Source organism: Setaria italica, chromosome IX (genome assembly GCF_000263155.2).
Source record: "Setaria italica strain Yugu1 chromosome IX, Setaria_italica_v2.0, whole genome shotgun sequence".
NCBI classification, from domain to species: domain Eukaryota; kingdom Viridiplantae; phylum Streptophyta; class Magnoliopsida; order Poales; family Poaceae; genus Setaria; species Setaria italica.
Window position 1 is genome coordinate 22,226,271 of NC_028458.1, and position 72,089 is coordinate 22,298,359.

General features: G+C 45.7%; 3 protein-coding genes across 3 annotated transcripts in view; 1 reads left to right on the forward strand and 2 right to left on the reverse strand.

Moving 5' to 3' along the window:
* LOC105913473 (pentatricopeptide repeat-containing protein At5g61370, mitochondrial) overlaps nt 1–2,631 on the reverse strand; it is a 4,128-nt gene extending 1,497 nt beyond the window's left edge. The window contains 5 exon segments of the mRNA XM_012848767.3: nt 1–241; nt 449–562; nt 643–731; nt 1,071–1,119; nt 1,122–2,631. The exon segment at nt 1–241 is cut by the window's left edge and continues 38 nt beyond it. Of these exon segments, the coding sequence (XP_012704221.2) occupies nt 1–241; nt 449–562; nt 643–731; nt 1,071–1,119; nt 1,122–2,555 (1,927 nt within the window). The 5' untranslated portion in view covers nt 2,556–2,631.
* Nucleotides 2,632–13,216: 10,585 nt separating this feature from the next.
* Nucleotides 13,217–22,299, forward strand: LOC101758370 (protein NETWORKED 1A). The gene is made up of 6 exons (XM_012842654.3): nt 13,217–13,445; nt 14,101–14,166; nt 14,272–14,576; nt 15,179–18,529; nt 18,690–20,585; nt 20,883–22,299. The coding sequence occupies exons 4-6, from the start codon at nt 15,980–15,982 to the stop codon at nt 22,017–22,019; spliced, it is 5,583 nt and encodes a 1,860-aa protein (XP_012698108.1). The 5' UTR covers nt 13,217–13,445; nt 14,101–14,166; nt 14,272–14,576; nt 15,179–15,979; the 3' UTR covers nt 22,020–22,299.
* A 1,115-nt stretch (nt 22,300–23,414) lies between these two features.
* On the reverse strand, nt 23,415–25,859 carry LOC101768953 (protein IQ-DOMAIN 14). The gene is made up of 4 exons (XM_022822942.1): nt 24,969–25,859; nt 24,644–24,865; nt 23,828–24,541; nt 23,415–23,709 (listed from the first exon to the last, which is right to left on the reverse strand). Exons 1-4 carry the CDS (start codon nt 25,452–25,454, stop codon nt 23,695–23,697), a joined length of 1,437 nt encoding a protein of 478 aa, XP_022678677.1. The 5' UTR covers nt 25,455–25,859; the 3' UTR covers nt 23,415–23,694.
* Between the last annotated feature and the right edge of the window lie 46,230 nt (nt 25,860–72,089).

Consider the following 72,089-nt stretch of genomic DNA (forward strand, 5'->3'; position numbering starts at 1 on the left):
TGGTCAAATCACCATGAACCAGGCCTCCATCATGTAGTTTCCCGATTGCATTCCCTATCTGTGTGGCAATATCATTCAGACGTTCCTCATTAACCCCATTTGAACCAAACCCAAGAAGTATATCCTTGACAGACAAGCCATCCACATACTCAAAGGTCAAAGTATGCAGAAGCGGATCCACAGCATAAAGAACTGGGGTAGGAACACCAAGCCGTCTTGCTTTTGTCATGCACCGAGCTTCCTGAACATAAAAAAGAACCATGCTAAGCTAAATTTCAGTGAATCAGTTGTTATGCGCAACTGTTCAGACTATGTTTTTCAACGTGAGTAAACCAATAATTTATACCTTTCAGACATATGGAAAGGCAAAAATATGTATGAATTCCAAATTCTTTTACACGTGAATAAAAAAACAAATCTAAAAGGAACATGTTGGTTAGAGACTAACAGCATTTAAGCGCTTTAGAGTCAACTTTGCATCCAACAATGGGTGCCGGTACTTCTTCGAAAAGCGCTCTTTGATTACACATTTCCGTCCCACAAATGTTGAAACAAATACCCTCTGCAGAGAAGCAAACAAGCTATTTAGAATGCAGACAAAAGGATAAATTGCAAGCATGTAGCGATTGATTCTTGACTTACCCCTTCTGCCCCCTGCTTCAGCAATACACCAAAATCATGTTCTTGATCCTGAGAATTATCCATGAAGTATAACAAGCACTTGAACAAAGCTGCAATTGATGAAGTACAGAAAGAAAAAGATCTGTCAAAAGAGGTACAGAAAGAAAAACTAAAGGATGTCAGACAGACATTATAAGAAAGAAAAACAAATGTAATAGACAAATCTGACATCATGAAGCCATCTGTTCTGCCAGATTACTAGTTATTTAAAACTTTTTTTTCAAGGATAGCCATTTTAAAACTACCAATATTGCCAGACTACAGGTTTCATGCCTTTTAGCATAGCTGATAGGCATGGGATGGTTTTTACATTTCAGCTTGCACAGCTCATCATCACAAATTCCAAGAGTAACAGGAAGATTTGCTCAAGTTAACAAATTCAATAGTACCTACACTCCCTACTTCTTCCTTGAGGCTGTGGTAGCAGTGTTCTTTTTGGCTCCAACAGCAGTAATCTTCTTTCTTTGTGTCAGACGCTTATAGCTCTGAGGACTTAATCTTTGTGCTGGACAAGCTGGTCTGAATACCTCTGTCTTCAAGGGATCCAACAGATCCTCTGAGCATCCTAACACAAGGCCACTCTTTGTAGCATCATCCCAGAGCTCTCTTCCAAGCTCAAATCTACCATTCCTACAAAGCTTTTCTATAAGGAGGTCGTATATATGAGTGTCCACTAACTCACAACTTTCCATGAGTCTGAACATATCAAGAGCATGGTCAACTTGCTCAGTTCCACAAAGGACACCTATAAGGCCATGGAAAAACTTAGCAGTTGGAAGCACCCCATTTTCAAGCATGGCATGTACAAGCCTTTTCCCTCTAATGATTCTCCCAGTCAAATAGAGGACCCTACCCACAAGATAGTAGCTAACCCAGTCAGGTGAGCACCCTGCCTTTCCTTCTATCATCAGGTACAAGATTCTATAAGCTTCTTTCACTCTTCTTGCTCGGCCTAAACATGAAAGTAATATGTTGAAGCTAGAAGCAGCTGGGGCAACACCATAGGACCTCATCTCTGCTAATATATCCATAGCCTCCGGAACAAGGGCAGAGGGATTGAACTTGAGGTTTCTATGGCACACACAATGGAGAAAATCATTGAACGATGGCAAGCCCAACGGAACGCCTGCAGATTTCATCTCATCAAGGACTCTCCGAGCCTCCTTAGCGTTCCCATGAACGCACCAACCATGGAGAAGGCTACGTTCAACAATGCTAACCATAGGCTCTACCGATAGTTCGCTCTTGTGGTGCCACACCACACCCTGCGCCTCGCGGGCGTGGCCCCTCTTACACAATGCCTGAACCGTGGCAAGGCTGCTCGACCATACGCCATCTCCTCTGACACTGTCACCGCGCTCAGGAAGCAATTTCTGCCTCTCCAGGCCTCTGAACAGCCGGACCGCCTCATCCTCATTCCCCGCATCGACAAGGGCCTCGACCACGGTGGTAAAGGTCTCCGGAGCCATCCTTCGGCCATCCTTCTCCACATCAGCAATGGCAATTCGCATCGCGGTTAGGTCCCCAGCCCGTGCGAGCACCCCAATCGCCCTATCGAGCGCTCCCTCCCCCAACGCCCCGGGGTCCTTGGACCGGCACCACGCCAGGAAACGCAGGAGCCTCCTGCCCGAGCCGACGCCGCCGCTCTCCCCGCACGAGTCGATCACGCGCCCGACCAGGGCCGGCGATACGGCCACGCCCAGCCGGTCCAGCCTGCTCCCCACCTCGTCGAGGCTCCCGGACCCGGAGCACACGACGTCGCGCACCGCCGCGTCCAGCTCCGGGCCCAGCGGCGCGCCGGAGCAGAGAGCGCGGCGGCACGGAGGAAGGGCGCGTCTAGTGAGGGCCGCCGCCGTCAATCTCCTCATCGCCATCGTGTCCTGACACGGGCTCTACGCGGCTGCCAGACGAGAAACTGGCGACCGGCAGCGGCTAGGTCTGGAGGAGAGAAGAGGGGGGAAGTGGCGGCGGGTCGGGGGTGAAACTGACCTTAGGGAGGGCTCTGGTGGTGTTGGTGGCGGTTGCTGCGACGGCACGCGACTCGGCGTTTCTCCGGGAGATGGGCGGCGGCGGCCGGGGGCGGAGGCGTTGCGGCGGGGATGAGCGCCGAGCGACAGGGGGGATTGGCTAGGGGTTCTGAGCTGGGCCGAGCATGGGCCGCAAATAGACCAGAATGTGGAGCTCGACTTTCTTTCGGCCTGATGAATTATAGAGCAGCAGCAAATAGGCTCTCGGTCTCGGATCAGATCCTTGACATTTTCCATTCACCATTTCAAATTTTCAATCCTGGCCTGAGCCTGAGGGCTTGCTTATTGCTCCGTCCAGTTGCAAAAAAGCGGAATCTTGTGCGTCAAAATCATCCCCAGAAACAATTTTATAGCTAGCTAGCCTAGTAAATTTCAAATACCAAACAGGCTAATTGAATGACGGCGAGCCCAATCTCCGAAAAAAGTATATATTCATACTGGACTCGTGGGCAGCTGGCTAAAAACTGCTTGAAGTTAATTTTAGGCCATGCCAAACAGGGCTGTTGCCTTTGCACCCATGAGTCCTTTGGAACGAGTTTCAGTTGCTACAAAGTTCGGTTTGCTATGCAAATTATCAGGTAATAAAAATCGGTAAGCGCAGTGATTCTTGTTCCTTTTCTTTTCGTACACTGACAGCAGCATTCGGCATCTCAATCAAGCCGGATCGCACGATTGAAATGAGGCCCATTTAGAACCTTGAGCTTTTTCTTTTTGTGCTGAGGGCAATCGTGCCGTGCATTTCATGAGGTTGCGGCCCTTTGCTTTTGCTTCTCTCCCGTTCGTGTCTCTCACCATTTTCTTTTCAAACCAACTGGCATGGTCTCTGCTGATCAAATTTGCGTGTCAAATCAGCTAATTGTTCTTTGTTTTCCCCCTCAAATCCCAACTACATTGTAGATGCAAAAACAATGACAAATGCATCTTTAAAATTCCATGATAGTACTGTAGGAGGGAGGAGTAGATCGCCATCCTTTCTAGCCAGAAAAAGAAAATCACTGCGAGCTAGTCTGAGTGGACCCTTTAATCGTATCCTGGTACGTAAAAGCCGAATCGAATCGTGGCTGATGACAATTTACGAGTGCTTTTGTTGAACCATTGCCGTTGATTCGTTTTTTTAAAATAAAAAAAAAGGCACTTGTATTCCAATCCAACAAAGCAATTATTCGGCGACAGTTTCTTTTTGCTGCACATGAGCGCATCTACGCGCGCGCGCGCACAGGCGTCACCACACATGGCGGCTTGACACGCCATGTGAGGGCGAGCGTGAGGCACCCACGCGAGTCCAAGGGAAAAGCTGTGTGCCGAAAGGCGCCTCCCCTTGATGCCAATATACCCAGCTGTACGTACACCCATCTGCTGCGATCGCGAGCCCCCCCTATCACAGCAAGGGTACATGCTTCTTCTTCTTCCCCTTTGTATGTACGTACAGTCCCAAGCTTGCAAGGCTTGCGTGCGTCGCCATCGAGATCTCGGGACCCAGGGAGATGCAGGATTTTGTTTGGGCGCGGCCGGACGTGGCCTTTTCAGGCATTGATGGAGGCTCCATGGCACTTTGCGACGGCATGGGAGGTCACTCATGCTGCGTGCTCTGCCCAGCTGTGTTTCTCTCCTCCTTCCCGTCCAACGCTGTGATCTTGTGATGCGCTGGTTATCGGATTCCAGTTGGCAAAGCCAATTAAGCTCGCTCCTGTATTCGCCATGCATGTGTGGCTATGTCCGTTCATGTTCCAATTCGATGGGGCCCGCTTGTCAGCTAGACGTTGAAATATACAAATTTTTTTATACTTCCTCCACCTATGTTTATAAGGTGTGGTATGACTTGGCACGGTATTCCAAATAATACTCGGACTATTCGTTTATCTTATATTATATTGTTTATGGTTATAAACGTATAATCATTTTACAGTATATTTGATTACGAATCCAACCATATAAGTTTTACATTATAAAAATAAAAAAATAATAGTTGAATTATTGATCAAATATTATCAAATATTACCAAGTTTGAATCATAAATAAGGAGTACCGAGACGGCACAAACGGCTTTCCTGCAGCCTACCTAATGATGGTGTTTAGGACCGAGCGGCTCGTTTACAGTGCACTCACAAGGCTGTGGCTGATGGGCCTCAGCTCCAGTGGCTTCCTTCTTCCTTTCTTTACCTGTTGATGCTGGTCCGACGACTGGAGAAGGCTTCCTGCTAAAGCAACAGCTGCGCGAAGCTCCCACTGATGACCGTTCTCTTCTGTGACACCGCCCAATGACTGGACCAGAGATACTAGCAAGTAACTAACGTCTGCCTGCTGACAAAGGTGGCAATCTTTTATCATCCGCCGGGTCAGTGAAGCCACGTGAAACTGCGATGAGCAACCACCATCCATCCAACCAACCATCATTCCGTTTCCACCACCCGTGGAGATGGACAGTGGCTTCTGAAGCCCATCTGCAAAAAGTTCGACGGTCTCCGGCTGTGGTGCACTTCTCGATCGGGGTTTCACAGATAAGGTAGCCAGAGGCAGGAGCAGGCAGCCGCACGAATTCCTGTCCGACGCGACGTAACGCTACCGCTCATCCACACCGTCGAGCTCGATCAGTAGCATCATGCATGTGATCACTTTACTTTCTTTCATGGCCGAGGCCGTAGGCGATGCGATCATGCGCAGACTTGCTGTGGAATCCTGGCAATTTCCGATCTGGATTTGCAGGTTGTTATCAAGTGCTACTACGTACAAATACAGTGCTATCTCAGCCATCCTAGACGGAGAGTCCTGAGATTGGGTTTCGATTTGGCAGTATGAGAAAAGCCCGCAAGATTCCTTCCCAACTCTGAAAAAGATGATGACTCAGCAGGGACAGCGAGTCAGCGACGGCTCCCTATGTTTTGGCTCCCATCCACGCTGTCAGATTAGCTCGACCGGCGCCTGAATTCCCCCTCCATATGTTTTGTTTACACAAAAAGAAAATTCCAACCACTTCTTGATGACAAGAACAAAACGCCGGAATCCTTTGTAGTGGCTGGCTGATGTGTGATGGCTGCCGCCACCGACGACTGACAGCGGCTCCCCATCTGACCAACCACCCACCCGTACGCCTGTTCTTGTTCATCAGTTGCTTCGGAGCTCCTCCCTGACGAAGCAACCGCCTACTGCTATTGCTATGAAGCTCAGAAGCTGTAGAAAATGGAGGCTGTGGTGCTGGCATATGGCGTCACAGGACAACAGCAGCCAGAAGCTGCAACAAAAGGCTGTGGTGCCGCGGGTGCGCTCACTGGGTGTGGGGCCCACGTGACGCCAGCAGGCGGCGCCCACCGCGCAGGAACGATAACCTTGTTTACTCTTGCTTGGAATTGGAATCACGAGCCAATAATGCTATACCTTTTTTTTCCCTTTCGATTTGGATTATTCATAGGGTTTGTTTTTGCCGAACCGAACCATTCCCAGTCTCTAATCTAAAAATCTACAGGAAGTCAGGAATAATGAACAACGCGACTTCGTAAGGGGAAAAAACGGTGCGTAATTCACACTTGTTGACGAGTATGACAGTACCATGGGTGTAGCACTATATAACAGATATCCCTTTGATTAGGGATAATTATGGGCTTATACCGAAGATACCTTGAAGGTTGACCCTATATAATGGAATCTGTACTCATCTATTATTAAATAAGAGATCTGTTCCACCTACATCTACTGTCCCTCGTGTGTGTCATGCTTGGGATTGGGAAGGGACACAGGTCATCTACCATCTTCTCCACGCCTCATCTTCTGTTGGGAAGGGAACACGGATCAGGGGATTCGTAACGACGCCTACAACTTAATATAGCCAACTGCTACTCTATGTTTTCATCACCCTTTTCGCTGCATGTTTTTGCATGCATTTTTAAAGAACCACTATTTTTAATAAAAGAATTATCGAGTACTTATACGTAATATATGATTATCATATAGAAAAGCACGAGTTCAGATCCGTCCTGCTTACACGTGACTTGCACGACCCATCTGAAGCTTTATTTCTCCTTTATAAAAAAAAGAAGACCAAAATATATACTACTAGTGCTTTTGGTTACTGATGATTTTTCCTTTTTTGTCCACAACAACCGTGTAGCCTAAAAGAAATTGAATATTTGAACATGTTCTCTGATGCAATCACAAAGACATCAAGCCTCTTAATTATACATTCTCTATACATGTTTCATGGCTAGAAAGGTTTTGTAATTACGCACTATGGCCCTGTTTGGCACGGCTCCACTCCTAAACTCCAGCAACTCCATCAAAAAATTCAGCCAAACACCCCAACTCCAAAACTCCATGGAGTTGCCAACTCCATGGAGCTGTAGTGCAAATGTAGGTGGAGTTTTGGAGCACCTCTTTTGCTGCTCCAGAAACCTCTCTTTTGAACCTTCTCGTGGAGTTGGTGGGTAATTACCCACCAATACCACTGGTTACACAAAAAAACGTTTCATTCTATTCTCCCTTCTATTCTCCCGAGCCCCACTCGCCGCCAAAGCCCTGCCCGTCGCCACCCCCGTGGCCGGCCGGCCCCGCCGCCCGTTGCCGCCCGCCGCCACCCGTCGCCGCCCGCTGCCGCCCGTCGCCGCGCCCGCCGTCGCCCGTCGCCCGTCGCCGCCCGCCGCCGCCCGTCGCCCGTCGCCGCCCGCCGCCGCCCGTTGCCGCGCCCGTCGCCCGTCACCGCCGCCCACCGCCCGTCGCCGCCCGCCGCCCGCCGCGCCCGTCGCCCGTCGCCGCCGCCCACCGCCCGTCGCCACCCGCCGCCCGCCGCCCGCCGCTCGTCGTCGCCCGTCGCCACCCACCCAGCCACCTGTCGCCGTCCGTCGTCGCCCGTCGCCACCCGCCGCCCCGTCGCTACCCACCCCGCCGCCCGTGGAGGGTCTCCCGTGTGCGGCACAGTGCAGTGGAAAAAGGGGAAGAAGAAGATGGGATAGAGAGGATGACAAGTGAGGCCTTAATTGGGGGGCAACAATGGCAATCCACACTGAAATCGATCTTTTTTGGAGCTGAGAGCACCCATCTAGCCAAACACCTCATTTTTGTTCTGGAGTTTTGGAGTGGAGCTGGCTCCATGTGGAGTTCTGGAGTGGAGCAGCTCCACCCGGAATTGGAGCCATGCCAAACAGGGCCTATGTATAGAGTCCAAATCATCGATCCAGAGTTTTATTTGGTTATCTCAAAATATAAAATTTATCACACTACGCCCATACGGCGCCATAGTGAGAATGTGACACATGAAGCCTCACAACAGAGGGATCATTTTGTGATCTTCTATTTTTTTTAAGAAAAGAGAGTCTCACTATCACGGTACAGTACCACATAAAAGCACCCGCATGACATTCAACAAATTCAATTTCTGCATTTCAAATGCACAGACACAATGAGAAAATATGGGCAGCTTTCTGCCTGCCCGTTTTACAAAAAGGGTCTTTATTAAGCTTCGTTACATATTAACGTTTTTGTCCGCACGTACCGTGCAATTCCAAATATTAGGAAGATTGCAAAAGCAAAAATCATCGTCATGTATAACTTGGAGTTTGTGATCCTTCTGAGTTGTGTTTGTTGCAAATGTTCACCGTATCACCCATACCCAAAATCTATTGCAAAAGACATTACACGGCATGCATGTTTAACCAATTCTATCCGTTTACACTTACGTACAGTGATGAAAGGCCAAACTAGCCAAGTCAAACTTGTTCAAGCGTTTGGATTAGACTTATATGAATTTTCTTTTTTACAAACAGAATAACTCAGAGTTAAAATGTTTAACCTCTCATCAACCATTCTTTTGGAATACCTAAAAAGCATCACGATTATACACTATCAGAAATGCAAAATTTACCGAGTGGGAGCAAACAAATGCCCAGCAGTTTCTGAAAACACCAGAGAATCTAGTGTTAACTGATAGTTTGGAGGAAAAAAAAGGTGGCCGACGGTTTAACATTTTCGTATAGTTCTACTATTCTATCTACTGATAGTACTTGTGGAAAAACCTTCGGCAATATTAGCATTAACCGACCAATCTTTTTGGACAAAAACACTTGATAAAGTCTTTGCCAACAATTTCTTTGGAATGGCTAACGGTTTATCATATTTGGGAAACAGATACAAATTAAACTGAGTAGTGATACAACAAAATAAAAACTCCAAGCAATAAAAACTCATGGCTGTAGTCCTTGTACTATCGAGCTGTGTGTGTGCAGCGGCTAGGGATGGGACGCTTCGGGTGAAAACCTTTACCGGCAATCTTGCTGGTGGCGATGGTGGCGGCGTTCTAGGGCGTCATTCTCCCCGCTGGGGGCGTCATGTTGGAGCTCTATCCCCACTGCACGGGGTTCTCTGGGTGAAAACTCTATCCAGATTTTGGACGAGCGACGGCGGCGCTATTAGATGCCCTCCTTGGAGGCGTCGTTTCTAGAGACCCAACTCGGCTTGTGGCAATACTAGTGACACCGATGGTCATGGAAGGCTGCCGTCGATGGTGGCGGTCTTGCCGTGATGGGCTTGCGACGCGGCAAGACGGCATGGTGCAGGATGGCAATCTTGACGGGGGTTGCTGAGCTCATGTGGAGGTGATCGTAGTTGTGGTGGCGGCCAGGGGTTGCCGCATGTTTGTTGGGTTGGCTGTTTGCAGCGGACTACGACAGCTGGCGTTGCTTGGTAGCTGTTAGTGCGGTGTGGGACTGCGTCGGAGGATGGCGCTTGCAGCAACGACATTGTAGGATGACTAGGCTTGCAGCGGGTTGCTCAACTATGTTGGGCTACTCTGGTGCGATACATCATCGGAAGACGGCGCAAGCGTGTTGACAGCAGTTAGCACGCCAATTTATGAACCGCAAGCGCACGGATCAGTTGTAGTTTTTCCCTTAGAGATCCCTCAAGGTTTATCAATCCATGGAATAAGGGATTTGCACGCTTAACTAAGCATTAATCTATATAACGGAAAGCATTTTTATTGAATAAGATTGTACAAACCAAACGAACTTAGCAATCTAGATCAAGTAGATAGAGAATAAAGGTGTGAACAAGATAGATAAAATGCTTGTCCTAGGGATCTAGGATCACTTGCAGATGCAAATCGCCATGCATGAAAGAACTCGATCTAAGTATTATCATAAGTGGATATGAACCATGACCAATACTTTCCCTCTCGCATATTGTCATTACACAAGAGTAGTACTCAACTATTGGACGATAAGAACACGACATGATCTCGCATATTGTCACTACACAAGGGTAGTACTTAACTATTGGATGATAAGAACACGACATGATCTCGCATATTGTCACTACACAAGGGTAGTACTCAACTATTGGACAATAAGAACACGACATGATGATCATTCTAGATAAGCATATAACCAAGTCAAAGTAGCTCTGACCAGCTATTACATGAAAGAGCATCATCAAGATATAATTGATAACAAATAGATCTTAAACAAGAGGTTCAACGATTACAAATCAAGATCTTCATACAACCCTGATGACAAACAGAGACTTTACCCCATGATCTTACACATGTTGACACAATTCGAGGTAAAGGATGCCTTGTAGATCAATTGGACCGAAGATGACGACGTACGGGGTAGGAAAGCCCCAGGCTGATCGGCCTAGGCATCTCCGAGCTGATCGGCTCAGGGGGTTTGTGCCTCCCCTGGTGTTTCGCTTCGCGTGGCCTCCTGTAGATCCAATCTTCTCTTCATTTTTCCTTCTTGTAGCGGCGGTGGATGGTGTTTTCGTGGTGTTTCCTCCTCCTCCTCTCTCTCTTCTTCAAGTAATCCATGAGGGGGCTATTCATTGTCCTTCATAGGCAGCGGCTCTGGGTCAATGGTCGATGAAAAAATCCTAGAGATGTTGTGGATATCACGCTGAAGAAATGGGAGGTCGATCGAGCCTTGGAATGGATTGGCTTGGAGGATCCTAGGCCGATCGGCCTGGACCCTTTCTAGCCCTTCTGATCCTCTCCTTACTCGTGCAGGCTTCCCTTGATGACCCATGTCTATCCATTAAACTCTTTATGTAAATCCCCTTAATTATATCGTATTTACTATGAAAATGCAATATGCTGCAAAATTCAACACATATGCAATAATGGGATGGATTATTTTAGGTGCCAATTGGAGAGTTAGTATAGAAATATGCATGATCTAGTTAAATAGCACTAAAAGTGTGTCAATAACGAGCATCAACAAAGCGACTTACTTGGCTTGCTGGCACGGCAGCAGAGGCTATGTGCGCGGATTGAGCAACGAGGCAAAGTTGACCTGCGGCGGCGGCTTGGCTATTTGATGAAGACATTGGGTAGTGAGGCAACATTGTTCACCATTCTGACGGTGACAAAAGAAACGGATCCGTGACAAGGGGGTACTGTGGCGAACGTGGTGAGACTCCTGCGCGCGATGTTTCTTTGAGGAGGTGAAGTCCAACGACGGATGTGGCGAGGCTCCTGTGCGTTGCGTTTTTCGTGGTGGCGACTGCGAGAGGTTCGGGGTCTGGTGGTATCACTCTGTCGGGCGGAGTGTGGTGTTGCAGTAGCACTACGACGAAGGGTCCCGCATGGCGGTGGCCTTCTCGGTGCGGTGCAGTCTGGTTCTCTCGGTTCCCTATCGACGCGGAGTCACGCTTGGAGGTTCGGCGACTACATGAGCATGAGACTGTTGGGGGTGCCGCGATAAAGGATTCGGCTCTACGCTGTTGCGAGTCGAGTGGTGCAGTGTGCTATGCTGCCGCTGTTTGAGTGGTGTGGTGCGACTGCGTTGATGTCCCAATCCAACCGGTTGGGTTTAGCAGTTTTGAGTTAAGTGGTTACCCGCGTTGACATCCCAATCCAACCGCACGAGTAGAGCTGTTTTTCCTTTTTTTTCCCTACCTATAGCCTCCCAGGGTTGTAATCTTATATTTTCTCTGCTATATCAATAGAAACTGTACTATCCTATGTGGTTCGTTTAAAAAAAATATAGAGTGATTTTTGCAATCCCCAAATGTACATGACTCATGTGAGGGCCCAACTGAATATTTTGCGGGTCAGATCGATCTAAAACGACAAAAAAGGCAACTTCTTTCGAGTTTAAAATCAGTTTCCAAATCTACCCGTTAACTCTACCTGACTGCTCGAATCAGTAAAGTTAGTGCCAAGCCCCGCCCCAAATGAGTATCGGACCGAGCTTATTTTGCTTAGGTCCATGCGTGACTTGTGTGAATCTTTCTATTTCAAGGAAAAAAATTGGAAACTGTGAGCGCAAATGTGCATCCGAACTTGATGAGTGTCGGACCGGCCTTGTGCTTGATAAAGATGGCATTCGAACTTGTACAGATTAAATTTCTGCGTTCGAAGCGTACGGGCAAAATTGAGAAAAAAGGTCGTAGTGTGAAAAAAGGGGTTCCGTTGCATTGAATACTCTTTGGAAAAGGAGGAAGTCCGGCGGTGTGCGTGCCTACGGCACACGGATGAGCAACGGTTGCAAGAGAACGTGACGTTTGTCATGGACACCTCTGCAACCACATGGGGATCATCGTTCTGTCCTCTCGATCCCCGTAACAGCCAAGTCAGCCAAAATTTTAATCAACGCCCTCCGATGATCGGATCAACACATCCGTTGGTAACTGTACTCCGAACCATTAAAGAATTTGCCATCAACGGCAGGGACGACAAGACAAAATGCTCATCATCTTGCTTCGTTGGAATGAACTGGAGTGGAGAGCCCAGCATTTACCTGCTGGGACGGACACTCAACGACTCTGTAGACTGTATACAATGTTTTCTTTTAATTTATTACAATATCCGTAATATTGCCATCGCAAATGCTGTATCACCTACTGAGTTTTTTTTTTAAAAAAAATCGTACACATGTGCAATAGATTGTTGACATGCATGTGACCTCGGGCGTCACGTTGCACATATATCATCCTGACGCTAGGTGATAATTTTCAATATACTCCTCTTATTTCGATGGGACTTTTTCTAATGAGGAATCGGGACGTCTAATAAAACAAAAGGAATGGACGTGAAGGATGTAAGCTAATTAAGCAGGGGGGAGGAAAAAATGCTTGGTGTAAGAGCAAAGTCACCGCACACTTTTATCCAATCATTTTCGTGTTAGATTGCACCTTTACATGTTGGATCAAAGAGGAACAGACTCATGTCCACCACCACCAGGAATGTTTCAGGTCCCGGTTATGAAAGTGAGAAGCAGAAAAAAACATGATGCTAAGTTTTTCCGAACTCGATGAGCAAGTACTATGTACGGGCACAAAATTTACGCGAAATTTGAAACGGCCGTTTCAATCACAACGGGCCTTTTTTTTTTTTGGAAAAATATTTCAAACAGCACCTTATTGTAGCCGTTTGCTTCGTAGATGCTTGATATTCATATAATTCTCTCCCCAAATTGACGCCATCCCATTTATGACGCCCAAAACACCAGCTCATTGGCATCACCTCCAAGGCTGGTCACGAGTAGTCTATTCCTTCCTCCTGTATCGTCCGCTCTCCGGTGGGGCCCACATACTGCCGCCTCCTACTGTGTGTCCTGCCCAAGCAAGCAGCCTTTCTCCTTGGCACCACGCCGCGGGCAGGCTCCAGAGCAGGATAGACGCAATAGGGAGAGGGCGCAGCACCCCAGCACGGGGATGGGTTGAGAAAGATGGAGGGAGAAAGTGGGCAGCTCGGTGGATCTTGGCATCTCGCCGCCGCCGCTCACTTCCGCCGCTCCGCCTGAGAGGCTCCACCTGGTATGCTTTTGCTCCCCCACCCCGCTCTGGACTCTGCTGCAAGATTGGATCTTTGGTTCCCTTTTTCCGTGCCGTGATTATTGCCCGTTTATGGCCTTTCTTGATCCATGTTTTGCACCTGGATGCTTCAAAGATCCATCTTTTTGGGTGCTTCGTGATTTGCATTTGCTGGGAATTGGATTGGCGGAATGGTTGGTGTTGACGGGTGGGTCTGGTTGGTGGGGTGAGACAAAGAACAGCCAGCCGGCGTGGATCATGTGATTCATATCCCTTCTCTGTTTTTTTTTTATTTTCTGCTTGTTGAATGGCGCCTCGGTCGTGAGGTTTGCTTCCGAAACTTGCTCCTCTGATCCTTTCTTGGGTGCTGCTGTCCTGCTGCAGCATCGCGGTTCGAGGTTGTTGCTCCGTGCGGAAATTTCGGCTTTGGGGATTTGTGTTTTCAGTCCTGTTGCTTTTCTCTTCCCAAAATCTTTGACGGGATTGCTTTCTGGTTCCACCTATTATCATTCAGTCTGTGAAGATTTTGATTGTTGTTTACATTAAATCAGACAAGACGGAAGCGTTTCACCTTTGCAGCTTGCTATGCCTATGCATGCACGGGTTCGTTCTCCATCCAATACTGACTACTGTGTTGTTTTCTCCTCCTTGATTTCAGGTTACTGCAGTACGAATTATCCATATATCTTCCTGCCAGTTCAACTAATCCAAAGACTTGCCACTGGTATGTACTAACTCATAGGCTGCCATGAAGTTGTTGATTGGTCAGTGTTGCTGACAACTTGTTTAGCTGATTTTATTCACGCTGTTTGTGTCTGTAATTGTGCAGGTAAAAGCACTAACAACTTGGACGGGAGCTTGCTGTAGCATGACTGCACAAGCTAATTCTGCTGATCCCACATTCTGAAAAGCGAGCAAGTTCAGAAATTTTCAGATTTCAAGGATACAATATTGTATTTCTGCACTTGTCTAAGTGCTGAGGAAGTGAGACGTTATTTACTGGTTGGAGTAGTCTGTGTTGCTATCTAGCACCAATGGCAGCTCTGGCGCGTCATGACTCAAGGCAGTACTCATGGTTGTGGGTCAGCCATATCAGCCCCAAGAACTCCAAATGGCTCCAGGAAAATCTCAGTGGTGAGTTTTTCTGTCTTCAGCTCATCTTTTACCAAAGAGCAATTTTCCTAATTTACTAGAAAGGCTAAGGCAAAGATAACAGCCTGCCAAGCTCATGACTATGCACTGTTTGTGCCCTACCTATCACTTATTATTCAGCCTGGGACTACATTTCTAAATTTCATTGCTCATGCTGTGAGTCATTACATGTGTAGCTTTCCAGCCCATTGGGCTGTTTTCTCAATGCCAGTGTTTGATAAAAATTTGCACATATGGTACTTGAATTTGGAAAAGCATGCAATATTTTCACAATCTGATTATGTGTCAAAACTCAAAAGTTCCCCTTTCATGTGAAAACTGAATGAATTTTGGATGTGAAGTGCATTTTCTATATGGAAAGAAGATATCATATGAAAGGATGACAAAATAATCTTATCATGGGGCGACCCTGAATCTGATTTCTATAGTCCTGTTTTTCCATGGGTTGAAATGCTTGGATGGCATAGGTGTTTTTTACTTTGTCATGTAGCAGTAGGAGTAACCAACATTGTTCTATATATATGTACCATTTCATAACTATCAGTGTGGTCAACGAACTAATTGGGTCTTGTTTTGTGCAACAGACATGGACACAAAGGTTAAATCAATGATCAAACTTATCAATGAAGATGCCGATTCTTTTGCAAGGAGAGCGGAGATGTACTACAAGAAACGCCCAGAGCTAATGAAATTGGTGGAGGAGTTCTATCGAGCATATCGTGCGCTGGCAGAAAGGTATGATCAGGCCACTGGGGCACTTCGTCAGGCTCACAGAACAATGTCCGAAGCATTTCCAAATCAGATGCCGTCAATGTCAGATGAATCACCCTCTGCTTCTGGCCAAGAAATGGAGCCACATACTCCAGATATGTCTACTTCCACCCGTGCACCGTTTGATTCCAATGAGCAGAAGGACGGAGTTGGGGTGTCACCACAGAATTTCACATCCAAGAGGAATGGTACACACCCTGAGGAAACCAGTGCATTGTCAAGTCGAAAAGGCCTAAAGTTGTTCAACGATTTGTCATCGAGTGGTGAAAATGCTCCTCGGGCTGGTTTTGATGGAAAGGTGCGGAAAGGCCTAACCTTTCAAAGCCCAGAAGTTAAACAGAAAGAGGACATCAGCAAAGACATGGAAAATTTGCAACAAGAAGTTTCAAGACTCTTAGCTGAGAGCCCAGAATCTGAAACAACAGATGTTGTCAGAATCTGAGCCGGGCAGACAAGGCTGAAAATGAGATCCAAATCTTAAGGAGACAGTATTGCAATTGAATTCCGATAAAGACACATCTCTTCTGCAATATAATAAATCCTCTGAGCAAATATCTACATTGGAGTCTGAGCTCTCTAAAGCACAGGCTGACCTCAAGAAGTTAACTGATGAAATGGCTGCAGATGTCCAGAAGCTAATTAATGCTGAAACACTCAATATTGCTATACAGTCTGAGGTTGAGGGTTTGGATCAGAAGATGAAGATGCAACAACAAGAACTAGATCGAAAGCTTAAGGAACTGGAAAGTTTCCGCTTCAGCTTCCAAGAGGAGCACGAAAAGCGCATGCAGGCTGAAAATGCTCTACTTTCCCAGGGGAAGGAGCTTGCTCAATCTCATGAAGAGGTACAGAGGTTGGCTACAGAAATAAATATGGCAAATGAAAAGTTGAATGATCTCAAGCAGACCAAGGAGGACCTTGAGAACACTGTTTGTGAGCTGAAGAAGGATGTTGAGAGCCTTACTGAACAAAACCACTCCTCTGAGATGCTTATACAGAAACTTCATGATGAGATAAACACGCTCAAGGATTCAAAGAATGAACTTCAAAGTGAAATACAAAGCCTTAAGAGCATCATTTCACAGCTAAACACTGAGAAGAATGCAGCTCTTCTTCAATACCAGCAGTGTGTGGAGCAGGTTTCAGTTCTTGAATCTCAGCTCTCAAAGCTACAATTAGAGGTAGAAGAGACTCGGCAGAAAGTACAGCTGCTGACACAAGATCTTGAACAAGAGAGAGAAGAAGCGAACAGTGTTCGCGCCCAGCTGCAAGATGAATGCCATAGGCGCACACAAACTGAAGCAACTCTTCTCATGACAGAGGGTCTGCATTCCCAGTTGCAGGAAAAAATGAAAACACTGACACAAGATCTTGATGGATCGACGGAGAAGCTGAGTGACTTGGAAAATAACAAGTTAAATCTGGAGAGCACACTGAAGGAACTGAAGAACACCATTCTGGATTTGAACTCCGAGAAGGATGCAGCACTTCTTGAACAACAAAAGTCATTGGAGAAAGCATCTGATTTGGAGTTAGAACTCTCAAAGATGCAGTTAGAAATGGAGAAGCATGAACAGAAAATCCAGTTACTGGAGCTAGAAATTGCACAGAAGAATGAAAATGTCGACAGCTTGGAGTTGAGTTTGAAAGATGAATGTGAGAAGAGGCTGCAAACCCAAACATCACTTGTGTCAATGGAGAGAATGTATTCTCAATCTCAGGAAGATGTGAGTAGGTTGCATCTAGAGATTGAGAAGCAGAATGGCAAGTTGAATGAGTTGGAGAACTTGTCATCCGAACTTAAGAATACCATACTACTTCTAAATGCCGAGAAGGATGCCACCCTTCATGAGAACCAGCAGTCCTCAGCGAGGATATCTGGCCTTGAATCTGAACTCACGGCTTTGAAAGCAGAACTGGAGCAGGTTGAAGGCAAAGTACAGATACTGGGACAAGAACTCAAACATAAGAAAGAAGAAGCAGATAACCTCCAAATTAGCCTACAAGATGAGGCTCAGAAACGTGTTGAAGGTGAATCATCTCTCCTTATGATGACAAATCTTCACTCTGAATCACAGAATGAAGTGAACAGGTTGGCATTGGAAATTGAGAAGCTGACTGGTAATTTAAGTCAGGTGGAGAACAGTAAGATGGATCTTGAGAACATTGTAACCAAGCACACAGAGGAGATCCATAGCCTTCGTGAACAGAATCTTTCCACTGAGCTTATGATAAAGGACCTTCATCGTGAACTGGAAGCATTGAAGGAATTAAATGTGAAACTTCAAACAGAAATGGGATTACACATAGATGAAAAAGAAGTACTTCGGAGAGATTTTGCTTGCCAAAGGGAAGAGAAGGAAAATCTAGAGGGGATACATCACACTCTGGTTGATGAGATGGATGCCCTGAAAACCAGTGCAGCAATAAACCATAAATTAATTGAGGAATTGCAAATTATGAACTCAAAGCTGAAGGAGGTGTGTGCAAAGAATGAGGTTGAAAAGGCACTTCTTTCTGAAAAGCTCCAAGAGGTGGAGAAGCTATCTGAAGAATATTCACTCTTGGAGAACTCACTTTCAGATGCAAATGCTGAAATGGATGCATTGAGGGAGAAGATAAAAGCTTTTGAGGCTTCAGAAAGCTCTCTGAAGGATATAATTTCCTGTCATGTTTCTGAAAAGGCTGTTCTTACATCAGAGCTCGAGATCCTTGGTAAAAGTTTATCTGATGTTTCAGAGAAGAATTCCATCTTGGATACCTCATTATCTGATATAAAAACTGAGCTAGAAGATTTGAGAACGAAGCTGAAAAGTTCTGAAGAATCCTGCCAGGCTCAACTAGCAAATAACTCAGCTCTCTCTGCTGAAATGGATGCATTGAGGGAGAATATAAAAACATTAGAGGTCTCGGAAAGCTCTCTGAAGGATGCAATTTCCTGCCATGTTTCTGAAAAGGCTAATCTTGCGTCAGAGCTGGAGAGCCTTGGTAAACATTTATCAGATGTTTTAGAGAAGAATTCAGTCTTGGATATCTCGCTATCTGATATGAAAATTGAGCTAGAAGATTTGAGAACAAAGCTGAAAGATTCTGAAGAAGCATGCCAGGCTCACCTCACAAATAATTCAGCGCTTTTTGCTGAAAAGAACAATCTGTTATCTCAGGTACTTAATGATGTAAATCTATATACTCAAAAGGTTTTTTATTGAAGTAGAAACTATTACTATTACACTGTCATAATTTTGATAAACTATTAACATCTAATTTCCTTTCTTTACTTAAATTCTTTTTCATCTTACGTATCGAGTAAATTCTTTCTTTCAGTTGGAGAGCATTACAGTGATCATGAAAGCCCTAGAAGACAAGCATGCCAATCTGGAAGACAAACACTCCTCTGTATCAAGAGAGAAGGATTTTGCTTATGATCAAGTAAGTGAACTGCAGGATCAGTTGAGAATTAAAAATGAGGAATACGAAGTATTAGTAAAGTCACATAAACTGCAAGTAAACAGCTACGAGAAACAGATTTCTTCTCTGGAAGCGAAAAACCACTATATGGAGGAGGTGCTTCAACAGGAGCAGCAGAAAAACATAAGTGCTTCTATTCATACAGTTATCTTGGAGAACAGTTTGGCTGATGAGCAAAACAAGAAGGTTGCTCTTTTCACTGAATGCAAGAAGTATGCTGAGGCAAATCATTCTGCAACAATGTTAGTTTCAGAGCTGATGGAGGAAGCCAGATATAACAAGGAAGAGAGAGAAACATTGCTAATGCATAATGAAAAACTGAGGGTAGGGATTTCACAGCAAATGAAGGTTCTGAATATCTGCAAAGATTTAGGACCTGCTGATTTAGCTGAAGATGAAATTCTGTTGCAGACTGTTTCAGATGAAACCATTAACATTCTGAAACTTAAGGATGAAACCGAAGATGTGAATAGGCTCATGTACATTGAGCTCTCAGTTCTCTCAACTGTTTTGTTGCAGTTAGGGATGGAGCTCAGAGATCTGCACTTACGTAAGTGTGCCCTGGAGAAAGAAGTGGAAAGTGGAGTAGCAGAATCACTTGCTTTGCAAACTAGTAATCACCAGATGTTGAAGGAGAATGAACAGCTCAGGCAAGGATTACAGGAAAGCAGTGAAAGGGAAAATGTGCTAAAAACTGAAGTATCCGTCATAGAAGAGAAGCTATCTTGCTTAAGAGAGTCCTACAGGGTTTCACAAGATGAAACTTCCAACCTGACCAAGAAAATTGAGTCCTTATCTAAGGAATACCAGTCCTTGAGTGAGAAGTACAATTACTTGGAAGATGAGAATGGTACTGTTCTTGAAGAGTGCATGATGCTTGAAAACTTGTGTTTGTTCTTTAGGGGACATAATAATGAGATAGCATCTGCATTGGTTTCTCTTACTGATGAGATGGCTTTGTTGAGTTTGGCTAAGGGTGATCTTGATCTCGAAATTAATGAACTGAGCAGAAGGTCGACGGTGCTTGAATCGGAAAATAATAATTTAAAGGAATATTTCGTCTACTTGCTAGAGATTCTGAGGACTCGATTAGTCCTTTCGGAGTTCGATCTGAACACTAATAAAAGTGTCTGCCAGGAGTTATTCATTGAACTTGAGAATTGCATGGCACAGTTGACGCAGAAGGATGATGAGCTACTGGAAGCTGAAGAGAAGGTTCAGTTCTTGCAAGAAAAGAACCGGGAACTGTGTGGAGTTGTCGGGTCTCTTCAGGTTGCGATTGAAGGTGCTAAGGTTGTGAAAGGAGAACTGGAGAAGAAAATCACAAGACTAGCTGAGCAGTTAACTACCAAGGATGATGAAATTTTGCTGCTTCATCAAGCCAATGAGGCATTGAAATCTGACCTTGGGCATTATGAGAGGGAGTTTGTTGCTCTGATGGGTGATGCAATTACCTCTTCAGTGAATTCTGCGGTCTATGAAGAAAAAGCACTTGAGCTTTTGATGAAAGGTAAAGCTACAGAGATTAGTGCAGTAACCCTAAAGGAGTTGCTAATGAATGAGATCTATTCACGTGATGCTCAAATAGAGGAGCTGCAGAACAAAATGTCTGGCATTCAGGAAGAACATGCAGAACTGAAAGCTGAGTTGGGCACTCATCTAAATCTCATAGCATCATTGGCTGATCAAGTCAGTGTGCTGGAAGAAAACACACTTTCTCTGTCGAAACCTTGTAGTACAGAAGGCAAAGAGGTAATCTTTTTTTGTCCTTGTTAATTAGATGCCATTTTCAAAATCTTTGATACAGTTAAAAACAATACTATTCTTTCAGTGAAGCAAAAATTGACCATTAGTTATCCTATTACGATTGTAGTACTTGATTGTAAGTTTTTGCTACTGCTCTTCCTTCTATCCTCGCCTATTATTAGCTGTATATTTCATCTGTGGTTCATGCGCAATATGGATGCGACACTTTTACCATGCAACTCCAATCATAGTACGTATGATGAACTACAACCCCCTTTTGACAACTGATCTCTGATTGTTCAGGAAACTGCACAGATGCCTCATGTGCAAGAGGGTAATTATGGGCTGGAATCTCACTGCTTACCTGAAGGAACACCAGAGTTACAAGGGTTGATTGCAAGAGTAGAAGCACTTCAAGTGGTTCTATTAAATGCCAAAGATCGTCAAGATCAGGAGTCAGCTGAGTCTGCAGCTAAATTGGCGGCAGCAAATACTGTAATTCAAGAGCTTAAAGCAAGAGGTAGCTCGCGCATGGAGGCAAAGGAAATATATTCTGACAATGAGAAACAAAAAGATGTTGAGGTCTCCAAAGGGAAGCAGGTCCAGATAATGAAGGACATTGAACTCGACCAGATATCTACTTGCCCACCATATGGCACTGGAGCTACCCTCTACCCCCTTGGCAATGGTGCAAATTCTGAGCTGGATGATGATATGCTTCAGCTGTGGGAGGCAGCAGAGAGGAACTGCAAGAATCAAACAGCCAAGTCCTCATCATCTGAGCATGATATACAAGCGGTTGAGGAGGTGAAGAGTGAATACCCTTCCTCTGAACTAGTAAGGGGAAGAGACCTCGAAATCAATAAGCTAGAGGTGTCAAAGGGAGCTGTAGAGCCTCATGAAGTGTGGAGCAAGAGTGTACTCGAGAGGCTCGCTTCTGATGCTCAGAGGCTGTTGAGCATCCAAGCAAGCATTGAGGAGTTGAAGCGCAAAATGGAGGAACCACCAAAGGGCAAATCCCCGATGAATTCTGAGTACAGCAGTGTGAGCACGCAGCTTCATGAGACTGATGGATATGTCTTGGAACAGATCAATTTCAACAACAAATTGACTAGGAAGGCTGAGAATTATCCTGCATTGTCAGATAATATGAACACTGAGCGAGAAGGGTACTCCAGCAGGAGGAAAATCTCTGAGCAGGTACAGAAAGGGTCAGAAAATGTGGCGAGATTGGAACTCGAGCTTCAGAAGATACAGTACGTCTTGCTCAAACTCGAGGAAGAGCATGAGTACCGAAGGCTCAAGGTGTCTGACAAGCGCACCCGTGTGCTTCTGAGGGATTATTTATATGGAAGGAAGGACCGTGGTGGCGGGCAGAAGAAAAAGAAGAGGGCCCCGTTCTGCGGCTGCGTGCGTCCGAAACCAAGAACTGAGCCCTAACCTTTTTTGTTCTCACGGCAGAAGAAATAAAAGGAAATTGAGATGCTGGCTCCTCTAAGAGGCTGGCAGAGTGTCACTGGCTCACTGCTTTGGAAGAGCGAGTGATGTTAGTAGGATCCCATTTGTAATTGAGTTAGAATCTTAGCATTCTGAACAAGCTTATGTATTAAATTTTCCGGTTTGCTGTCTAAAATGAGGCCATCTTAGCTAGTTCAATGTGTTAAATCTTAGCTATCAATGTGATATATGAAGCCATCAAGGCATTTTATTTCTCTGAGTATCTATACATGCTTCATACTGATGGCCTATGCAGCGCATTTTTCTCCGAGGCTCAGACTGCACTATGCAGGGTCACTGGTGGTGTACTGAAGTTTTGGAGAAAGGTACTGCTCTTTGCAAATGTACATAGCAAATCTGAATACTTGCGACCATCTTTCTCACCGTTGTAGTTTTCCCCTCCAAATTCATGATTCAGACTAGCAGTAAAACTGCTCGGAGCAGAACTGCGAAGATAGGGTATTCAGAGGAACGAACACAGCTTCGCAAACCAGTTGAGCTCGTCAGAGAGAGAGAGAGAGAGAGAGAGACGAAGCACTCTGCAAACCAGCTCCAATCTCGCAGTTGCTCTGCGCGTAACCGCAGGCGTCGACCCACTCGTCGCCGATGAGCCGGAGCGCCTTGGATTTGTCCAGCTTCCTGATGATCTTGCTCCCAGGGTTCGCCAGCGCGATCTGCAGATATCTCGTGCCGAGGCTCCTCTTGAGATGGCTTCGATGATCGGAGAGAGTGGCAGGTTGAACAATGCAATCCATGTCTGACGAGAAGAGTAAGACGTGATTGAGCTAATTTGGGGGGGGGGGGGTGGGGGGGGGGGGGGGGGGGGGGCGGGAAAGAATATCAAGGTCGGACTTTAGAACTATGGACGCTGCGAGGTGATGCCTCCTGCACAGCAGAGGTAGATACACTCATACGCTTACTACGAGATATTTGACGTGATCATCTTACTGATCGCTGCTACTATTGCCACAGCGCGTACGAGCTCTGCTTGTGGAATGTGGATGGGCAAACCACTGCTACTTCACCTGCAGCCTCATCCATGAAACCGGCACAACTGAATCATTTCTTTTTATGAAAAAGAAAGAGCAAAACTGAAAGGTTGCAGACTGTCATTTCTGCCGCAGCATACAGTTTGTTTCGCAGTGGGTACTGGGTAGGCCTTTTCTGGCTTCGCAGATACTGGAGCCCAAATACGCTGATTGGCATTGCTGCTCATGGCCACCAGCAGCATGAGTTCTGAAATTCTGTTATAGAGAGCGCACAGCGAAGCGACTGTTCGGTTGCCATTACTACTGCGACCAGAGGCCTAGTGCTACCATGTTATCATCAGTTATTCAGTTCATCAAAAGGTGAGGAATGCACTCGATCTGAAAACCTTTGGCAATCAGTGTTCACATTTACGGATTTACACATCGCTTGCCTGTTTAAAAACATGCAGATAGCTAGAGCTAAGAATCCCCATACAAGGCCATCACCACACAGATGGATTTTCCTCAACATTTTGCAAGGTGCTTTCAAACACCACAACCAAGTTAACAACTCCTTGACACTGTGCATTACATTGTATTGCCGCATTGGTGAGTCGCCATCTCACTCCTTGCAGCAAGCTGTTTCAGCTTCAGTAGTGCCCCCTCTGCACCAAAACAACACCACCAACTCGTATTTCAGGCCTCGACTAATAGATGCTCAAGATTAAACAAGGGAACGAACAAAGCATTTGAGTTCAGAATCAATCAACTACTCCGACGAACCTCGAATCCGACGAGCGAGCGGCAGTAGCCGACGGTGGCGGCGGTGAGGACGGAGCTCGTGGACCCGCACTCGCTGCCCACCACCGACGCGCTCGACCGGTCGAGCCTCACGCCCGCCCAGGGGTTCCGCTGCTGCTGCGGCGGCTCGTAGCCGTACCCGTAGCCGTAGCCGTAGCCGTACCCGAACGCGGCCGCCGCCGGCACGCCGATGTGCGACGACGACCGCTGCATCATCTTCTTTGGCGCGCCGCTGCGGCGCCGGCTAGGCTGCCGCTCCAGCGCCGCCGCCGGCGCGTCGGTGCGCTGCCGCGGCGCGCTCTGGGACCGCGCCTTGGCGCGGGACGACTCCGTGTTCGCCATGTAGCTCGGGACCGCGCCGTACCCGTCGGCGCCCGCGGCGGCGCCGGCGTCGTACGGGTACGGCGAGACGTACGGGCTGCTCCGCGCCGTCGCCGCGTGGTCGGCGAACGGGAACGCGTCGTCGAAGTGGCCGCTGTACGCGCGCTGCGGGCTCAGCTCCGCGCCGAACGCCGCGGACGACGGCGCGGGCGAGCACTGCACGCCGCCGCCGCCGTAGCAGTAGTACTCTGAGAGGCGGTGCTCCCTGGACTCGGTCGCCGCCGCCGAGCAGCTGCTCCGCCCGCGCCGCGCTGCCGGGTCGCTGATGTCCACCTCCACGATCTTCACGTGCTCCTCGCCGGACCGGTCCATCTCCTGCGCGCATGCACGACAGAGCAAACCGTACATTGTCACTAGGCGTGTCTCCGACTTCTTCTAAGTTTGTGAGGAACGAACGAAGAATGGCTGGTCACGTACGTAGGAGCTGCGGCGCCTGGGGTGCTGCGGCGACCGGCGTTGGTAGGCGGCGACATGGTCCGCATCGGCCATCCGCGCGCGCTGCGCCCGCAGGCGGGACTGCGCGTCGACGAGTGCCTGCATGCGGCGGAGCGTGGCGTTGGCCTGCCGCCGCACCAGCTGGCCCCGGATCAGCGCCTGCAGCTTCACCAGCCCGCGCAGCGCGCACAGCGCCTTCCTCGCCTGCAACAATTGGTAGGCACACCAATGTTCAGTCTGTCCACAAGGGTGCTACCTTCTGATCGTGACAGGTCTGTCTGTAACTAGTTTCCGGATTCACACTCACCAGATAGCCTCTGAATGTGGCCTGGATCCTGGCGGCGGCGGCGTCCTCGACGGCGCAGGGAATCGACACGTCGCTCTCGTCCTCCGCCGCAGCCAGACGCGCCACCGCGGCCGCCGCCTCGGCGGCAGCCATGACCGCAGCGTCGGCAGCCGCCGCCGCGGCCACTGCCACCGCGACGGCGTGCTCGTTCTGGTCGAGGTCGCGCCCCGACACCGACACGCCGGCGAGCCCCGCTGCGGCCGGGTCCAGGGACGTTGACAGCGGGGACGGCGCCAAGCAGACCGCCTTCCCCTGCTGAGCCGTCGCCGTCGCCGCCACCGGCGCTGGCCGGCGGAAGCTCCACCGCTTCTTCTCCCTTGAGCTGCTGCTCGCGCCCCCCGGCAGCGGCGTGGCGTCACCCTGCTGCTGCTGCGGCAGCGCCTTCTTGCCGCCGCCGTCCTTCCTCCCGGCTATGATGCTCTTGAGCCACCGCCCCGCCTTCCCCATTGCCAAACCTCCTCCAAGCTCGAACGCAATCTACAGAGGATCTCGCAGGCCTCCACCTCGCTCAGATGAGACAACGCAGCGAAACTATATACTACCACTTAGCTAGCACCGCGCTCGACGACGAGGGAAGGAGCGCGGACATTGCATGCGGCGTTGGATCACCGCCAGCGGCCAACCAACCGGACGAACCACCCACCCCCAACACCCGGCGCTACAGGTACAGGTACAGCACGGCGGTTGAGTCAACCGAGGCGGGGAGCTTATGAATGGCGCGCCATGTGCTCGGGCCGGCGGGACGGGACGGGAACGTGGAGGTGGAGGGGAGGGGAGGATCCCAACAAGGCTGGCTGTGTTTGGGGAGGGAGAATGGATGGATGATTTGATTATGGAATGGCTGCAGTGCACTGGGCCTGGGCAAGCCCGACCGGATAGGAAGCTGGGTCCATGTATTTTTCTTCTTTAACAATAAATCAAAAAGATCTTCCTCATTTCTTTTTCCATGTATTTTTTCTAACAAGGGAAAATAAAAATAATGCGAATTATTTGAAGTTATTCTAAACTCATACACAAAATGCTGCAATTACTCATCTACTGCTGGAATATGAAGTTTGGATTTTATTTTACCGATGCAAATTGGATTTGGATAGAAGGGTACATTATTTTGTTTTTAGATAAAAGAAACCATTTTCTTTTGTGAAAATTAGTACACCTATTTAGCTGTTTTTACAACTTGGAATTAAATTTCCACATAAAGTTGTGTATTTTTTTAACAAGCATAGTTCTTTAGTTAGTCTTTGACATTTGTTTATTTTCTAGCGGTCAATGCAAACTTGAATATATGGGTGTCGAACTGGATTTTAATTTGTAACCTGGCTATTCATATATACAGCTAATATTTGACGCTCGAGACATAAAAAAATCCCTTGTAGTACGAAGGAAGGTGGCAATGCATGGCATAGTTGCCAAACCCCGTAAATGAAACTTGACTATCTCCAGTTCATTTTCAATGCGATTGTCTTTCCTTCTGTCGTTGCGTGTGGCTGTGGGACCTCTGCATCAGTAGGCCGGCCATGGTCTCACATGTCTTGGTTGGGTCGGTGTGCCATGTGATTCGTAAACTTAATGCTTGATTGATATATGGGCCTGTGAGAGCTCGTTTTTTTCTTAAACATACACATTATGATTGGATCTTGATACAAAACAAGACCTTTATGTGCATTATTTGTTGATGATCAGTTGATGTTCTTGGTGTACTTGCATATTGGAGAAATTCATCACACACAAAAGGGTCATCTTTATGTTGTAGACTTGTAGTGCATATAGGTAAGTATTGAAATACATTTTTTGCACTTATTAATTATTATTCCTTACAAGATAGCATGCAACATGTGATGCCATGACGTGGTCTGCTGTCCCATGTACTTTTTCATCACAGAGTAGATTCTTCTGTTGTCACCTGTCCATATGATGCTGCATGCAGCTTGATCCTCGAGATTTTATCCCTTCTTCATCACCCCCCCTCCTATGCGAATGTGCATCATTTGATACATGCATATATGTCTGGATGTATTTTGTTTGGATGCATGATTTGGGGCAGTGATGTGTGTTTGGTGGTTGGCAGTCACATGCATCTGCCTGGTCCCCCACAAATTGTTCCATTATTCCTGCTGTGACCCTCGTGTTGGCCTCGTGGAGACAAGGCAATCTGTGCACGTACTACCTCCAACCTCCAGAGATTAATCATTTTTCTCTACGAACAAGGGCAAAACCATGGGTGGAAAAACAGGTATGAGTCCCAATTGAATAGGCTCATATATATACATATATATACATATATACATATATATATATATATATATATACATATATATATATATATACATATATATATATAGCGAAAATTCAAGTGAACTAATCTTTCGAGAGTACATGCTCCCGGGACTAAAGATCTCCTTTAGTCCCGCCATGCATGCGCATGCAGGTGCATGCACGTGGCCGGTATTACCAACCGGGACTAAAGGGGGTCACGTGCATGCGCCATGCATTTTTACCCCGAATTCTTTTCCATATTAATGCTAATTGTTACTTCACTTATATATATATACACCTATATGTATACATCCTTACTTATACGTATACGCTCTTACTGTATACGTTCGTATTGTATGCATGTTGTATATATATTTCATGATATTATATGCATAATGTTAATTTTAACTACTATATATACAATTCTTAGTAGTTTATACACATCAAACTAGTATTTATACAATTACTATATATATATATATATATAATAATTTGTTCTCGTAATTCTTAGGATCCCCCGTCGTGGTGTTGCTCGGTTCGGCTATTGAATGTCCATCGTAATAAAATTCTCCATTGGGATTTATCACCTCGTCCACTAGAAATCCTATGAGAGCTTCTTGGATTGCCAAAAGCCTCTCCTTCTTCAAGAGTTCTTCTCTAATATGCATCATCTGTAATTTAAAAAATATGTGAATGTTACACCAACAATTAAATATAAGGAACTAGGAAATGATTAATTATTAATAGGTTTATTTTACGTACAGTTATATTGTCTGATATCATCTTGTCTCTCACGAAATGGTACATGTGCTCACAGATGTAGTATCCATATAAATTATTCCCTTGTTCCTGTCTCAAGCACTTTAGTGGGAAAAAAACAAGTTATGAAATATTCGTGTTATAGAATGTACATAATGTGCAAACTTCATACATACCGGGAACATTGTACTGAATGTAAGTTTTTCTTTGAAATCACCATGGTGGTGCTTACAGAATCATTTCCATGCGCTGTGAATTAAACTAATGAATGATACAACGTTAGGTGAAAATTTAGGAATCAAACTTTTGCATAGAGATAAAGGTCCAGAATTATTACAAGTTAAGCATGTCTTGAAAGTCTTGGTACTCATCCTTTCGTTTCCTCAACGAATCCAATACAATAACGTTACTTTGATCAATCATAATTATAAGGAGAATCCAGTGGAAACTGCGTACATAAATGTTCATATTAGAACTAACTAACATTAATTAGGTAAGAAAAAGGAAAATAAAAATAGACGATACCCACACTTACTTAAAGTTGTAAGGCAGTAGTATTTATTGTTTGTAATTCTGTTGCTCCAAGAATTTGTATATTGGGTCCAATTTATCCTTTGGGTAATCCCGAATCTGATCTTGGTTAACAAGCGCTGGGTCCATGAAGCCAATGTTGAAGTACGATTCTCGGCGGCACCTCTGAATTTGCATCCTACATAAAATGAAAGATAAAATTAGTAGGGCGACACACACAAAATAATGATTTGAGCCAAAATTAACATCTAATAAACATACATGTATAGAATCCAAGCGCTGATGAGAGAGACATCAAGGGCTTCTTGATGGTACACTTCATAAATATCCTTGAATTCCAGCCACAACAGTTTCTCACCTTCATCCAAAGAATCAATCAGTTGAACAAGAAGAGCGAACATGACCCTTTCCTTGGCTGACTGCTCCATGTACCACCGATGGAATTCATACATCTTAGTTGAAAGCTTCCGTACCAATTCAGGCTTGACCAGAGGCATATAACAGCCATGAAACCATACAATAACCATAAAATCATACAAAACTGATCATATATAGAATCATATATATACATAAACACATGATTGAAAATATACACTTAAAACCATACAATAAACTTTTAAAATTTATTAATGAAACTTACAAGAAATTAAACATTAAAAATATTAACATGAAACAAATGTGTATGAAACCATACATTGTACTAATTTTCTATAATTTTCTAAGAATTTATACTAATTTCCTAAGCATTTATACTAAATTATACTAATTTCAAGACATTTCTACTAATCTACTAAATTATACTAATTTTCTAAGTATTTATACAAAATTATACAAATTTCTAATAAATTATACTAATTTCCTAAGCATTTATAATAAATGATACTAATTTCTACTAAAGTATACTAATTTCCTATGCATTTCCACTAATCTAATAAATTCTACCAATTTCTATGAAATTATACTAATTTCCTAAGCATTTATACTAAATTATACTAATTTCTACTAAATTATACTTTTTTTCTAAGCATTTATACTAAATTATACTAATTTCTACTAATAAAGTATACTAATTTTTAAAGCATTTCCACTAATCTACTATACTAATTTCTACTAAATTCTACTAATTTCCTAATTTAATATACTAAAATGCTAATTAAAAAAACCCGGCTTGCGTTAGCGCCCGATTGGTGTCGTACTTACCGGCCAATAGGTGGCGGGGGCAGGCCGGGGTATCGGGATGGCGGCACAGGAGGGTGCCGAGCGTTGTCGGGGCCGCGCGGGCGTCGCAGAGGAGGGTGGCCGGAGGAGAAGGGATGGCTAGCGGCGGTGGTGCGGCTGGGGGCACAACGTCGGGCCGGAAGGGCACCACCGGGGGAGGAAGAGGGTGCCACCGCAGGTGGAGGAGGGCGCCGCCGGGGAGCCGCGGGGCGCGGAGGCAAAGGAGATCGTCGAGGCCGCCGGTGGCGGTGCGGCTGGGGGCGCGGTGCCGGGCTGGGAGGGCGCCGCCGTGGGAGGAGGAGGGTGGCGTCAGGGAGCCGCTGGGCGCGAAGGCAAAGGAGATCGAGGCCACCGGCACGACGACGTGCGGGGTCAGGCTGGGCTGGACGAGGCGGTGCTCTGGGGGAGGAGGGGCGGTGGTCACGCCGAGGAGTAGGGGCATGGAGATGACGGCGGCGGTGCAGCGGCTAGGGAGCGACAACGACGTCGAGGTGGACACCCGCGGAGATGACGGCAGCGATGCGACGGTTTCGAAGGCAATGAGGACGACGAAAGGACGCGGCAGACGATGAAAACGGCTAAGTCCCGAGGAGGGAGAAGGGGTCGGGATATTTATACCCCCTTTAGTCCCGGTTGGTAAGATCAACCGGGACTAAAGGGTCTTTAGTCTCGGGTGGTATTAGCACCCGGGACTAAAGGGAGGAGGTCTTTAGTCCCGGGTCGTAATACTACCCGGGACTAAGGGGGGCTCGCGCGCGGGAGATGAAAATACCGCCTTTTAGTCTCGGGTGGTATTACCAACCGGGTTTAAAGGGTATTCTCCCTTTTTATTTCCGACGCTATACCAACAGTTCGATTAAATAGATTTAGTTTTTTTTATATGTTCTAAATTGAGTTTGTACTTCTATTATCCAAGAAAAATGGTAATATTCAATATTTTGAACATGCAAAAATATATTAAATTATCAAATAATTATTTTACACTTTGTTAATAAAAAACTCTTGTAATAAATAATTTGATCATGAAAAAAATGTATCCAATTATTTTAAACATCATAATAATTTTGAACTTGTTCTTGATGGAAGTCCTGATTTCCTCCCCTTTGCATTTCCTGCACAATCTCATAATAATTTGATCGGATAATAGTGTGATGACCCAAAAACTCATAAATGATGATCATATCTAGTGCATTACATAAATGAGTTTTTCACATCACTAAAATATAATAGAAAGGTTCTGATATATGACCATAGAGCATTACATAAAGGTTGACCATAGAGCATTACAATGTAACATTAAAAAACTGCTTCTTGACGAAAGTTTCTTGGAGCCTCTTCTTTGGCTAGCATGATGCTTGGGTCAACTTTGACAGCGAATGGAGGCATGCCATCAAATTGATCATAATTATCTGACTGGTTTGTTTTGTCCTCGACTCCCACGATTTTTCTTTTACTTGGAAGAACTATGTGGCGCTTTGGCTCCCATGGTTTTTCTTTATCTTCTGAATTTTTCTTGGGTTTGCTAGATATGTCCTTCACATAGAAAACCTGGTGCACATCATTCACAAGGACGAATGGTTCATCATTGTATCCAGTCTTGGTCAGGTCCACTATTGTCATTCCATACTGATCGTTCATTACGCCACCTCCAGTCAGCTTCACCCTTTGGCAACAAAATAGAGGGATGTTCAACGGTCCATATTCGAATTCCCAAATCTCCTCTATGAAACCATAATACGAGTCTTTGCTCCCGTTGCTGTCTATGGCATCTATACGGACACCACTATTTTGGTTGGTGCTTTTTTGATATTGGGTTCTTGTGTAAAATGTATAACCATATATCTTGTAACCTTAGAATTTCATGATTGTGCTAGAAGGTCCCCTAACTAATTAAGCAAGTTGTTCGTGAATCACGGAGTTACCCATAAGGTGTTGACGCAACCAAGAGGGAAAAGTATCCATGTGATGATGTATAATCCAGGCATCAGATTTTGTCGGGTACTGGGAAAATAGAATCTGATTGTGTTCCTCGATATACGGAGTCACCAAGGATGATTGTTGTAGAACCGTGAAGTGTGCTTTATGGAACAAATCACTATCATTGCTGAAACTTGATTTCCTTCCAAGGGTGCCATTTCCCCGTAGGATCCCCTCATGGTATGATATTGGAACACCAACCAAATTAATTGAGTTAATAAAATCAACACAAAACTCAATGACCTCCTCTGTTCCATATCCCCTGGCAATGCTTCCTTCTGGACGGGCACGATTAAGAACATAGTTTTTTAGGACTGACATGTAGCTCTCGAAAGGCCAGATACTGTGCAGGAATACTGGACCGAGAATTGTAATCTCTTTGACTAGGTGAACCAGGAGGTGCGTCATAATATTGAAGAAGGATGGTGGAAATACCAAATCAAAACTGACAAGACATTGTACCACATCATTATATAGCTTTAGTAGCTTGGTTGGATCGATTGCCTTCTGCAAAATTGCATTGAGAAACGCGCATAGCTTTACGAGCGCCAATCGTACATTCTCTGGTAGAATACCCCTCAGTGCAACCAGAAGCAACTGGGTCATCAACATGTGGCAGTCATGGGCCTTTAAATTTGTGAACTTCTTTTCTTTCATATTTATTATTCCCTTCGAGGAGTACCCAGATGGAACGTTGATACTATTCATGCAGACAAACATGTTATCCCTATCTTCCTTGCTGAGAGTGTAATTGGCAAGATGTAAGTAGTGATGTCCTTTGTCTCTCTTTTTTGGATGTAGGTCATCTCGTTGCTTCATACGTTTTAGGTCCTGCCGTACTTCCAATGTATCTTTTGAGTTCCCATAACAACCCAGGAAGCCTAGCACGTTCACGCAAAGATTCTTCATTAGGTGCATCACGTCCATTGCGTTGCGGACCTCTAGGATTTCCCAATAAGGTAGCTCCCAAAATATAGACTTCTTCTTCCACATGGGTGCACGTCCGTTATCATCTTTCGGAACAAGTTCACTACCAAGACCCTTTCCAAAGACTATCCTTACATCCTTTATCATCTCAAATACACGCTTTCCATTACGGTGTGTAGGTTTTTTTACGATGGTCTGGCCCCCTTTGAAATGCATCCCTTTCTTTCTTAACGGGTGGTTAGTAGGAAGAAATCAACGATGACCCATATACATGACCTCCTACAGTGTTTCAAATACATGCTGTCTGTATCGTTTAAACAATGGGTGCAAGCCCGATATCCCTTATTTGTCTGTTCAGAAAGGTTACGTAGCGTAGGCCAATCATTGGTTCCCACGAGCTGGCGCTTATGCCATCGTGTGAATCGATCTACGATACAAGTTGATTCCCATTCAGACTCCGAAACTTGGGTATTGCCTACCAAGCTATCCTATCTGGATCGCAATCTGACTCGGATTTGATCGACGACCTTGATTACTACTCAGATTCGGATGAGGAGACTCCTTTATTAGGTCCATAGAAGAGCCTGATAATCACATATACTCCACAAGGTAGATTCATCTACTGGCCCAACATTAAGCCACCTGCTCTCGCCAGGGACGACGAGTCACGCCTTGTCTCCTACCTCAACACCCTCCCATACCAGGAGGGAACCGCTTTGTTGCATATCTACGAAGAAGACGGCTCCACAGAGGTCATCACATCAAGTTCGGGTAGTTTCTCTCCTGAGCGGGAACTCCTCACCATCATTGCTACACAAGAAGGTGACGGTGAAGAACCGCTAGAAAGGAATAAGCGACATGAACGTCACCCAGATGACGTGTCGTAGGATGAGCTCACTGCCAATGTTGTAGGTGAAGAAACCGAAGCTCAAAGAGATCGATGACGAGCAAGAAATGTTGCAAGAGCAGAGCATCGCCGCTGCCTTACTTCTAACCTACCCATCATGAACTTGGACCACACATTTGAGGCAGTTCAATTGCGTCAACACCATACTACGCTCGCCACCATCGCATCGACTGATCTGGTTACTCGGGCAATGCCACAAGACAAGTACACTAGGCAACCTGCTCCGTGGAGCGTGCATACGAGCAAATCGATCAACAGATCCTGATATACTCAGTTAGACACACCTCATCCTATCATGGCAGTAATGGCAGACAACCAAGTCGCAATGAGGGTGGCAGACCAAGTCGAAATGAGGGTGGTAGACCAAGTTGAAATGAGGTTCCCAGAATTAAGAACCCCAGACCAAGTCAGCATAGGGCAGAGAGTAGTCGGGCGGGACCCTCAGGAGGCCGTGGCCACCGTTGGCCCTATCTAGAGCCTGAACCCCCAGCATGCCACCTTCGTCAGAAGCTCAACAACAACCGTGATGCCTGTACAAGCATTGAAGGGCGCCGCCACAAGCATGAACAGGAAGTCGAGTACTCGGGAGAAGATTCTGATGGGTTCCCTGCCTTCTCAAGACGAGTACGAAAGACGGTTCTACCCAACAAGTTTAAACCTTCGGGTATTAGCAAGTACGACGGCAAGCAAGACCCAATCCAATGGCTGAGGTGCTACTCGCTATCAGTCCAGGCGATGGGAGGAAATGACGACACTAAAGTCATCTACTTCCTCATCTGCATGGAGGTAGGGCCACTCACATGGCTCGAATCCTTAAAAAGGAACTCCATTGAACGTGGAGTCAACTAAAGGCGGCGTTCACAAACAACTTCACAGGGGCAATGCAGCGTCGTGGCAACAAGATCGAGTTGTCTCAAGTCAAACAGCAACAAGGCGAGACCCTGCATAGTTATCTACACTGTTTTTCGACAAGAAGGCCACTATCATGGACATAACGGAGCAGGATGCCAAAGATTGCTTCAAGAATGGTCTCTACGATCGCCGGATATTCCAATGGTCTCTACGAGCGCCGGATGTTCCAAGATTTTTGCAGGAGGTGCCTGAAAGATATCAAATCTCTCAAGATCATGATACAAGCCTGGGCGGATGAAGAAGACATAGAGATCGAGCAGCTCGATTCTAGTTGTAACAGAGGCCAGAACAACAACAACCAAAGTAATGGCCAACACAACGATATCCAACAATGACAACCGAGGCAACTACTCGGGTGGTCCAAATTGCAAGAGGAAGCTAGACATGACTATCGCGGCGATGTCCCAGCCTTCTGAAAAAAGCGGCAAAAAACAAGAAAGGACTCCATTCAAGGAGCTCCTGAAAAAGCAGTGCCTGTGGCACCCACACTCTAAGCACTTTGTGATAGATTGCTATAGTCTGCGCAGAGTCATGAAAGATCTGCCAGAACATTCTGAAGCAAAGGATAATGATAAGGCCAAAGAAGATGAAGACAATGACGACAACGGGAAATTCCAGAACCCGTCCAACACCGTCAACATCATCTTCGGCGGCACACCAGGTACTGCTACCATGTCCATCGAACCAGCGATTTCTACGTTCCTTAAGTGGTCTGAGGTGCTAATCACTTTCTCAAGGAAGGATCAATGGACTAGTTTCCTGACCCAGGGCGCTATCCTCTCATCCTGGACCTAGTAGTCACACGCTCTCGACTCACAAAAGTACTCATTGATGGTGGAAGTGGTCTTAACGTACTCTTCGCCAAGACTTTAAGGAAAATGGGCCTCAATGTTACAGATATGCTAACCTCGATGAACTCTCTGTTCTACGGTATTGTCCCAGGCAATGCGGCTGTACCGCTTGGTTAGGTGGTTTTACCGGTTACCTTTAGGACTAAAGAACACTACAAGACAGAGTACATCCTGTTTGAGGTAGCCAATTTCAAAACCTCGTATCATGCTATCCTCGGAAGACCTTCCTTGGCTAAGTGCATGGCCATGTCGCATTATGTGTACCTAATACTCAAAATGCTGGGACCCAAGGGAGTGTTCTCCCTACGCGGAGACTTTAAGAGATCCTACGACTGCGACACAGAAGCCATGGAGTTGGCAGCAACTACTCAGTTGCCAAATTCAATGATGCAAGTTTTCGCTGCTTCCAAGAAAATGTCCCCGACAGAACTCGAGATCCCTGAGAAGAAGTTGGGGGCATCCAAGGTCAAGCCAGCAAGTGAAGTTGATATCAAAGCCATTGACATCGAGACTGGTGATAGCTCCAAGACAGCCATGATTAGCTCAGGGCTGGATCCCAAATAGGAAGACGTGCTCGTCAGCTTCCTTCGGGCCAACCGAGACATCTTTGCATGGAAACCATCAGATATGCTAGGGGTGCCTAGGGAGTTGATCGAGCACTCACTAAATGTGGATCCTAAAGCTACTCCAAAACGACAACGACAACGACTACGCTGATTGGCCCAGGACAGAAGAGAAGCAATCAAAAAGAATTTTGCCAAACTACTCGTGGCCGGCTTCATAAAAGAAGTCTATCATCTAGAGTGGCTGGCCAACCCTGTCTTGGTGCGGAAGAAAAACAACAATGAATGGAGGATGTGTGTCGACTACACGGACCTCAAGAAGCACTGTGCAAAGGACCCCTTCGGGCTCCCTATAATTGATTAAGTCATCGACTCGACGGCTGGATGCGCTCTACTCTGTTTTCTTGATTGCTACTCGGGGTATCACCAGGTAGCTCTCAAGGAAGAAGATCAAATCAAGACCATGTTCATCACCTTGTATGGAGCATTCTGCTACACTACAATGTCCTTCGAGTTGAAGAACGCATGCGCTACTTATCAACGAGCAATCTAGGAATGCTTCAAGAGACAACTACACTACAACATAGAGGCGTACATGGATGACGTGGTTATAAAGACTAGAAATCTCGACGACCTGATTGTAGATCTGGAAGAAACTTTCGCAAGCCCGTGAGAGTTCTGGTTGAAGCTGAACCCAACCAAGTACATGTTCGGTGTACCCTTCGAAAAATTAGTCAAGTTCATCATCAGTCATCGAGGGATTGAAGCTGATCCTAAGAAGATCACCGCCATCACCAATTTGCACGTCCCTTCGTGCATCAAGAATGTCCAGAAGCTAACTGGATGCATGGCGGCTCTCAACAGATTCATCTCAAGACTTGGAGAATAGGGACTACCTTTCTTCAAACTACTCAAGCGGCAAGACAAATTCTAGTGGACCGAGGAGGTGGATCAAGCCCTTCAACAGTTGAAGGACTTCCTATCAAAGCCATCGGTCCTCACTGCGCCAAATTCTAATGAAGACTTGCTGCTCTGCATCGCTGCGACTACTAATGTCGTCAGCACGGCGATCATAGTTGAAAGACCAGAACCGGGCTATTTACACAAAGTACAGAGGCCCGTCTACTTCATCAATGAGGTGTTCTCGGATTCCAAAACTAGGTACCTACGAATTCAACAGTTGCTGTACGCAGTACTACTCACCTCGCGAAAGCTACAACACTACTTCCAGAAATACAATATCTCCATCGTCATATACTTCCCCTTGGGAGAAATCCTCCACAATCGAGATGCTACAGGAAGAATCTCCAAGTGGCTAGTAGAACTCGGAGTATTGTCCCTGGAATTCAAGTCAAGAATCCCCATCAAGTCGCAAGCACTAGTCGATTTCATGGCTGAATGGTAGGAAAATCAAGTTCCAACACCGGCAGAACGCCCAGAGCATTGGGTCATGTACATCGATGGGTCGCTCAAGCTCGAGGGCGCCGGCGCAGGAGTACTCTTAATCTCTCCCAAAGGCGAACAACTCAAACATGTACTGCAAATCTTCTGGGAGGTGTCCAATAATGAAGCTGAGTATGAAGCGCTTCTACACGAGCTCCGCCTAGCAGTTTCGCTAGGAATCAAGCGGCTGTTGGTCTACGATGACTCACTGGTAGTCATCAATCAAGTCAATGACGAGTGGGATCGCCACAACGACAACATGGATGCGTATTGCCTCGAAGTACGCAAGTTGGAGAATAAGTTCTCTGGTCTGGAGTTCCATCACGTGGCTTGTGATAATAACGTAGCCGTAGACGTCTTGTCCAAGCTCAGATCTACTCGTGCTCAAGTTCCAGCTGGGGTCTTCGTCCATGAACTACACAAGCCATCCATAGTGGAGCCAACACCGTCAAAAACCACCAATCGAGGTCATGATGCACCAGACCGGGAGATTATGATGATCGATGCAGGTTGGAGAACCCCCTTCACCGACTACACCAAGGAGCACAAGTTACCTCCTGACAAGACAAAAGTAGAGCAAGTCTCATGATATGACAAGAACTGCGTTCTAGTTGGGGATAAGCTCTACAGACAAGGCACATCATCAGGAGTAGTCATGAAGTGCGTCTCACGACAAGATGACAAGGACATATTGGAGGAGATCCATAAGGGGATCTGTGGCAACCATGCATCCTCAAGAACGATAGTGGGAAAAGCTTTCAAGGCACGATTCTATTGGCCTAGAGCTCTCGCCGACAACGAAGCACTAGTCCGCCGATGCCAAGGGTGTCAATTCTTCGCCAAGCAACAACACATCTCTGTCTAAAAGCTAATCACCATACCATCCTCCTGGCCTTTTGCATGTTGGAGGCTAGACATGATTGGCCCTCTACCTATGACGCCTGGGAGCTTCAACCGAGTACTCGTGGTGATCGACATGTTCACCAAGTGGATCGAGGTGAAGCCGGTGACCTGCCCGAAGGCAGAAAGAGTACTCGACTTCCTCAATGAGATTGTCCATCACTACGATTTCCCCAACTGCATCATCACAGACTTGGGTTGCAATTTGAACAACCACGAGTTCTGGGAATACTGTGAGAACAACGGGATCGACATCCGGTATGTCTCTGTCGCTCATCCGCGGGCCAATGGCCAAGTTGAACGGACCAACAGGATGTTACTTGAAGCTTTGAAGAAATGACTACACGACATTGGCAACACCAAAGGAGGCAAGTGGCTCAAAAAGAGCTACCCAATATCTTTTGGGGCTCACACCCAACCATGCAAGCCTACAGGGTACTCACCCTACTTCCTGGTCTACAGATCAGAAGTTGTCCTCCCCGCCGACATCATGTGGAAATCTCCAGTAGTCGAGCAGAACGAGGAGGGCGTGGTAGAAGAAACAAGGTGTCTAGACTTAGACAGCCTCGAGGAAGCTCGCTGTGCAGCACTCGTCCAGTCAGCAAGATACCTTGAAGGAATTAACCGCTATCACAATCGCAATGTCAAAGAACGTTCGTTCAATATAGGTGACATGGTCCTCAAGCGTATCCAAGACACCAAGGGGCTGCACAAGCTAAACTCGCCATGGGAGGGTCCTTTCATCATCTCCAAGGTCACTAGACCTAGGTTGCACAGACTCCAAACTCTCTATGGTGAAGAAGTCGACAACTTGTGGAACATCGAGCACTTGTGTCGATTTTACCCATAGTTTACGTAATCATGGAAATTGGCCATCGGCCTCAGTTGTATAATTACAATTCAATAAAGTAGAGTTATTTTTTGTTGTAAACGACTAGTCTCTGTCTGATTGCGGCTTGAAAAAGTGAAGTTCGCCTAGCTATTCAGCTCCTCCGGGTACTATCGCCCAACTTGCGGCTTGTATTCACAAGTCTGCACGTAGAAATTCACAAGTTATTCAACTCGTTAGATAAAATTGTCCATATGCGGCTTGTAAAAATAAGTCTGCACACACATCTTTCGAGTTATTCAACTCGTTGGATAGCAGCAACTTGCGAAAAAGCAAGCCTGCACACAAAATTCCTGAGCTAGTTCCCTGGACAAGTCTGTCCACCCGATGGTCTTCACTAAAGAAGCCGTCAGCAAACTTGGGAGTTATCTATACTACTCGAGTTCTTATCTAGACGAGTTTGTCTAGTCACAGCTTGTAATAACAAGTTTGTAGTTCTAGGCCTTTGGAGTACAACACCTAAACAACCTAGAGAGGTTTCAAAGGTAGGCTCCAGTCCACAAAGTCCTGAAGAATCTACTCGCCTAAAGAGTCTGACTACCTAGATACCCGGGTACTGGCACTCTACAGAAAAGGGGTTGCATCCTAAGAGTACCCTACATCACGTATCTGAAGAGGCTCACAAGAAGCAGCCTTGTGCGTAGACACTCACGAGTACCACATGAGCAACTATCAGGGTAGTTCGGGAGATGCACTAAAACAAAGAAAACAAACGAGTTGACAAGCAATACAATTTGCGACCAGACTTCAAATAATTTATATTTCATTTCATTCATGACATATTTTATTATGATAACTTCAAGTTTTTTATATAACAACTACTCAAGGTCTATTTGACCGGCTACTTCCTTAGCGATGGGAGCCATCTCTTACAGGTACTTTTGGAACTGCTCATGAGAGCAGTCTTCCGCAATCCCCTCCACAATAGGAGCCATGTCAGCTTGTGGGTAGAAAGACTTCACCATCACCAATAGCTGCTTTGAGACGGACTGTACCATCTTCTGGATATAGCCGGTGATCTTCCCAGGAACATCCTTGAGTATCTCTGCCAAGGGGTGGGGCTCCACGCCTTCTGCCGGGGGCTCCACCATGTCGGCGATGGGCTAAGTGGCTTCTGTTAGCTCCTATAGAGCAAGCTTGGTTGCCACCAACTCAGCCTCATGCTGTCGGAGGATTGTCATGGTATTCACCATGTCGACTTCTCCGTCGATGTGCAACTTCTTTTCTTTCTCCAGCTTGTGTGCCAGAGTCTCATACAGAACGGACAACTTATCGTGTTGATCTGTCACTCTGTAATACGAGTTCTGCCAATCCGTGAAGTGGCTCTGGAGATCTTCTCTCTCTTTTGCGAACACTACAAGAACAAAACAAAGAGCAAGTCAGAATCATCAAGCGCAAATTGGTACTCGAAGACCAGCAGGAGGTGACAACCTACCTTCCAATTGATTTCTCAGCCCTTTATTGTGCTTTCGGAGGCGGTCCTTCTCCTCCACGGTTCTTTGGATGAGATTTCGGTACTCCACGGCTTGCCCGTCATACTTCATAAGTAGCCGGGAGGAGTACTGCCGCTCCTTGACCAGCTCCTATTCCAGCGCTTCAGCCCGCATGATAGTGTCTCCATAGCCTTGGATCATCTTTGATTTCTGATGGGAGCGCTCGATCAATTTCTGCAAAATAGAGCAAGTACTCATGTATGTAATGAGTACCAATTTCAAGTCAAAGATTAATGCATAAGTGCAACTTACCTCTGTGAACTCGCCAATCCGGTGATGCATCTCCATGACCGTGGCCTCCATCTCTATGGTGGTCAGAGGGCAACAAGAAGTTGGATCTTCTCCAGATCTACCCCTTCAACAACCCACGGTTCCTTGTGCTCTTCAGCGATGGGTGCACCGAGAGGAACCAACGCCCGGCTAGTTGATGGATTAGCTTCTCAAGACAAGAGGGAGGCCGCGCTGCGACTAGTCGACGGCTCCGCCTCAAACGGCGGGGCAACTTCTACTTCAGCTTCTAGCTTGGGGGCTACAAGTGTAGCGTCGACTCTAGCAGTAGTCACCACCTCTGCCTCGGTCTCCGCCTCCGGCTCGAGGGCTACCAGCATAGCCACCACTATGGAAGTAGTCGCCACAATAGGCTCGACCATCGGTAGCTCGGGGGCTGGCACTATAGAAACATTAAGCGATGCAATCACATCATGCATGAGTGCAGTGACATGGGATACCACACCTGGAGTGACTTTAGGCGTGGGCTGCTCCTCCAGCGGTGGAACTTCAGGCTCCAGGACGAGTTCTTGGGCTGAGCGCCTACTGCCATTAGCTCCAGATTTTGGGCTTAGGCCCCCAATGTCCATGCTAGTGGATTTTCTGAAAATGAAAAGTGTCATGCCACATCACAAAACAAGCTACACGGCAACATCAAGTTACAATCAGTATTCGAGTACTTACTTGGTGGACCTCTTTATCTTTATAGAGGGCTCCCCACCAAGCGTGCGTACTTGACAGTGGGCGACAACTTCTTTGGCGTGGCTTGCTGGATCGTAGCTTGATCCTCGCCAGCCTTGGCTGCAGTCTCCACAGCTTGAGTAGTCTGCGCGTCGGTGGGATTGGCCATGGTGACAAAAGTTTCTTCATCATCGTTGAGGTCGATGAACTCCTTGACCGCTGGCAGCACTTGCTGCACAACTTCCGCAGTCGTCTTCTCCGCCTGTATCTTCTCCTCGACTACCTACAATTCATCAATGTTAGAAATCAAGTTAGGCATGGTGGAAAGGGAAACAACTTACGAGTACTTGATCCTTAGGATCTTGTCCTTCTTCAAATGTGATTACCGGAGGTGGGACTTCATCAGCGGTCGACAGCTTCTTCACTACCCGCTTGACGATGATAGTGCACCTCCTCTTTGGGGGTGGCGCCAACCCAGCCTCCAGGACATCTTCGGCTTCATGCTTTGAAGTCCCGGAGGAAGACCCTGCCTTGTTTGATGGACAGGGCTTGACGACGAACTTTTCAGCAGCCTCTGAATTAGAGCTGCTAAAGGAGGAAAAGCCCTCCAACTCCTCTTCATCCTCCTCCTTGACCGCCTTCTGTACAACCGCAATGGTCTCTACACGCAGAGTGGCATCCAAGCCATTCGATCTGGGTGGAGGAGGAGTAGAGCAAAATAAGTGAATTTCTTCCTACAAGAGAAGACAAGTCAGAAACTATGCAAGTATAAAAATTGGTACTCGGGGGCTAAGGCCATAGGTACTTACACTGTTTGGCGGTTTGGCAGTGCAGTGTTCTTGCACAACTACTGGGATTGCTCTCGCATGCTTGAAGAAACACCTCAAACGTGCCATCACTTCATCCACGGACAAGTCATCTGAGGATATCCGGGATGGGTCATTGGGGCTTAAGTAGTCATACCCCCAGGTGTAGTGTAGTTGCAGGGGTTGGACTCGCCTCCTCATGAAACTGAAGGCCACGCCTACTCCTGTTAGCCCCTGCGACTTGAGTACAATGATCTTCTCCAGGATCTTAGGAATCTGAAGGCTATCCCCATGGGTCGGTTCATCCAACCACCGGTTATTCCACACTGGGTGGTGGCCGGTCACCTTGGGTAGTCGTGGCTCATGATTTTCAATCTAAAACCACTTGTACTTCCAGCTCGAGTGGGAGTCAATCAGCTCATAGTCCAAGTACGAGCCTTTGATCTTCTCCCGCAGTTGGATGCCTGCCCCCCCCGACTACTTCGGTGTGTTCCAGTTTGGGGTGGGGCTTCACTCTGAACAACTTCTTAAAGAGTTAGAAGTGCGGCTAGATTCCAAGGAAAGCCTCGCACAAATGCACAAAAATTGTAATGTGCAAAATCAAGTTGGGGTTGAAGTGGACTAATTCCAATTTGTAGTAACTCAACAACCCCCGGAAAAAGTCCGATGCAGGCAAAGCTAACCCACGCTCAATGAAATGCATGAAGATTACCTTTCATGGGTGTAGCTCTCCAGTGGCTAGGGGCTGCCAAAGGCAGCCCTCCAATCAATGAAGTACTGCTCCTGGAGAAGCTTGGCATCTACATATGCTTGGATATCTATCTTCTTCAACACAGACTTCTTCTAGGCGCAGGCTTGATTCGGCGGCGCCGTCTAGTTGGTCTTTCCCGTACTTTGGCACCGGCAACTAGATCTCTTTCTCCTTCTTCACGGCCTTTCTCTTCTTGCTCTCCACTGCCTTGCTAGATGTCGCCTTCTACCCCATTCATGCTACCACGAGGATCTTCTTGCGCATACGCTCGGGTGCTAAGTGGTGGGGGCGGTGGCACTCTAGCTCAAGGATCGCAAGCGGCGACGCTAGGGCTACAGTGAGGGAGATGAACAGGCAGAATGGCTTGGGTGAAATGGAAGGGATGAATATCTCCATTATTTATAACCGCGATGTGGTTAAACAGGGGCGAGATTAATGGAAATATTCCATTTTTAAACACTTGAAGTTATTGTTTGCATTTTCCGATTTTCTTGGAAAGAGATAAGGTTACTGTTAGCGAACGATCATGTTGACCAACGGTTGACCCTTATATCCAAACTAGTCGTGTAACGGCTCGGGGGCTGTATGCCACATGCCCATTGGCTAAAAAGTTTTTTCTTTTGGGTTTTAAGGTAAAAGAGATGTGAATTTACAAGATTAACCCTCAGCTTGATTCTTTGATTCAACCTAAGGCTTGGGGCCACTCCATATGGAATGCGATTTTCATCGCACTTCCATATAAAGATTCAAGGTTGAAGATTCAAGACAAGTTAAATGAGGCTTGAGCACATTCTAGCCGCATGGCAGTACTCGAGTACTTTCAAAGACTCAATCCGATAGAGTACTCAAAGAGCACCGCAAACTAGTCGGAGCTGTCTATAGAAGTACTCGGGACTGCTACATTTGACTAAAACGTATTCGGGGGCTTGTCGGCCATACATCTATGGTCCCACCAGAAGGTTTGGACAGTCCTACAAGAACTAGTCAACATGTCAGACATGGAGACTACGGTGCAGGACGGCGTAGTCTACGTGGAGGACAAGAACTAGTCGAGGATTAGGAAACTACTCGTAGCAATTAAGAGTTGGATTCTCTAGTCGAATCCAACTAGTATTCTTGTAAACAACTGACCTGTAGCTCTGCCCTCGGCAATATAAGGCGAGGCAGGGATCCCCTTCAAACAAGTTCAATCAATACAACACAACCAACACACAGGACGTAGGGTATTACGCGACATAAGCGGCCCGAACTTGCCTAAATCGTGTGTTCGAGTTCACCTTCGAGTTCCTAATCTCGGCGAGCCCCATGCATAAAACACTACCTCGGGTAACCCCTCAGTAGGTTGCCAGGTCTAAACACTGACATGTTCTGAACCTCCAATCCCAGAGGGCAAACAACCTATTTAGCTTCATATGTTGTGAATGATAATTCATTATTTTCGGGAAGCATGTTCTTTACAATTTTCAATATCCCTTGAAATGCCTTATCGGACACACCATTTTTTATCTTCCATTGCAGCATTTCCTGTGTGGTACCCAATTTTTTATGCCGCTGCTTGCAATCTGGGTACAATACTTTTTTGTGATCATCTACCATATGCTGCAACTTTTCTGATTCCTTCTCAGTTTTGCAGTCTTTCTGTGCATCCCGTAGCACCTGACCAAGATCATCAATAGGACCGTCTTCTGCAAACTCTTCTTCATCAGCCTCGCCTATTGTAGTATTTGCAAAAGCTTGGCCTGTAGCCCAGTCTGGAATGTTGTTATCATCTTTCTCTTTTTCGTCGTCTTCCATTATAACCCCTCTTTCTCCGTGCTTGGTCCAAACCAAATAGTTAGGTATGAAACCATATTTAAATAAGTGGCTGTGAAGAGTCCCCCAGGGAAAGCAGTCCTTCTTGTTACTATATTGGAAGCATGGATAACATATGAATCACTTCTCTGGCTTGTTAGCTTTGGCCACTTCGAGAAAATAATGCAAGCTATCAATGAACTCCTGGTCTGTCTGTCCGCGTTGTACATCCATTGCCGGCCCATCTACATCGTATTACGTGAAAAATGGACATAGGTCTTCGTATTAGATAAAGCACTTGATGAATATTGATAATTTACACCAATCAACCTTCATAAAGATAAAAACAATTCACATAAAAATTACACCAATCAACCTTCATATCATTTACTAGGTCGACAAAAGAAAAATGTTAGAATTCTGGAACAAGACAATAAAGATGTATGTACACTAAAGATTACATATGCTCTATAGTAGACTTCACGTAGTCAATAATCCTAAAATAATGGTACAACATAGCAGAATGTTCGCCCTCCAAGCCATCTCCGCACATGACTCAATCTTCTCCAAAGTCTATGGAGAGTCACATCCGCTCCTCCAGTACCAGAAAATAATGGTAGACAGAAGATCTCCGAGTCCACGTACTCTAGGTGAATATCATAAAGGAATCTTGAGATAATTGTCCAAACATCTTTTGGAGTAAGTGATAGATTTTCATAATAGAAGTATGGTGGCACACAATAGCCTGTCTAGGCAAAAGACAACATGGCCCACTTTAGCAAGCCAAAACCAACCAAAAGCTGATGGATCAAGGTTAGTGAACAAATCTCTGCCTGAATAGGCTATTGGGCCACCATAGTTCTATTATGAGAATGTGGCTCCAAAAGGTGTTTGGAAAAGTATTTCAAGATTTTTTTATGATATTCAACCACAGTTTGTGGACTCGAAGTACTTCTGTTCTACCATTATTTTTGGATTCTTGACTCCGTGAAGTCCACTATGGAGCGTATGTAGTCTCTAGTGTATCTTTATTGTCCTGTTCCACAATTCTATCATTAAGTTGACCGGTGGGTGGGTTCATGTCACTCTAATTTAACATGCAAACTATTGATTTACCTAATTTTATTGTAAGGACTAAATATTAAAAATACATTTACTCTATTTTTTACCTCAATTTGATTGCAAGAACTATTTATTTACCTCAATTTTATTGCAAGGACTAAATATTAAAAACATGTTTACTCTATTTTTTCCCATACGTAGTATTGATCAAGTTTTTTTTATCTAATATGAATTATATATAACAAACAAACTATCTATCCATCAAATTCTAGCTAAAAAACATAAGTAAATAAAAAATCCTCTCCATTCTCCCTCATTCTAAAAAACTCATTTTTCTCTATGTCAAAAGCATAAAACAAAACATAATAACAATAAATGAAGGGAACCTTTTCAACACTTTGGATGAGTGAAATCCCCAATAAATTGATGAAAAAATCGGGTAGCACCTCCCTAAGCTTGCTAAGTCGCCATGGAGGAGAGCCCGAGCGCTCTATGTGAGTGGCTCGGGCTCGGGGAGGAAGAAGGGAATTTTATAGGTTGGACGTTTAGTCCCAGTTGGTAACACCAACTGGGACTAGTTGTGATGTCTTTAGTCCCGGTTGGTGTACTAACCAGCACTAAATGCCCCATCAGATTCCCCTCAATACTTCTAGCTTTACTAGCCATCACAACCGGGACTAAACGGGGCTCTTTAGTCCCGGTTAATATTACCAACCGGGATTAAAGAGCCTGTCGGAGTTGGTTGTCGGTGGTGGGAATTTGACCCGGGACTAAAGCTCTTTTAGTCCTGGGTCAAAAACAATCCACGTATATGTCAAGGATCTGAATAAAACAAAATCACATACTAAGCTGCTGCACGAATTTTGTTGGAAAACATTTTAGTAATGATGGGCATGAAGCATGATTGTGATTGTGACATTGTATATTCCAGCTGCTGTTCATCGGTTAGTACTGCCTTAGCTGGATGCCTGGAGCATGAAGGACGGATATGCTGCTGCTACCTCATCTGCCATCAGTAAGACAGTGACCGCATGGCCGGCCGATCCGAATCCTAACTGTTCCGCGTGCGTGTGCGTGTCGGTGGTAGAGTTTTAACTCTGGTTCAGCATGACAGTGAAGCTGCAAGATTGGAGAGAGAGATCTAACTATGAACCTGAGCATGTCCATGGCCGCCGCCGGATCATGTAGAAGCTGGTCACCCAGGAAATGACGAGAAGAAACGCGAGTGCGTGGAAGAGAACACAGACGCGCGGCGCTGACGGGCGGCCAGTGCACCACACGACATGGCTCTCGTTCATCCGTTCATGTCCCTTCTTCCTTCCAACATGTGCCGCTCATGTGCTCGCCAGGAATAAAAGGACGGCGCCCTATGCTATAGCATCGCGGCTAGGACATTGGCATCTGCAGTATCAATCTGCTGTCCGTTTCCCAACTTTGCATGATGAATTGGTACTAGACTACTAGTATAGTAGCAGCAGTGTACTGTGTTCATCATGTGTTTGGTGTCATTATCTGCAGCCAGCAGATGATGAGGAGGGGAGGTTATTCCTCTCACAAGAAAACGAGGTGGGGAGATGATTGGGCTCAGCGACTACTGATGGCTAGGGGATTTTGTCATGGCTGGGGCTATAGATGGAGCCACGGAGGGAGAGCAGGAGGACATGATTGGGCTCAGCAGGTTTGGACAGTTCTTTTTTTTTTTCCTGCATCCCCATCCACCGCGGCACTGCCCCCTCTCCCCTGTGTAGTACTTTCCGTTCTGAAAGATACGACGCCGTTGACTTTTTTTCATTTGTTTGATTATTCATCTTTTCTACAAATATTTTTATAAATAGATAAATCTATAAGTTAAATCTAAAGTACATTTGACAATAGACATAATGATATATATTTTACTTTAGTTAACTAACTTGTTCAATAGATAGATATTGGTGTTAAAGTTGGAGTAAAAAATCAACGGACGTCATATATTATATATTTAAGAACGGTGGGAGTATGTATCTACGGGCACCATGACAGGTCGTATCGTATCAAGGCTTCAGAGAATAAAATCCTGAGCCTGCCAGATCAAAGGCAGCTGACAATGCAACCGGATCGATCGATGGCGATCACAATTCGCAAGGAGATGCCTTTCTTTTTTTCATCTGCGATTTGGACGTACCGTGGAAAGACTAGCTAGTGGTTTCGTGTGCGCTTTCTTTCTTCGCCTCTTGTCCTGTGTTCAGTGTTGAAAACACATACGGTACTGCAGGCGTGGGCGTGATAGCTTGCTAGCGCATTTTCGTCCATGACCCGGTTATGGGTTTTTTCTGGTGACGATTATTTCGTTTCGCTGCAAGTTGTCTGTATATGTAAGGATACCCTTTTTTTTCAATGTACGGAGGATGGATTGCATAAGGAAATCGGATACTCCGTCCTGTAGATTTACGGTAAATCATTTACCCCAGTTGCTCTGCTGTTAAAAGTTGGCCGAGATAGTTGACCAAGGACTAAAAATGAAAAAAAATAAAGGAAGGAAGAAGAAATGAATATAAAAGTATAATAAAAAAGTCATTGGCAACGAAAAAGGAGCCCACCTCCGCCCCGCCGCACACCTCAGCCAGCTCCACCCGCGCCGCCCGCTCCTCCTCTGCCCGTGCCACTCCGCTCCTCCACCTGCTCTGCCTCCACACCCGCCACGTCGCTCCGCCTCCGCCCGCTCCACCCACACATGCTGCGCTGCCCATCGCCACCTCGGCTCCGCCGCCTGCGCCCAGTCGCCGCCATTGAAAATTATACCACTTCCTTCATTGCCATCAAAATTCTTCAACTCCCTTCATTGCTACTACTTCAATTTTCTAATTCCTTCACTGCCGTTACCGTCCACTAGCTGTTAAGTTGCTGTTATCTTCAATGAATAGATTGGAGTGTGAAATTTGCTTTCTTTCTCCGGTGAGCAACAATGGCAGGTCTATGCTTCTCTCAATGTTATGTTCTTTTCAGCAACATCAGGTCCCCCACCGAACCAAAAGAATCTGCTAGTTACGTTAAAACATTGGGAATGCATCCAACGATTGAAGAACCGGTGATCTGATTTTTCAATCTCACCGTCCTGATTGGAGTTCTGCATCAGGAGATGTGATTTCATTGACCGCTGGAACTGGGAACAGAAAAGAATGGAGGGGCCGCAGCACCTATGGCTGGCATGGTGCCCCACCACTGCCGCCCGCCTGCGAGCCCTGCGTGACCGCCCATGCACCCTGTCGAAGCCGTCCATGCCCACGAGCACTGCACGGGTGCTGCAAAGGCCGGCGAGCTCCTGGTCGCGCAGGCGGATGAGGGAGGCAAGCCCGCGCAGGGGGATGAGGGTGGGGCCGTAATCCTCGTGCGGTGGACGGCGGCAGGAGGCCCGAGCGTGTAGATGGCAGTGGGAGCAGCCGGACGGTAGCACTTCTGTAGCTATCGCTAGCGCGTGGAGGCAAATGGAAGAGACGGCAGTAGATAAGCTGGCCAGACGCAGGCCCATGTTATCAGTGGAACAGGGTAGTCCAGTCATTGTAAAAACTGACAAAATTCTGTTTGGATTGTGGGCCTGTCTGGTCAGCCAGAAGTAACTTACCGGCGATGGACGGTAATGGCAGTGAAGGAATTGGAAAATTAAAGTAGTGGTAATGAAGGGAGTTGAATAATTTTGATGACAATGAACGAAGTGGTATAATTTTCAATGGCAATGAGAGAATTTGCTCAAGATCAATAGGCTGTTTTTTTCGTAAGTTGATAAAAAGGAGAGTGACATTGGAATTCTGAGGTTCCCCTATGTGCCACTCGATGAAGGTTTGTATCCCTTGAATGGCATTCCATTAAAATTATCGCCGTTAAAGACATTGATACCATAAAATTTTCTTTCTATTGCCATTTTTGCTCCTGACGAGATGATGGGTCCAAGTTCAGCCCAGAAATACCCCAGCCGAGAGGACCCAAGTCCATCCATCCATCCGTCTATTCCCTTCCTCTGAAACCCTAGTGAGAGCGTGGGAGAGCTAGGAGCGGGAGGATGAAGGGAACGGGTTCGATGACTTGGGCAAGTGGCGCTGAGGATGTGGGAGACAACAGCTAGGGGTCACGCTCGTGCTGCTAGCTGTGGGAGCGTGCGGCCTACTAGGCGCCGGGATGCCTAACCTTCCTACACGGCTTGGCGAGGCACGCCAATCTGATGTGGGACGAACATTGTGGCTTCACATGTAAACCATTCATAGATTGAAGTTGGGCAAGGCACTTCTTATGCTCTCATGTGTTGTTTTTCGAAGAATTTGAGGGTTGGCACTGGATACACAGTGGCGGATCAAGGACTAAAATCTATCTGTGGTGAACTTACCATTACTAATATGTGTAATGCATTAAAAAAGCAAAATGTACACACAAAACAATTGGAAACAACAAGAATTGCGCTACAAAGTAACACGGAGTTCTGGATATCATAACTAAGTGATGATAAACTGAAAACGATTCTGAACATAGAAATGTAACTGAGCATACAACTAAGCACTAATTGCGACGAGGAGACCCAAATTGCGCTACAGTATCTCTCTAAGCACCCCACAACTGCAATTCATTAAATAAAACATAAGGGGGTCTAAAAAATAGATCTAAAAAGATCAAACATGAGTACAGGCTGCATACTAATTGATATACAATTTGTATCCAGAAATCATACAACACGTTCTGTTCTACACCAATTATCCAATTCCAATGGCTCACACTACAGTTGCTTGCATCACGGTGCTCTTTTCTGGCTCCCTGCTCCTCCACGATCTTGTTTAATTTACTCTCTAGTCTCTACCCTTCCCGTTGCTAGTTTCTCCTTCGTCGGCCGCCATGGACTTGCGTTGGCGTCGCTTCGTTTGCTCTGGTGACTGGTGCCCACGATCGCCGCGCCTTCAACCAATTGAGTCGAGACGCTGGTGGGGACATGGGAGTACATGGGCTACGCGCCTACGCTTGAAGCTGCAGTGGGCCAAACCATCAAGCCCAACCCAGTTTAGCATAGAACTGGTACGCAGTGCACAGCTTCGTCTTCGCTGCACCACGGCTGACTGGCGGCAGCCGGGGAGTGTTAGTATTAATCTTGCCCTGCGTAGTTAGCATATGTATGTCATGCGAGTCTTTTAACTAGTTCGTGTATGGTCATGTGTTAGTCGCATGCGTATAGAATTAACCTGTTAGTTTGGCTAGCGCGTAGGCTGCATGTGTTAGCGGAGTTAGTCTTCAGGTTGTTAGCTGCATCAAGATAGGGTCGCGTCTCATGCGGATCGTGGAGGCACGGTATGCAACAGTTAGTGGTTGTGCATGTAGATCGTGCGGTGTGTGTGAGACTCGGACTACCAGGACGTTGATCGACGGGTGCGTCACGTTGTTGCCTGGGTCTATAAGATTATGTAATTGTTTGTTTGTTCAACGAGTTGAAATACAGAAAGCCAGAAAAGGGCGTCTGTCGCCGGCAAGTCTGTGTGCGTTAGCTTCTCTACAGTACTGCTTGTTAGCAACTCATGTGTTCTTGCGTTCATCGGTCTTGGGTAGTTCCAACAATTAGCATCGGAGCCGTGTATGCTCAAGATCCTGCGCTACTACCTCGACTCCATGGCGATGGTTCCGCACGGTGCCGGGGGAAATAGCGGTGTCTCGCTCACGCACCCGCTGCTCTCCTCAACGAACTACACCGCGTGGGCGATCAAGGTGGAGGCCATTCTTGATGCTCAGGGCCTTTGGGAGGCCGTGAATCCGGTGGAAGGTGAGGTGGTAGAAGCACGGAAGAACAAGATGGCGAAGGCACAACTTCTCTAAGCGCTACCAGAGGACATCCTCCTACAGGTCTCACAAAAGAAGACGGTGAAAGAGCTTTGGGACAGCCTCAAGACGAGGTTCGTAGAAGCCAACCGCGTCAAGGCCGCTCGTCTTTCAACCTTGAAAGGTGAGTTCGACTTGCTGCGCATGAAGGAGGAAGAGCCGTTGGACGACTACGCTAGCAAAATCAGTGGCATGGCGGCGAGGTACGCCAACCTCGGCGCAACACTCGATGACTCCGCAATGGTCAAGAAGCTCCTCGACACTGTCCCAGATCGGCTCTACCCTGTCGTTGCGGGGATCGAGCAGTTTTGTGACGTGGAGAAGATGCCGTTTGAGGAGGCGCTTGGAAGGCTGAAGGCCTTCGAACGAGCATTCTTGACAGCGCACTCAAGCCAACAAGACCAGTGATGGTTAGCTCCTGCTCATGGTGGCCGAGTGGCAGGCTTGGCGAAAGGACAAGTCCACGGAAAAGAAAGATAAATGCTATAATTGCGGTATTCGTGGGCATTTTGCCCGAGAATGTCCCAAGCCAAAGAAGGAAGAAGCACTGTTGCAATGGTGTACGAGGAATCGACGTTACTTTAAAGTTTGTGGTAAAATAATCCAAGTTAAGATTAGGGGGAAATTTGTTAGTATTAATCTTGATTTGTGTGGTTAGCATGTATGTCATGCGAGTCTTTTACCTAGTTCGTGTATGGTCATATGTTAGTCGACGTGCATTGAATTAGCCTGTTAGTTTGGCTAGCGCGTAGGCTGCATGTGTTAGTGGAGTTAGGGCGGATCTGGGCCCCGGGCTGCAGCCCGGGGCGAGGCCCAAGAGTAGTGGGAAGTTTCTTCATAAAATTGGCAAAAAAAGGCTTCCTGACCCATTAGCCCACCCCGAGAAGAAGTCAGCCCAGCAACTGACCGTCGCCCTAGCCCAGCAAAAATCGCACTCGGCCGGCTCCCGTCCGCCCACACCCCACGACTCGCCGCCTCCCGTCCCATCCGTGAGTCCGTCCTGGCATCCACCCCCAACTCGCCGCCTCCCGTTCCCGTCCTAGGGACTCCCGGACTGCCCTGCACCCACGCGTGACCGCGTCCCGCCGTCCCCGGCTTCGGCTCCCCGACGGCCGCACACCCACCGGCCGCGCGCACGGCGCATCCCTGGCGGCGCGCGGCCGGCGGACACGCACACCTGCAAGCAGGCCGCGCGCCGCCAGGTCGCCACGACACCGCCTGCTAGCACCTGCCCGCACCGCCTGACCGCGGCCTAACCCCTGGGTCAGCTTCGCCCGTCGCCCTTACTGAAATTGCTGCCGGCAGGTATGCCAATTTTTTTTTTGAAATTGCTCCATGCAGGACTGTCATTTCATTTCATTGCAAAGTAATGAATATTTCATTTCATTGAGCAGGACTGTCATTGAGTATTTGAGTATTGGTTTGTAAAATTTTAAGCCTTATATTAGATAGCTCGGAGCGGAGCCCGTTTCTGCATCCGCCACTCAGGTTGTTAGCTGCATCAAGATAGGGTCGCGTCTCATGCGGATCGTGGAGGCACGACACACAACAGTTGGTGGTTGTGCATGTGGATCGTGCAGCGTGTGCGTGAGACTCGGACTACTACCAGAACGTTGATCGGCGGGTTTGTTCAACAAGTTGAAATACAGAAAGCCAGAAAAGGGCGTCTGTCGCCGGCAAGCCTGTGTGTGTTAGCTTCTCCACGGTACTGCTTGTTAGCAACTCTTGTGTTCTTGCGTTCATCGGTCTTGGGTAGTTCCAACAGGGAGAACTGGTTGGGGGTGCTCACCAGGTGGCCAGGTATGCCGGATGCCAGACCTCACCATACTGGTGGGTCCACCCTGGATATATATACATAGTACGAATCAATATCATTTATTTTAGATTTGGTGCCATCTTAATTGACAGGAGGGATCCTAAACTGAGTTATTCGTTGGCAATTGTAAAAGTATAAGGAGGTTTCTTGCCTTATTGTTAGCAAGGTTGTAGATTCGGACATCTGCAATTTTTGAAGGACTTTGTCGATGAAATTTGGAGAAGTATCTTCCTACGTATAACGAAGTTGTGATTGTTTCCTACTTTGACGATAGCAAAAATCACTTAGAAATGGAATTAGACTAGGATCTGCTTGTAATATTTGCCAAATACATGATAGCAAGACAGTGAACATGGTTGTCGAGAAATTTAGAGCTACGTATGAGAACCTTATCCCTATCCTAACTGACAAGTCCAAGTGGCACCAATCTGACAATGGCTTCGTCTTTTGCGTCAACCATTTCTTAAGTTCACATCTGGTAGAAGAAAGAAGTAGAGACGATTCAAAAGTTATGCTGAGAGCAATGGCAGCACAACATGCAAGAAAAAGGCAGCATATAGATGCCATATTTACCAATGATATGGACACCATTTGCACACATGCAAAAACAAGTTATGAGAAAACTGTCGAGTAAGTTCAAGTTATTCACACATGTGCAGGTCACTTTGACATGTTCATATCTTTAGCAAACCCGAGCCACTCTCTATTGAATACCATTTTCCTTCTTGTGCACCTACACCAGTTGGTACCTCAATGCCCCTCAATGCCAGTAGAGAATAGAGATGCAGCACATGACAAAAGAAAAGAAGACGAAGACTACAACATAAAGGCAAAGAAGAAACAAGACTTGGTGCCACCTTGGTCTTTTGCAATGTGCAACACAAGCAAGACTCCAGATAGCCGTATGTTATTACTATGTCAATATAGATGTGAGGTTCATCTGTTGGAGCAGATGGACGATATTTCCAACCTTCTCATACAGAATCCACGAAAACGAGAAATGGATCTAAGAATGATCTTTTGAGAGCGTGAGCGATGTCCCGCTGGCAGCTAGCGTAGGCTCACCCTTGCCGTCAGCCTGTACCAGCCATCGGAAGACGAGGAGCTGCCGGCCTCTCCGCTTGGAGCGGACACGACGGCGGACGGGGACTGGTCTCCGCCGGCGGGCCCAGGGTCTAGCTTCGCTTGCTCGAGGTGACACTAAGCTCCTATTCTGCTCTCGCAGTCTGAGACGCGAGTGAAGTGGGCAGGAGGGGGCTCTCGCAGTCTGAGACGCGAGTAAAGTGGACAGGAGGGGGCTCTCGCTTCTGGGCGCTAGCTACGGAGGAGAGCTCCGACGACGAAGACGAGGACGAAGGTAAGGTGTCGCCGGAGTCGGGAGGAGATGGTAAGTTTCTCAGAGATGCTATCCAGGCAGCTGGCTTCTCGGTGGATGAGTTGAAGAGGGCGGAAGCTCTCGCAGTGGAGGATGTGTCTCCGAATTTTGGTTTAGCAGATTGTGGAGCAGGCCATGTCAAGTGGCCACGGGCACTGGTGCGACGTGTGGTTGATGCCGTTGCCGACTTGCACACTTCGAAGTGCAAGATGTGGAAAGGCCCTCTACCGCCGGTGAGATCTTCCCCAAAGTTGTTACTAGGTCATATTTGGGTGATAGATACTTGTTCAGGAGCTGGTGACGTTAGTGAAATACCGAGGAAACGTTTGTCCAATATCAGCTGTCTCCAGTGTACGCTGGTGACCGTTGAGCCACCGTCGTTGGGGAAGAAGCAGGATGCAGATCGATTTAGTTTTTGAATTTCAGAATCGGGTGCCGGTTCAGCTGTCTGGGCCTAAGACATGGGTTGGCTCAGCTCAATTTGGGGCCCATAGAGTCTTTCAATGCACGAAGGGTTTAGGATTGTTGTTTAAAGAATCTGGGAGACTTGTTAGCCTCTTAAACCGGTGCCCTTTCATTTCTCCGTTGCCTGGGTTCCCATGCTCATCAGGGGCTGCTGTTGTGATGGCGCCGCCGATGGCAGGAAGACAGAGAGATGAGGAGATGTCCTTCAGTCGTAAGGATCGATTTGAGAAGGAATTTTACTAGGAAGGAAGGGATCAACACCGACCTAGGTTTGAAGCTCCTGGCGGACAGCTAGGGGGAAGAAGGCATGAGGAAGGCTTTGGTTACCAGAGAGAGATGGGAAGGTATGGAAATGGTGGACAGGGAGGAGGTAGTTTAGTGCCTCGTGGCCGGGGTCCAAATCAGGGTGGTGGCTCAGGTGGAGGTAGAGGTTTGGGAGGCTGGGGGTGGCAACGAACCGGATATGGCAACACTCAAGGTGGGTGAACATCTACTGATGACTCGCGGCTGAGTTCCCATGAGGAGCGCCATTATAGGCATAAGAAGGTTGATTCCATACTAGGTGGATCCACTACGAGTAACAACAAGATGAAGGAGAAGGTGGAGGAGGCGGTGAAGCTTCAGCAAGGCAGGGTGGAGGGAGGTGATGTAGAAATGATGGATGATATAGAAGGGGAAGAGTGGGAAGGAGGGGATATGAGATTGGGGATCAAGTGTGGGAGATGCACCAAGAAAGGGCATATAGCGGCAAAGTGTACTGCAGAAATATACTGTGTGATTTGTGACAGCCATGATCATCTGAATTTGAAGTGCCCAATTCTGAAGATGCCTAGGCCGGTGGCTCACGCTGTTGGCTATACTATCCATGGATTAGGGTTCTAGCACATCCCGCGTCTGCCTTTGCTAAAGGCTAGAAAGGATTCGAAGATGGCTTTGATATCAGTGGAGAGAGGGAGGCTAGCAAAGGATGAGGTTCAGAGGCAACTTAAGAGGATATTTCCTGGAAAGTGGGTTTGGGAACTCAGTGATCATGAGGATAATACTTTTATCACTAAATTTCCCTCCAAAATTGAGTTCCAGAGGGCTATTGCCTTTGGAGGTGTAGATGCTAAGGGGATTGGCATACCTTTAGGGATTAGGATTGAAGAGTGGTAGGAGAAGGAGATGGTTTTCTGTTACCAAAGATTTGGGTTCGAATTTTTGGCATTAGGAAAGAGCTGAGGGAATTTATGGACCTTTGGGCAGTTGGGTCTATGCTAGGCTCGATCCAAACTGTGGATATGGAAACTACAAGGAAGAACGAGTTTGGACATATCTTAGTATCAGTCCTTAATCCTACACTTATACCAACACACCTTGATGTGGTCATTGGAGACCACTATTTTGAACTGGAATTTGAAATTTTAAAGCATTGGAGTGGATGAGAATTGTGAAGAGACAGTCTTTGAATGGAATGGAGGCAGTGATGGTGATGGTAAGGCGAAAAGGATGGCCACATGGATGGCGATCAGGAGAGGGAATCTAAGAGGCCAAAAAATTCCAATACTGATAGTAACCAAGGAGGTATTGCTGATGGATCGGTTCCTTTCCATACAGCTGACCTTAGCAACCTTAAAGAGCAAGTGCAGAACATGAATGAGGAGGAATTCAAACTGTTTATGAGGAAGAAAACCGAGAAAATTCTGTACATCTCTATTGGCCAGGTGATGGAGGAGATGATAGACAAAGTACTGGGGGAAAAGGATGAAGAACAGATGATTAGAGCAGGGGCAGGAGAGAGTTATGAGTCGGATACCACGGCAAACAACATGGCAGAGCAGGTGGAACTGATCCATGAAGAGATCATAAGGGAGGACAATAAGAAGATGGAGAAGGCGGCGATGATTCCGGAGGCGATGGTGCCCCAGGTTCGCTCCAGTCCAAGGCTTGTGCGGTCTAAAGACGAGCACACCATGGTCAGAGCTGCTGAGGAGATGGCGACAAAAAAGAATCTGGAACATGTGGAAGTATGCCTTCAACACACTCCTTTATTCCTTTACAATTGTGTGATGCTGTTAATAATATCCAGCAGCTAGGTATCTGTTTTGGGTCATGAGATAATGATAGATATAGAAATATCCAGCAATTATTTATGTTAGAAACTGAAAGGGAGCAGAGAGAATATGATAATTGGGAGCCTTGGCAGCTTAGTGACCGCGAAGAGGAAAGCATTGAAGCTTTGGAGGTTAATGCCTTAAAAAGCTTGTGTGGAGAATTGATGGAGGAGGTTTTCGATGAGGATAGTTTCCCTCTGAGCAGCGAGCTTAATGGTGCCTCCCGAAAATGCAAGTCTCATGCTAAGTCATGTTTGAAAAAGACTTGTAAGGTTCAAAGACCCAAAATTCCTAAAAGTAGTTCCAAATGAAAGGAATTTTTTGGAATAGCACAGGTCTTAGTGACTTAGCTAAATCAAGGTTTCTATCTGATACATCCAGGGAGCAAAACTTAGATTTTATAGCTCTGTTGGAAACATGCAAAAAAAGATTTCTCCTAATCTACACTAGATAATTTTAGTGGAGGGAGGGATTTTTTATGGCATTGGACTACACCTCATGGGAGGTCCGGAGGAATTCTACTAGGTGTCAATCTAGATGTGCTAGACATTGGCGGTATAGAAGGAGATTTTTATGTAAAGTTTCGAGTAAGAAATAAACTAGATGATTTTAAGTGGGCGTTGGTGGCTGTTTATGGTGCAACCCAGCCTAAGTTTAAAAAGGTCTTTTTGACTGAGTTAGTACATACTTGCAGCAAAGAAAAGCTTCCTTTATGTGTGGGAGGGGATTTTAATATCATCCGAAATGCTAGTGAAAAAAGCAACAACAGATATGATGGAAGATGGCCTTTTCTCTTTAATGCTATTATTGATGGTCTTGACTTGAGAGAGATAGAAATATCAGGCTGAAAATTTACATGGGCTAATTCCTTGCAGATTCCAACTTATGAAAAGTTGGACAGGGTGTTGGTAAGCATGGAATGGGAACGAAAGTTCCCTTTAGCTACGGTTGATACTTTAAGTAGAGAGATATCAGATCACACACCTCTTCTGCTAAGCACTGGGAATGAAACTAAAAGTAAGAATCAACCTCAATTTAAATTTGAACTTAGGTAGCTCTTGCGGGATGTTTTTTTTGAGCTAGTCTCAAAAGTATGGCAAAGGAGAATAGAGGGTCTATACCTCTACAGAGATGGCAAAATAAGATTAGAAGATTGCGACAATTTTTAAGGGGCTGGGCAAAGAACATGAAAGGAGCCTAAAAAAGGAAAAATAAGAGTTGATTAGAAAAGCTGATGAACTTGACAAAAAGCTGAGGTTCTGCTGGTAAGTCAACAAGAAATGGACCTAAAACAAAGTATCAAGGAAAGGCTTGCTCAATTCCTTAGAGAGGAAGAACTACAATGGTTTCAAAGAGCTCAAACTACTAATATTTTGCAAGGAGATAACAATACAAAATACTTTCAGAAGGTGGCAAATGGCAAGCGAAGGAAAACTAAGATTTTTCAGCTTGAATAAGAGGAAGGGATAATTGAAGGGGAAAAGAACCTAAAAAAATATATTACAAAGTATTATAAGGGCCTTTTTGGATAACCACACAGAAATGATTTGCTATGATGGAGTCGATAAGGGAGGACATTCCCCAAGTTACTGATGCAAAGAACACGATTCTGACAGCTGACTTTTTGAAAAAGAAGTAAGAGATGCTATATTTCAGATGAAACACAATTCTAGCTAGATGGGTTCCATGCTGAATTTTACCAAGTTTTTTGGAGTCTCATTAAGGATGACCTATTGGCCATGTTCAAAGAGTTCCATAATGGTGATCTTCCTCTTTTTAGTCTTAACTTTGGGATAATAATCTTAATCCCAAAACAGCAAGAGGTAAGAAAATACAGCAGTACCATCCCATTTGCATGCTAAATGTTAGCTTTAAGTTTTTTACGAAGGTGGTTGCTAACAGGATGTCCCTGGTAGCTAGCAAGGTAATTCGACCATCTCAAACACTCTTCTTGCTGGGACGGTATATCTTGGAGGGAGTTGTTTTTTTGAATGAAACAATACATGAGCTACATAGGAAAAACCAAAATGGTCTGATTCTCAAAATTGATTTTGAGAAAACTTATGATAAGGTGGATTGGTCTTTCCTACAGCAAGTGTTAAGAATGAAAGGGTTCTCACAGAAATGGTGCTAGTGGATTGATCAGATAGTCACAGGGGGCAGTGTGAGTGTTAAGGTGAATGATGAGATGGGACACTTCTTCCAGACTAAGGAAGGATTGAGACAAGGAGATCCTTTGTCGCCACTGCTTTTCAACTTAGCAGCAAATATGTTGGCTGTCCTGATTGAGAGGGCTACTAAACATGATCATTTCCAAGGCTTGGTACCTCACTTAGTGGAGGGAGGGCTCTCAATCCTTCAATACGTGACGACACAATTGTTTTCATGGAAGATGATTTAGAGAAGGCCAAAAACTTAAAGCTAGTACTATGTGCTTTTGAAAAGTTATGAGGTCTGAAAATTAACTTCCATAAAAGTGAATTGTTCTTCTTTGGAGCGGCAAAAGAAAAGGCCAATGACCATGTAGCTATGTTTGGCTGCAACGAAGGTGTCATGCCTTTTAAATATTTGGGCATACCGATGAGCACACGAAGGATCTCGAATAAATATTGGGGTGTGATCGAGGAAAAATTTTAGAAGAAATTAAATAGCTGGAATGGCAAAGTTCTGTCAGCAGGGGGAAGGCTTGTGCTAATTAACTCTGTGCTTTCAAGTTTACCTATGTTTATGATGTCCTTCTTTAGGATACCTAAGGGTGTTCTCAAAAAGTTGGACTACTATAGATCGAGATATTTTTGGCAATGCGACGAGCATAAGAAAAAATATAGACTTGTGGTGTATTCTTTGTAAACCCAAGAGTGTTGGAGGTTTGGGTATTATTGATCTTGACACACAGAACAAGTGCTTGCTAAGTAAATGGCTGTTTAAACTTGTCAATGAGGAGGGTCTATGCAAGATATCCTCAGAAAAAAAGTACCTCCAAAATAAGACCTTATCTCAAGTAAAGAAGAGGAAAGGTGACTCACAATTTTGGTATGGATTGATGGAAGTGAAGGACGATTTTCTTGAAAAGGGGCGGTTTGCTGTTCATGATGGCAACCAGACAAGATTCTAGGAGGACTTGTGGTTAGGAAACGAGCCATTGATAAAAAAAAATCCTTCTTTATATAACATAGCTAGGAAAAAGAATACCACAGAATCCAAAGTACTAAGAGCAACTCCAAGAGTACTCCAAAAAATTCTTCCCTAAAACTATATATTGGGGGTTCTTCCAAAAATTTTTTTCCCAAAAAACATATCAATCCACAGCAGATCGCTAATAAATAGTCCCCAATATTTTAAAACAGGCCACGTCATCGTATTGGGCCCATCGGAAGGGACGTGCGAGTGTGCAGGAATCAGGATTGGGGGAGGAATGCCAACGCTAAAATATACGCGGTGGTAGGCTATTTTTTAGCGTTGCTAAAAAATTGGGGAAGGTTTGGGTGGACTGTTGGAGTTCGTTTTTTCTCTTTTTTTTTCCTAAAAAAAGTATTGGGGTAAGATTAGCAGCCTCTTGGAGTTGTTCTAACTACTTCTCCTCTAGGTATTTCCTTAAGACGTGCTTTAGTGGGGGATAAGCTGGATAAATGGTTGGAGCTAGTGCGTAGCGTGATGCTAGTGCAGCTAGATAACCGCAAGGATTCATTTGTGTGGACAGCAACCAGATCTTTCACGGTGCAGTCCATGTACATCGTTCTTATGAGAGGAATAGGAACACCTGCTAAATGTATAACCTGGAAAGTAAAGATCCCTCTAAAGATCAAAATTTTCCTATGGTACTTAAAACAAGGGGTCATTTTAACCAAGGATAACCTTACTAAAAGACAATGGAAGGAGAGCACTAGATGTTGTTTTTGTGATGCAGAGGAGACCATTCAACACCTGTTTTTTAAGTGTCATATGGCACGAATGGTGTGGAATGCTGTTAGCATTTCTTTTGGCTTTCATCCACCAACCAGTGTAGCTAATCTTCTTGGTTCTTGGCTTAAAAGTTTTCCCTTTAAACTGAGAAATCAAATTTTAGTTGGTACTGCTACCATATGTTGGGCGTTGTGGTTGAGTAGGAATGGTGTGGTCTTTCAAAGATCAAAACCTAATTCTTGCTTGCAGGTTATCTTCAAGGGGACTTACTGGTCAATCCTATCTAAAGAGTAAGAGGGAGATAACCTAAAGAGAGGGTGCCGAAGCTTGGAGGTCACTGTTATAGAAGTATTTGGCAAGGCAGGATGGAACATTATGAAGAGGATTCAGAACTAGAGTTCTTGTTCTTTGTTGCAAGGGCTCTGAAACTCTCCTTTTAGCATTCTGGTTCTAATCGTTTTGATTTGTAAGCAGTTTGATTGCTGCGAGGTACTCGTTTTCATCGGTTGTAAGCTGTCAAAACATTGATTGCTGAGACCGGATTCATTTGTGCTGACCCCCCTTTTGCATAGTGGCTGCTCTTCTCTGCTTGCTGCATGAGCCACAAACTAAGGGAAATGTCATCTTTGTACACAGTTTCTCTATGTGGAAGATATATTTTTATTTGAGGCTGTGTCCACCAGCAAATATCCATTAAGCCACAGTGTCCCTAAGCAAACATTTGTTGTGATGATGTCGACCAAGCTGCTTGGCATCATTTTGCATGCCCAGGAGCCAATTTTTCCTTTTCTGGAAGAGCAGAGCAGCTTGTTCTGATTCTCATGGGACACGCAAAAGTTGAAAGAGATTATGGCAAGCAAAGCATCTTGAAGTTTTGTAAAAATAAGAAAATCATATTTTTTGTTGGCCCTCAATTCTGTTTCTACAGGGGCTGCACATGAGAATATCCATGGCAACCGAGGCAAACTGCAACTTGTACGATTTCAGTGCAGACAATTGGCGCCATGCTTTATGGACCTGTATAGACGCACGGGCGCTAGATGTTTATGGGTGCTAAATTATTTGACAATCCTATGGGAGCTAAATTAGACGTACAGTCGCGCGCTAGATGTTCACATGGTGACTGCGAAAGCAAAAAGATGGTGAAATGAGCTGCGGAAACATAAAGAACCAGCAGCCAATTGGGCCATACTATTGCACACATTTTTGTTAATATAAATATTGATAACGCAATATTACAGATGCTAGAGCAGGGAACGGAGTATCAGCGTGGCAACTACATTCTGGGATGGAGAAGGCCGCTTTGTGGCAGCGAGGGCTTGGGGATTGAAAGATTCACACAGAGGCGCGGCATTTCATTGGCGTTGGATCGAACTCTCAAAACACGTACGCATTGTTGCTTCGAACTACATGGAAGTTAAAGTCATCAACAATCTGAAGGAGAATTGATGTGCAGGTTCGATCCTTGGGTAGTTTAACGTTTTCAAACATGAAGAGGCTCTAATGGAGAAGTTAGATCAGGGGCGGAGACATATTATTAGGTAACTAGGGTCAATCCCCTGAACATAATGCTATCATGTCTGTTTATTAGAAGAACATTTAGTCTCTGACGTTAGTGATGTTGATTGTTGGAGGAAAGAACGGTTCGTTCCACATGGACATGAATGAGGATGAGATGCAACATGGATTCGATGGGCATATACAGATGATTGGTGTAACACTATCACGAGAAAAACAACCTTCCACTCTCAACAAAAATCTCAGTTATTTTTGGACCCGGGACTAAAGGTCCTCAATAAAAACTTCGTCCGTGGAGACACCTTTAGTCTCGGTTGGTGTTACCAACCGGGACTAAAGGGTTCCCCACGAGTTACTACAAAAGGATTACATCCCCTACTTAGTCATATGTGCTATGTAGGTAAGATGGTAAGGAAGCTACACGCAAGGTTTGAGGTCGTAGGTTCAAATCCCACGCACTGTCCACGCGCATATTTTGGATTACTATGAGGATTTTATTAGCATCTAGAGTAGTTGATTTAGATCAAAGCTTTGATTCAAGCCAGAGCTTGCCTCGCTGTTCCTCAAAGCGCACGACGTATAGCCGATGCCATAGATAGCTTGCCAGGAAAAGAAGAATGCTGGCCGTAAAAATGCATGCCCTGCTCTTGTGCCCCGCCGTAGCCCCCCATCATGTTCGTGGATGGCAATACAAGTGGCCATATGGTTTATTTGAAAGAATCGATCACAACACATGCAGTGTTAATGCACACAGGCTGTACCGGAGAGGTATTTCTTCCCAATAATTTAGTACTCTCCACCCTACATGGCAGCTTTGAATTTGGAGTTTGATACTATATATTGGGATTAGGCTTACTCCTCTATTTATTTGTGTCTGTCTGAACAAAATATATCAAATTTGAATATGAATGAAACCGGTCAAAGCAAGAGGAAAAAAGGTTAATTGCCCAGGTCAAAGTCCTACTTTTTTTAATAATGGAAAGCTTATTTCCGGCTTCAGTCATTCTCACTCAACTCAAAATGCATCAGACCACAATTCTTACAAAAGGATGACACCATGTCAACAAAAGTTCTATTTGGGACTGGAGTCTTCTGTTACGTTAACATCACATCTAAATATTTCTATGTTTCATTGCATCGAGGAAATACTGCACTCCTCAGTCCTGTGTTATGAATTTAATTTCTTTGACCATTCATCTATCAGGAAACTAACGGTACGCTGAATTTAGTTAAGTTTGGTTGTGTACTAATCAGGTTGGTGCCTAAGACCGTGCGCCTAAGAAATTAGTCACGAACCAAACACGTCCTAAAGTTGCCATCATTTGCCATAAGTATATGCTGAACCTTAGCTTATTTGTTCAAAATCTTTGGCATACGCAAGTTTAAAAGAACCTTGCCACGCTTTTCTAAGTTATAAGCGTGTGCGACTAGTTTGCTGGCAAGGAAACTTGTCACTGCTGCGGCTGCAACCAAATAAGTGTCTAAATAGATCAAACTTGCCTAACTTTAGGCATGGAAAATGAAATTATGGCAACTTATGGCTACAATGCAATGTCATGCAAACATTTCTTAAAAAAAAAAGGCATGCAAGGCTTAAAAGCAGTGGATAGCCTGGTTCCTAGCTGTTCCTATGTAACGGAAGGCTCTTGAATAAAAAAATGACAAATACATCCAAACATGCATGCCCTTTCTCTCTCCAACACAGAAAAAAGATTCATGATCAGATTCAAGATCTATAGATGAAGAAGGTGGATGTAATGGAAAATCATGGCTACCAAGACCTCAAAGATATATTTTGTCAAAACCAAACATGGCACCTTAGCCCTTTTGCCTCCATGGCTTGCAATTGCGGCCGGAGATGGAGCTACAAGGCGGAAGTTGAGTGACAGATGAATATGTAAGTTAACTTAAGATTTTTGCAAAAAGAAAGAGAAAAAACTTTCCTTTGGCATGGTTCGACTCGGGGATGATCAATCAGCTGTAGTACATGGTGGTCATCAGGAGCCAGAAGATCTTGACTAGGGTTCAATGGACCAGCTGCAGTTTTGGTCCAAGCTAGGGTTGAAACTTTAAAGGACTTGCTGCCGCCAAAAAATTGAATGCGCTTCAATTTGTGTTTATTTGTTTTCTCTGCTGCACAATTCAAGCAATAGAAGGCGCATTCCCTGCGGCAGTGTTAGGATTGAAACATTCAAAGGATTTAGTACTTCCAAAATATTCGAGCGTGCTTATTTGTTTTTATTTTTTTTCCTCTCCTACACAATTCAAGTAGTAAAACTACAGAAGGAGCATCCTTGAATTTACAGGAAATTCCTTATTCAACACTAGAAGATGACTAAAAGATGACTTAATTCCTTTCTTGACCCTGAAAAAATTCCTATCCCTTATATGACACCGAGTTCTAACTTTCATTCCTTATTTGACATTTTTGTCACTTTTGCTAGTAAGTTGGACAAAATGACCATCAAATCACCTCCAAAATTTATAAAATTTTTTATGGTAATTTAACAAATGAAGATGAATCCATATTGCTTAAAACTGCATATGTACCTTTGCAGTTTTCAAATTAAACTTCATCAAATTCTACTACTTTTGAAGCATATTTGAATTTTTATGACACCAAAATGCTTTTAAAAAATTATGGGAAAAAACCTAATATTCCATAGATGAGATTTAGTCACTTATAAAATTATTTTCCATCATAAGTTACATACAAAATTATGAGGTTCTTCTAATATTTCCCAAACTTACCGTTCTTCATAATTATCTATGTAACTTATGCTAGAAAATAATTTAATAAGTTATTGCATATGATGTGAGAAATACTACTTATTTTTCTATATTTTTTAAAACTGTTTTGGTGCCTTTAAAATTCAGAGAATTTATAAAAGTATCCTAATTTGGTGAATTTTAATTTTAAAATAGTAAAGGTACATGTGTGTTTTTAAGAACATGGGGTTCATCTTCATTTATTTTATCACTACAAAAATTTTCATGAATTTTGGAGGTGATTTGATGGTCATTTGTCCAACTTAACTAACAAAAGTGATGGAAATGTCAAATAAGGAATGAAAGTTAAAACTCGGTGTCATAGGATAAGAAATTTTTCAAGACTAAGGAAGGAATTAAGTCACCTTCTATCTTCTAGTATCAAATAAGAAATTTCTCTTGAATTTGGGAAATTTTTCTTTCTTTATTTTCTGTGAAACAAATACAAGCAAATATGCTTATTCTAATGCACTTTGCCTCTCCACCACCTTGATGAAATCAACCACGCAAAAAACATTTTTTCTTCCAGTGGTAGCTTGAATACATACCCGAAATATGGCAGTCATCATTAGCAAATACACACACAAAAAAGGACTTAGCTAAACCATCGCACGCGAAATCACCATGAACAAATTTGACAAAACACATTTATTTCACACTTTGCCTCATTCTTTTTTCCATACTTAGCGGGTACCAAGGTCAAATTATCATCTCTCACAACATGTTGTGTTGCTAATCCTATGTATTGTAGGGGTAAATAGCCTCGAGGAAGACATGGAGGCAAATAACATATAAAGGAAGCTCTAATTATTTTGCCTCTCCACATTCCCTATTGAAATCATCTACATTCTCAGCTTGAGCCCTGATACCCAAATGTACTTCCTCCGTCCCAAATTATAGGTCGTTTTGACTTTATTAGATTCATAGACTTTGTTATGCACTTAGATATACCCTATGTCTAGATGCATAATAATATCTATGTATCTAGAAAAGTCAAAACGACCTATAATTTGGAACGGAGGGAGTAGCAGCCATCATTGGCAAAATAAAACCAAGAATAAAAACTTAGCTAACCCATTTAATCCAAAATTAGTAGCCTGGCCCATCCGCATTAATTTATTTTGGCTATGTTTGCTTCGCACCTTAGATTGTATACATAATACAACTTATAATCTATAAGCTAATTTGACTTTGGAATCTAAGGTCCTATTTTATGGGGGTGGGAAACAATATAGGACCTTAGATTCCACATTGACGAATACAGAAGGGAGGGACACTTACCACGGTGGGTTGGTCGGGTACATTGTCATAGCCAACTTTTTAGTGTTGGGAGTGCACAACTTTTGACCATTTTTGAAAACTTATTATTCTCCTGGCTTTCATGCGTTTGCAATATTTAGTGCATTTTAGGCACGTAAACACCATGGTCTATATATTTTCAAGTGTCCGTGAAATGTTACTTGTGCGCATGTGTTGCACAGGATCTTTTCGGAGCAGCAGTAGACACTGTTGGAACCTAGGAACGCTCGCTCTCTCACTCTCGCGACGATGACATAAGGAGGAAGATGAACTCTGGTTTTTGGTGGCGACAAACTCTTATCTTGGCAGCTTTATTTCTCTGGATTCGGCAGCAAACAAAGAGGAGCACGGAGCTAGATATAGACTGTGAACATCATAGAGCTAACCTCCACGCCCGGCTTTCTCGCCATGACCCGCAGGACCTGCTCGATGTCGCCGTGAGCCACCGGACGACGAGGCTTCCTCCATGCAAATCAGCACCACGCACACCTACACCTCCTAACCGCTTAACAAACTCAAACTTGATGCCGCAACTATCCTGCACACACACGTACACGTGCACATACGCCCGACCAACTCGGCTATCTCTCATCGTGAGCTAAAACTCCTCTACGAGACCTAGGCAAGGATCAAGTTCGACTCATGCGTATGGACTCATGCTGCTAGATCGAACCCAACAACTAAAACAAACTCACGCGCGCACACTAGACACACACATGCTATGACCAGGACGCACCATGGTCAAGGTTATTTCCAACAATCTCCCCCTAAGCTTGTCATGGCGAGCTTTGGCATCACAGCAACGTCGGCTCGTCGTCGGTGTTGGCGAGCAGCGCCCTCTTCCTCCTCGACTTGGGGCAGTCCCTCGCAATGTTCCCGCACTCGCCACAACTGAAGCATCTTCCTCGGTGATGCCTGCTAGCGCCCGAGCTTGTGCTGCTCGTGTCGTTGCCATCCTTGTCATGGCCACCGCTACGGCTAGTGCTCTTCTTGCCGCGGCGCACATCACCGCCGTGCGCCCGATCATTGCCTCCACGCTAACGCCGGCGCGCCTCCCATTGCTCCTCGACGAGGAACAACTGCCCGACGCCATCTGTAGCTTCTTCAACGTCGGCATCCTCCACCACACGCAGCCGCCCGATGACCTCCTCCACAAAAGAGGTGTTGAAGTCCGTAAACATCTCGATTGCCACTGCGACCTGCTTCATCTTCTTCAGAACCATGCGTAGGATCTTTTTCACCACACGGTTGTCCTCCATCACTTCGCCAAGTTCGCGTAGGCTGGCGACAAGCCCGTTGATGCATATCACGAAGTTGTCGATGGACTCCCCGTCGTGGAACGCGACATTCTCGAACTCCTTCAAGAGACGCTGCACGCTCCTGGCCTTCACGCGATCATCGCTAACCCTCATCTTCTTCACCGCATCCCGCGTTTCTTTCGCCGACTTCTTCACGGTGAGCCCGGCCTTCATCTCTGATGGCACCGCGAGCAAGATGGCGGCCAACACCTACTGATCCTTGGCACGCTCCTTGCAGACTGCCTCCACGGCGTCCCAGAGCTCCATCACCTCCAGGGATACCTGCATAACCAAGGACCACTCATGGTAATTGGTCTTGGTTAGTAGCGGCAACTTGATAGTGCTAGCGCTAGCCACCGCGATCGAACGCAGTGAGCTGCTAGAGCTGTCATCGCCGCCAAGGTCGATGCGCGGCTTTTTTGGCCCAAGGGATGACATCTTGGATCACCTTAGTTCTGCATACCAAATGTTGGAACCCAGGAACGCTCTCTCTCTCTCACTCTCGCGATGATGACACAAGGAGGAAGATGAAATGTGGTTTTTGCCGGCGACGAACTCGCCTGTATCTTGACAACTTTATTTCTTTGGACTCAGCAGCAAACAAAGAGGAGCACGGGGCTACATATAGACCGGGAACACCACAGAGCTAACCTTCATGCCTGGCTTTCTCGCCACGACCCGCAGGACCTACTCGATGTCGCCGTGAGCCATCGGATGATGCGGCTTCCTCCATGCAAATCGGCACCACGCACACCTACGCCTCCTAACCGCCTAACAAACTCAAACTTGATGCCGCAGCTATCCTGCACACACACATACACGTGCATATACACCCGGCCAACTCGGCTACCTCTTGTCATGAGCCAAAACTCCTCCGCAAGACCTGGGCAAGGACCAAGTTCGACTCGTGCGTATGGACTCATGCTGCTAGACTGTACCCAACAACTAAAACAAACTCATGCGCACAAGCGCCATGGTAAGGTTATTTCCAATAGACATAGCAACATAGACACTCCAATGGGCCATGAACTAATGGCAAATCCAAGGGTGTTAAAGAAAGCTCAACTAGAGATTCGCCACTCGATGGCAGGGCAGGTACATGAGGTAGCACTAAGCAATCTTGGTTACCTAAAAGCAATCATCAAGGAGACTTTACGGTTGCACCCCTCTGCTGCACTCGTCCCTAGGGTATGCTTGAACAACTGTAAGATTCAGGGATACGACATGCCACAGGGAACCATCTGTAGGGACCATCTGTAGGGACCTGAAATATTGGAAAAACCCTGACATGTTCATGCCAGAAAGATTTGAAGTTGATTGTGCTTTCGACTACAAGGACTCCATTTGGCACTGGTCGGAGAATATGTCCTGGGATAAATTTCGCAAATGCCAACATGGAGATTGCTTTAGCCAGCCTTCTTTATCACTTTGACTGGAAGTTACCTGTTGGGCTTAAGCCAGAGAAATTGGACATGACAGAAGTGTTTGGAGTCACTATTAGGAGAAAGGCTGAGCTACTTTTACATCCCATTCCCATGTTCCACATGTAGACGAATAATATTATATTTCCAAGGGGAAAACCCTGTAAACTCTTTGCTATCGCAAACATGGAAAGTGAAAGTTGACCCGGAACAATTACCTTGTGACTTAGTTGGGAACTTTATGTATTGTAATTTCTACCTTTATGTTAAGTTCATACATATGAATAAATTCAAAGTTACAAGTCAATTTATGTTATGGTCCTTGTAAATACTCTCTCTTTTTTTCCTATATATAAATAAAAGCTTGAAGTGTTGTGGGCCCCCCCACAGTTTTCCCTTCAAAAAAATTTATGTTATGGTGTGCAAATACCATTGTTGTTGACTTGTTGTCTAGTTCAAAACTCACGTTGAATAAATTCAAAGTTACCAATAATAAGGTCATATCACAAATATATTCTATTGATTTCTTGTTTTAGCTTCACTTGGCCGTTCCTATTAGAGGTGCTTGGCCAACTGGGTTTTGGCTCAAGATGGCGAGATTTATTTTGTGGCTTGTTGGTTTCATCATCTACTCAAATCCTTCTTAATGGCACCCCTGGGAAGGTCATATAGCACAGGTGAGGACTTCGGCAGGGAGACCGCCTATCTCCAATACTATTTATACTTCAGGCCGGCAGCAGCAGATATTACATTAACTCTAAGAATACTAGAACTGTTTGGAGATGCTTCGGGTCTTAAGACCAATATACAGAAAAGCAACGTACTGCCAATTCACTGCTCTGAAGAGAATATGGTCCTGGTCCAGAATTTGATGCCGTGTGAAATCCTGGAGTTCTCGTGCAAGTATGACTCGGAATTGCGGATCAACTACCTGGTTGGAAGGCTGACCTGATGACTCAGGTAGGAAGGGTTGTGCAGGTGCAACATGTTCTCACTGCAATGATGGTTTATTTGGCCATAGCAATTGACCTACCCCCATGGGCAATCAAAGCAATTGATAAGATCAGAAGAGCCTTTGTATGGCGCGGTCGTAAAAAAGTGAATGGTGGGCACTGTCTTATCGCTTGGCCTAAGGTTTGTCGCTCATGAGAGCTTGGAGGGCTGGGAATTTCTGACCTGAAAGCACTTGGGGTTGCCCTACATGTCAGATGGCCATGGCTTAGGAAAACTAAGCCTCACAGACCTTGGGCCAACTTGCCGCTCTAGGTTAGCAAGGAAGTTGAATGTCTCCTTACAGTGGCTGTGATCACTGAGGTAGGAGATGGAGCCAATACTTTATTCTGGAAGGATAAATGGCTGGCTGGTAAGATTATCGAGAGCCTTGCACCCAGGTTGTTTGCTTCTGTGCCAAGGAGAAGAGCAAGCAAACGTTTCTCTTGAGGCCCTGGACAATGAGCTTTGGTTGGAGGACATTCAGGAAGAAATAACCATTGAAGCATTGTGAAAATATCTTGAGCTGTGGGATACTATTAATGCGGTGGAGCTTCAGCAAGGAATCCCTAATAAACACATTTGGATATTATCCTCATCAGGACAGTACATAGAAAAATCAGCCTATGATGCTCAATTTCAGGGCGCCATCCTTCTAGAAAAATCTTGGACCCCTCCCAAATGCCGATTCTTTTATGTGGCTGGTAGCCCACAATCGGTGCTGGACTGCAGATAGGCTGGCTCGGCGTGGTCTCCCATATCCTGCTCGATGCCCGCTTTGTGACAAGAAGAAGAGAATATTCAGCATCTCCTCATTGGGTGTGTTTTCGCTAGGCAGTTCTGATTTTCCGTCCTACAATATGCAAGTCTCTCAGCCCTTGCTCCACATCCATCTGATGGAGTCCTGAATGACTGGTGGGTGAGTGGAGAATGGTGTGGAAAGTGAAGTGCGCAAAGGTTTGAACTCTATTATCATCCTAGGAGCCTGGACTATCTGGAGACATCGAAATGATTGTGTGTTTAATGGGGCTCCCCCAGGGTGGCTACAGCTGTGATTCTGACCAAGGAGGATGCCTAGTTGTGGAGCTTGGCAGGAGCCAAGGGCCTCCCCTGCCAGCTATCAGAGGGGTGGATTAGGCTTAGGCTCGTGCCTCCTACAGTGGTCGTCTTCAACCTGTAAAAGGTGATTAGGTTTCACAGGTTCTAGTGTGTGTGGGTGTGTGTTTGGTCTATGTATGACTCCTCCTTCTGCTATTAATATTTTCTACTACGTGTTCGAGAAAAAAAAATTATTTAAAGACGATGATAACTGATGGTCGTGCATGTTG

Bases quoted from the DNA above. Each gene is read 5' to 3' on its own strand.
- LOC101768953 (XM_022822942.1), bottom strand. From the start codon at position 25,454: ATGGGGAAGGCGGGGCGGTGGCTCAAGAGCATCATAGCCGGGAGGAAG. The intron at 24,866-24,968 runs GTGAGTGTGAAT...CAATTGTTGCAG, and splicing joins CCACATTCAGAGGCTATCTG to GCGAGGAAGGCGCTGTGCGC. The intron at 24,542-24,643 runs GTACGTGACCAG...GCATGCGCGCAG, and splicing joins CCAGGCGCCGCAGCTCCTAC to GAGATGGACCGGTCCGGCGA.
- LOC101758370 (XM_012842654.3), top strand. From the start codon at position 15,980: ATGGCTGCAGATGTCCAGAAGCTAATTAATGCTGAAACACTCAATATT. The intron at 18,530-18,689 runs GTACTTAATGAT...TCTTTCTTTCAG, and splicing joins AGAACAATCTGTTATCTCAG to TTGGAGAGCATTACAGTGAT. The intron at 20,586-20,882 runs GTAATCTTTTTT...CTGATTGTTCAG, and splicing joins GTAGTACAGAAGGCAAAGAG to GAAACTGCACAGATGCCTCA.